Source organism: Plecotus auritus, assembly GCF_963455305.1.
Source record: "Plecotus auritus genome assembly, chromosome: 10".
Taxonomy (NCBI): Eukaryota; Metazoa; Chordata; class Mammalia; order Chiroptera; family Vespertilionidae; genus Plecotus; species Plecotus auritus.
Window position 1 is genome coordinate 12,040,251 of NC_137785.1, and position 70,303 is coordinate 12,110,553.

The 70,303-nt window shown below is 57.3% G+C and overlaps 3 protein-coding genes across 3 annotated transcripts; 1 reads left to right on the forward strand and 2 right to left on the reverse strand.

Annotated features, from left to right (window-relative positions):
- Positions 1 to 450: 450 nt before the first annotated feature.
- Positions 451 to 9,049, forward strand: FAM83E (family with sequence similarity 83 member E; the record flags this gene model as incomplete). Its single annotated transcript, XM_080644391.1, has 5 exons — positions 451 to 918; positions 1,859 to 2,026; positions 2,350 to 2,474; positions 6,782 to 7,229; positions 8,774 to 9,049. 5 exons carry the CDS (start codon positions 451 to 453, stop codon positions 9,047 to 9,049), a joined length of 1,485 nt encoding a protein of 494 aa, XP_080500517.1.
- On the reverse strand, positions 4,589 to 5,047 carry SPACA4 (sperm acrosome associated 4; the record flags this gene model as incomplete). Its single annotated transcript, XM_080644018.1, has 1 exon — positions 4,589 to 5,047. The coding sequence occupies one exon, from the start codon at positions 5,045 to 5,047 to the stop codon at positions 4,589 to 4,591; it is 459 nt and encodes a 152-aa protein (XP_080500144.1).
- Positions 9,050 to 9,927: 878 nt separating the features above from the next.
- Positions 9,928 to 50,963, reverse strand: SULT2B1 (sulfotransferase family 2B member 1; the record flags this gene model as incomplete). The annotated part of the gene is made up of 8 exons (XM_080644133.1): positions 9,928 to 10,147; positions 12,923 to 13,103; positions 16,916 to 17,010; positions 17,474 to 17,600; positions 20,763 to 20,971; positions 24,660 to 24,948; positions 50,621 to 50,633; positions 50,893 to 50,963. The coding sequence occupies 8 exons, from the start codon at positions 50,961 to 50,963 to the stop codon at positions 9,954 to 9,956; spliced, it is 1,179 nt and encodes a 392-aa protein (XP_080500259.1). The 3' UTR covers positions 9,928 to 9,953.
- Between the last annotated feature and the right edge of the window lie 19,340 nt (positions 50,964 to 70,303).

Here is a 70,303-nt window from a genome sequence, read left to right on the forward strand (position 1 = left end):
CCAGGGCAGGTAGGTGGTCAGCCTGAACACGCCTGAGCCTGCGGGAGGGCCCGCTGGGGCATCGTGTGGCCAGCAGGCTGGAGGTTGTCGTGTGCTGGAGCAGAGATGGACAGCTGACAGGTCACCGGGTTTGGAGACAGTGCCAGGTACTCAGCCAAACCCACATGCAGGACCACCTGTGGGGTCAGCCAGATCATCAGACAGCTGACAGCAAGGTCGGATGGCCGGCCAGCCATGGCGGCTGCAGGCTGGCGGGCAGTTGGTCTGAGCAGCATCAGGCGGGCGGTCATGTGCGCAGTCTGATTGTCAGGACAGCACAGGGGGCCGTTGGATTCCTCAGCTGCCCTGGAAGCCTGGCATAGGAAGCCTGAAAGGAGACCCTGATGGTCAGGGCCTCGGAGACAGCCACACCCTCAGACACCCGGCCTCAAGGTCCGCCCCGGGGGCCCCATGGCGGCCTCGCAGCTGGCAGCACTGGAAGGAGTGGCGTCGGCGGCCGGGGAGCCGCCCCTGACGGAGACCAGCCCGGGCTTCCTGTATTCCGAGGGCCAGCGGCTGGCGCTCGAGGCTCTGCTGAGTGAGGGCGCGGAGGCCTTCCAGGCGTGTGTGCAGCGCGAGGGGCTGCGGCCCTTCCTGAGCGGGGCTGAGCTCCAGGGCCTGGCCGCGACGGCTGAGGACTGGACGGCGGCCAAGCAGGAGCCCGGCGGCGCGGAGGGAGCCGTGGCCAGTGGGGACCCCGGCAGCCTGACCTACTGGCCGGGACAGTCGGAGGAGCCGGTGCCCGTGCTGCGGCTGGGCTGGCCGGAGGACTCGGGCTGGAAGGGCATCACCCGGGCGCAGCTGTACACCCAGCCCCCCGGCGAGGGCCACCCTCCCCTCAAGGAGCTGGTGCGCCAGGAAATCCAGGCCGCCTGCAAGGTGGGGGCAGGGCTTGGGGGGCCTGTAGTCCATTCCCCAGACCCAGACATCCTCACTGCAGCTCCCCGTAAGGGAGGGACGTCCCCTGGGCCAGGGCATTCTCACCCAGGGCCTCCGGGGACTGTCAGGTTCACACCCCCAGACCTCATCCTCAGCCTCTTAGATATGAGGGGCCCCATCTTCAGCCAAGATCTGGATGCCCTTAGACATCCATGCCCCTTGGACCGATTTATGATCCCTCTTTTCTCAGTCATCGACCCGCCCCTCCCCCGCCCCCAGGGAGGGCCCGGATGTCTTTCCTGAAGCCCCCCTGGCCGGCCTGTTTTTATTGAAAAGGTTTGGTGTTTGCCAGCTCCCAAGCCAAGTACCTTACCTGGGTTAACGTGTAATTCTCACAAGGGCCCTGTGAGGTTGGGACTCACTACGTCCACTTAGGAGATGAGGAAACAGGCATGGGATGTTAGGTCTCGCCTGGAGTGGCCAAGCAGACACTTGAACCAGGAATCAGGGCTCAGGGCTCATCACCACACCTTCTACCTGCAAGACCCAGGTCCCCAGCAGCCTCCCAGAGCTCCCCTTGCTGACCCAGCAGATCAGCCCTCCCTCAGCCCCTGGCTCCAGGGCGCCCTGAGGACCCAGGTGTGCAGGTTCCCACAGTGCACTGCGCTGAACAGGCATCCAGCCCATGCCTGGAGCAGGGCCACCATGTAGCATCCCAGCTCGGGGACCCCGTTCACCATTGTTGACATGATGACAGTGGCACAGCCGAGCCTGGGGGCTCCCGGGGAGTTCTGCCCCCTATTCACGTGCAGGCACTATGTGAACATCCCACAGAGGCCGGCCCTTAACCAGCCCTCCAGCATCTCACCGCCAGGGCCCCACCTTCTGAGGGTCCCCCAAGCCCCAGGCTCTATCCACACAGCCCCTCTCCCGCCCCCAGCTGGTGGCCGTCGTCATGGACATATTCACCGACCCAGACCTGCTTTTGGACATGGTGGATGCTGCCACGCGCCGCTGGGTGCCCGTCTACCTGCTCCTGGACCGCCAGCAGCTGCCTGCCTTCCTGACGCTGGCCCAGCAGCTGGGGGTGAACCCCTGGACCACTGAGGTAGGGCCTGGCGGAAGGGACCTAGTCCCCATTCCCTTGGTGCGGGGGCAGCGGAGGCAGACCCGTCCCCGGGATCCTGGGCCAGTGAGGTGGGTGCCAGCAGAGAGGGCTCCCTGGGATCTGGTGCCCATGGCATTGGGGAAAGCAGGTGGGCCTTCCCACAGGGTCCCTCTGAGTTGGGGGAACCCTGAATCCCACGATTGGTGGCCCTGGGGAAGCTGGGACAGACTCTCCATAAAGTGATGGGGGGCCAGCCTGGAGGAACCCCCAAGTGGAAGGCTGTGAGGTCAGCCTCAGCAAGTCTGTGTCCCCCCACCTCCCAGAACCTGGACATCCGCGTCGTGCGAGGCTGCAGTTTCCAGAGCCGCTGGCGACGGCAGGTGACAGGCGGGGTGCGGGAGAAGTTCGTGCTGCTGGACGGCGAGAGGGTCATCTCGGGGTCCTACAGGTACAGCCCTCACCCCGCGTCCCATCCCGTCTCCGAGCACGTGGATCCCCTCCCAGCCTCTCGCTCCTCATCTGTGAAATGGGTCTGAACACCTGCCGGGAGAGGGGGTGTCACTGGGACCGGGCTTGGGGTTGGAGCCAGGCCTGGCGCCCGCCTGGGCCCTGCTGCTGGCCTGGCTGGTGGCCTGAGTGAGTCTTCACCTCCCTGACCTGCTTCCTCTCTGGAGAACGGGGCCTGCAGTGTGTGCCTAGGACTTTCTAAACCAGAGGGCCGGGCCTGGATTGGAGTCCCAGGTGGCCTGGGTGGGGGCAGGACCTGGGGGAACCTGTAGTCCATTCCCCATTCCCCAATGCCACCTCTCAGAGTGTCTAGGAAGGAATGAGACCTAGTGTGCCAATGGCTTGGTCCTCGGGCCATCGGATGACCCCCCTCTGCTCTCTTTGGGGTCCGACCAGCCCTGGGCCCTGGCTCTGCAACTTCTTAGCTCTGTGGCCCTGGGCCTCCCCGACTCTGAGCCTCAGTTTCCTCTCTGGAAAGCGTGGATAATGAGCAACCACCTCGTTGGGTCACAGCATGGGGGGGCGGGAGGGAGCAGGGATCTGGGCACAGATGGCCTTAATTTAAGTCCTAGCTCTGCCAGTTACTGGCTGACTTTGGGCAACTGACTTCACCTCTCTGTGCCCCCTGCTCACCAGAATGGCACGCTTAGTGACTTTAGGGCAGGGGTGGGGAACGTCCGGCCCTCGGGCTGTAGAGGGCCCTCAAAATCATTTGGTTTGGCCCTGCCTTGCACAAGGCATTAGGGGAGAGTTAATTAAATGTTTGACCACATATAGCAGGCTGATTTCTTTTTTTTTTTAATTTTAGAGAGGAAGGGAGAGGGAGAGAGAGATAGAAACATCAATGATGAAAGAGAATCATTGACCGGCTGCCTCCTGCACGCCCCACACTGGGGATCGAGCCCGCAACCCGGGCATGTGCCCCGACTGGGAATCGAACCTTGACCCCTGTTTCATAGGTCGTTGCTCAACCACAGAGCCATGGCGGCCAGGCTAGCAGGCTGATTTAAAAAAATACATGGTTTTACTGATTGTAGAGAGAGAGGAAGGGAGAGGGAGAGAGAGATCGAAACAGCAGTGGTGAGAGAGAATCATTGATCTTGATCGGCTGCTTCCTGCACACCAAGCATCAAATCATTGCTTGAGCCCACAACTCAGACATGTGCCCCGACCGGGAATCGAACCGTGACCTCCTGGCCGACGCGGAACCGTTGAGCCACACAGGACGGGACGGGCTAATTTTTAAATTGAGAATCTTGTATGGCCCTTGGCAGAAAAAAGGTCTCCCACCCCTGCTTTAGAGTGAGGTTTCACCACGAAGGTCCTGCTCACATCTGGGGCCCATGGCTGGGTCCCGGGGCTCTGCTGGCATTGCCGGCTGCAGCCCTGGCCTCCACCCAGCAGATGTCGGTAGCATCCCCTGTTGAGCACCTTTGCCAAAGACCCTGGTGTGTAGCCTTGAACATGCCTCAGGCTGACCCAGAGGACTTGTTACCACCCAGATTTCTGGGCCCCACCCCCATCCAGCCGGCCTGGGCTGGGGCCCCGAGGATTGGCACTGCCAGCAAGTTCCGGTTGGTCCGGGGACCACACCTAGAGAACCACCTGGGCCGGGACTGGAATGTTTCAGAGAGAGCCTGCCTTCCCAGCTCCACATGAGATTCAGTGGGAGAATGGTCCCTGGCACGGAACATCAGAAGTGCTTCATACACATCAGCTGTTGTTTATTAATATTATTTTGACCGGATTTCATCGACTCTAAGAAACCACAATGAAAGGAAGCATCCTGATCAAATTGTGAAAAGCTATCGCGTCTTAGAACCAATGGAGCACAATATTACAGCCAACCCCAGGGGCGCGGTCCCACCGCTAGGTCAGCCTCCGGCGTGGCGGAGCCCTGGGTCCTGGGGGACAGCCTAGAACGGATGAAGCCAGGGCCATGGGGGTTTGTGTAGGGCCCCTGGCCTTTGATGGGGGGGGGGGGGAGGGGGAAGAGGCAGGGCACAAGGAGCAGCAGAGCCCGAGACCAGTCCCGGGTCCTGCCCTCCGCGCTGGTCACGGTCCATGAAGCAGCCGCAGGGCGCCCAGCGCCAGGCCGGTGGTGGCCCCCGCCCGCAGGCCGCCTGCGGGGGTGGGGGCCCTGTTGCACATGTCACCGTTGCAGCATTTGGAGATGAGGCTGTAGGTGACGCCCTGGTAGGTGACCGGCTCCTGGCGGCCACACTCCTCGGATTCCACGCAGCCTTTGTTGATGACGGGGCCGAGGTCGGGGGCTGTCCCCTGGCCGATGTAGCACTCCTCGTCGTCGCCACAGGCCATGGGGATGCCGGGGCAGTCGGCAGAGTCAGTCAGCTCACAAAACATGCAGTCCTTGGCGCCGGTCGTGCCGGGGGGCAGAGCCATCAGCAGAAGCAGTAGCCCGCCGAGGGCCACGGTGGCCTGGCGGTGGCGACAGGGCCGGAGCCGGGCCGTGGGCGTCGGGGGCCTCCTGGAACTGCTCAGTGACCTCCGCATGCCCACGAGACTTTTGCCCCTGGTTCTGGCCTCCCAGGGTCAGCAGCTGGAGTGTCCTTGGGTCCCAACCCTCTGTGTCCCTCTCAGGAGCTTGGTCGTGACCACGGTCTCGAGCCCCAGGGTCTCAGAAGCTTTCCCGGGACAGAGACCAGCCAGCGGCTGCTGCCCGACGAGTCTTTGTGGAGCAGAATGGGGTGACCTCACAGACCCCTTAGGGTTCCACTGGCCACTCTGGGGGTGAGGTCCTGGGTGGGGGAGGGTGTCACAATCGGAGGGGAAGGTTGGCCCGCTGACCTGCCAGGGAGCGAGGTCATAGCCACACGCCGAGGTAAGAAGGCTTGGCCCAGCCTTTACCGTCCTGGCCACTCAGTCGTCGGCTCTGCTGGGTGCTGGGTGCTGCGCCTGCCGAGTGCCCGTGCCAGCCCATTTATCAGATGGGCAAACCAAGGCTCAGGAGGAGAACGTGACGTGTGCAAGAGCCCAGGTTTATTTAATCCCAAAGAGGGCATTTCTTGAGCACCTGCTGTGTGCAAGACCAGTGTTTAAAATATTATTTTTATGGATTTCAGAGAGGAAGGGAGAAGGAGAGAGAGATAGAAACATCAATGATGAGAGAGAATCATTGATCAGCGGCCTCCTGCACATCCTACTGGGGATCGAGCCCGCAACCCAGGCATGTGCCCTTGATGGGAATCGAACCCCAGACCCTTCAGTCTGCAGGCCGATGCCCTATCCACTGAGCCACACCAGCCAGGGCAAGACCAGTGCTTTAGATAGCAACCACTGTGATGGCAGGACTGGGAAGGGCACGGCTCACCGCAGATCCCAGGCCTGTAGCGCTGGGCACGTGCTGGACACCGTGCAGGGAGCTCGACCCATGTTCTCTCGCTCGAATCTTCCCGTGTCTCAGCTCCATCTCCCAGCTGAGCAAACGGACACACGGAGCAGGCGCAGCCAGAGCCTGGCATACAGCCAGTGCTTAACGAATGGGGTCATTACAGGAAGCAGCCGAGTCTCAAAACAATCCCTGTGGGTGTCAGAGGGGGAAACCGAGGCATCCCTGTGGGAACTGGCAGAGCCCAGGTTTAAAGTCAAGTCTGAGTTCAGATGATAATTTAACTTTTTTTTTTTTTTAAATATATATTTTATTGATATTTTACAGAGAGGAAGGGAGAGGGATAGAGAGTTAGAAACATCGATCAGCTGCCTCCTGCACACCTCCTACTGGAGATGTGCCCGCAACCAAGGTACATGCCCTTGACTGGAATCGAACCCGGGACCCTTCAGTCCGCAGGCCGACGCTCTATCCACTGAGCCAAACCGGTTTTGGCGATAATTTAACTTTTTAAAAAATATTTTTTTATTGATTTCAGAGAGGAAGGGAGAGGGAGAGAGACATCAATGATAAGAGAGAATCATTGATTGATTTGCTGCCTCCTGCACGCCCCCCACTGGGGATCAAGCCCACAACCTGGGCATGTGCCCTGACCAGGAATCAAACCGGTGACCTCTTGGTTCCTGGGTCGACGCTCAACCGCTGAGCTATACCCGGCTGGGCTAACTTAACTTTCTTAATGTGTTGTCCTCACAGGGTAGGTGGTCCCATTCTACAGAGGGGGATGTTGAGGCCAGAGGGCGGCATGATTTTCCTGCCCTGTGAGCAGGTTGGGGACGGGGGATGGGGACTGGATCTCGGGCTGTGCAGAGGTCCTGACCCCCTCTCCGTGCCCCCAGCTTCACATGGAGCGACGCACGCCTGCACCGCGGCCTGGTGACCCTGCTGACGGGGGAGATCGCCGATGCCTTCAGCCGCGAGTTCCGGACACTGTACGCGGCCTCCTGGCCGCTCCCACCGGCGCCCGCCCCGGGCCCCTTCGTCAGCACCCTGGGGGGGCTGCAGCTGGCCCGCAGCCCGCACAGTGTGGCCCGCCGCCAGTCCGTGGCCCCCGTGTCACCGCCGCTGCCTGACGTGTCACCGCTGACCCAACGCCTGGCCGCCTGCCGAGTCCTGGACAGAGACGGGCGGGAGACCCAGGCCGGCCCAGGGCCTGCGCTCAGCGACGTCCTGAGGAGCGTCCAGCGCGCCCGGCCCCCCAGCGGCCCCCCAGCCCGGCCCAGCCGATCCCTGTGGGACCTGAGCCGCCTGTCCCAGCTGTCGGACTCCAGTGATGGTGACAACGAGGTGAGACCCGTTGGCCACCTGAGAATGAGAACAGCTGGCGGAGGGTGGGGGCAGCTAAGGCCACAAAAGGGGAAGAAGGTGCTTGCTTGTTCAAGGTCATACTTGGGCTCCAGGGCCCTTACTCTGTTTTCTGAGGGCCTACTATGTGCCTGGCCCCCGGGAGGTAGGGAAGCCACGCTGCTCACCTGAGTTTCTAATCACACTGTGTTTCCTGAGCCCTCACTGTGTGCTGGGCAGGGGAGTGCCGGGCGGCGTGGGTGTGAATCCTGCCATGATATACCAGCCGTGAGAACCGGGGTGGGTGTGGGGGGGTGGGGACTTGTCTTCTCTGAACCTCCATGTTCTCATCTAGCAAATGGGCTGAGCGGTAGCTTCATCCTCAGTTTGGTTGGGACAAGGAGTCAATAGAATGAAACAGAATAACATCCGCTCTTACACTGAATTCCCCAAACGGAATTTCTTTCACAACATCCTCATCCCAGGTCAGTGAGGCAAGATGCTGACCACGCGCATTGCTGCGGACGGAAAGCTGAGGCCCAGAGAGGCTGAGTAACTTGCCAAGGTTGAAACAGCCATCTTTCCTGGGCGCCTTCCCATGTGGCAGGCCCCAGGCCAAGCGCTTTCATGGAAGTAGTTAAATTCAACCTTTGCCACAATCCTAGGAGGCGGATGTCATTACATCTCTCCATCCATCCATCCATCCATCCATCCATTTCACAGATGGGAAAACTGAGGCACCGGGGAGGAATGGAACTCAGCCGTTCTTGCCTCCCAGATGAGGCTTTGACATGCTCCCTGGCTTCCCAGATTCCAGTGTCATGAGCTCAGAGGGGACCCTTCTCCCCCTGCTTAGACACTTGGGTTTCAACAGGGCCTGCCCCAATTCTCTGGGGACCCGGGCAGGGCCTCCATGTCCCTGGCTGTAGAGTGAGCTGTTGAGAAGGTCAGAGCAGAGCCACGTGGGAGAAACAGGCTGAGCTGGGGGACAGGATCTCTGTGAGCTGTACCCTCTCTAAGCCTCAGTTTCCCCACCTGCTAAGTGGGAGCTAGAGGCCGGTCCTGAGGGTGAGGGAGAAATAGCCCAGGAATTGCCTCCCTCGGTCCCAGGGGAGAAGGGGGATGGGCAGGGCAGGGCCAAGGTCCTCGCCTCCATCTGGTCCTCAGCCGCCCTCACCCAGCATCACCTCCCTTGGCAAATATTTGCTGCCCCCACCCGGGCGGTTGCTGGCTGCTTCCTGTTCCTCCCCAGCTGCAAACTGCAGGGGGGACACACCTCCTGGCGCCTTGGGAGCTCTGGGGGTCCCAGGCCTCCCTGCTCACTTCCCTCTGGTTCTGGAGCTCAGAGGCCTTCTCCCCTCCCCTCTGTGTCACGCCCTCCTTCCCTCACCTCCCTCTTCTGTGTCTTTCTCCCTCCTGTCTCATCTTCTTCCTCCTTTTATTGTCTGTCTCCCTCACCTCCTCCAGCTTTCACCTCCCTCGATTCCTCCCTCCCTGGACTCAGCCCCCAGGAGCCTCCGCTCACCTCCTCCTCTCTCCCTCCACAGCTCAAGAAGTCCTGGGGCTCCAAGGACACCCCAGCCAAGGCCCTGATGAGGCAGCGGGGCACTGGGGGGGCCCCCAGGGGTGAGGTGGACTCCCGTCCACTGGCCAGGCCCCAGCCCTGGGGCGGCCCCCTGCCCCTCATCCCTGCCCGCCACCTCCGCTACCTGTCCCCCACCCGAAGGAGGTTTGGAGACGATGCTGCACCCAAAGCCCTGGAACCTAGAGGTGGCCGGCAGCCGGGCTGGGCCACCCGGGCAGGACTCAGGGGGCGACCCTGACAGGAGCCAGAGCCACCCTGGGCTGGCCCAGCCCGGGAGGACTGGAGGACAGTGTGCTGGGAGCCCCGCCTCAGTGCTGTGCCTGGGCCTCAGAGTCTGGGAAGGAGGAGGGATTTCCCCCCAATTATCCTGGAACTTGGGCAAGTCCCATGCCCTCCCTAGACCTCAGTGTCACAGTCTAGAAAATGGGCCGGGCGTCTCGATGAGCTGGGATCCCAGAACATTGCACATCCCGCCTGGGCCATGTGAGAACTTCTCTGAGGGGAGGCCTGGTGGAGGGGCCCCTCGCTAGGTTGTGTGTGGGGACGATGGGGGTCCCTGGGGCCCTCCTGCTCAGAAGTGTGGGCAACTGAGCTGGGCTCAGGGGAAGAGAGACCTTAATCCAGGGGACTGAGCTGAATGATGAGGGACTATGATGGGTGGGGACACCCCTGCTGGGGAGCGGCTCAGGGCCCTGGAGAGGGACTGGGCAGGTGCTGGGACAGTTTTATGGGTGCAAAGGGATTAGTTGTTGAGGCTCCCTTTTACCTCTGCTCAGAATAAACCTGCCTCCTGCCAAAAACTTGCATTTTCCGCAGCCTAGTGGGAGAACCCGGGGTCCAGGCCCCAGCCCCTCCTCCCTCAGACCAAGGAGTACAGGCCCCCAGCCCCTCCTCTCTCAGACCCAGGAGCCCAGGCCGCAGCACCCTGACTCTGGGAAGTCAGGCGCCTAGCGCTATGGGGCTTCTGAGTCACGCACCGCGTTGGTGCGCCAGGTGGGGAAGAGGACCCCGCCCTCGGGAGGCCCTGGTGCCGGCGAATGGTCCCCACCCGGCCTCGCGCGCCCCCTGTCGCCCGCCCGCGGCATGCCACCGCCATAGCACATGGAGGAGCCGGGACAGGAGCGATGCGTTTATTCTCGGGGTCACGGATGCGGGTGCTCGGAGGCCTGGTCTGGGCTGGGGCTGGGTTCGGGGCTGGGGGCGGAGTCCGGACTGGCATCCTCGGGGTCCTCGTCCCAGGGGAAGGTCGGCATCCCCCGCATCTGCTCGCGGTAGACGCGGTCGAAGGCTTCGCTCTGCGCCACCGTGAAGTGGTTCTTCCAGTCTCCGCAGACCCCTGCGGGGAAGGAGGTCGTGCGAGGTGAGCAGCGTCCGGAGCGTCGCCCCGACATCCCAGCGCCCCCTTGCCCACCTCCTTTGCGCATGCGGTTCCCTAGGCCGGAAGCCCCGCCCTATCTCCACGCCGCCCCTTCCCCTCCCGCGGTTGCTGACTCACACCAGCCGCCTGGACCTGGCAGACCCCGGGCACCATTCTTGCCTCCTCCCTCCTTGGGTCCCCCCCTGCTCTGCTCATCCCGCCAGCAGACCTCTGATCTTCCGCCACTTCACCCCGAACCCCTTAAGTCTCTGCCCAGAACACCCCCCGCCCCACCCCCATCCAGCGTTCTGCACACCTTGCTCAGCCCCCGGGGCACCTCCTCTGCAACCTGTCACTAACCCCGGGACTGGAACAGGCCGCTCCCCGCAGTGCGTCTGCAGCCCGGGCTCTGCTCCCATCACTGCGCCGACCCTGGGCTGCTTCCCGCACTCACAGCGCCACGCACTGTGCCCAAGGTTTACGACAGAATCGACAGAATCGCTGGGTCACAGCCACCGAGCCGCAAGGGATCCCCCAGCCTCAAGTTCCTTCCTTTCTTTTTTTTAAAATCCTCACCCGAGGGAAGGTTAATTGATTGTTTGTTGTTGCTAATCCTCACCCGAGGATATTTTCCCCATTGATTATTATTTTTAAAAAATATTTTTATTGACTTCAGAGAGGAAGGGAGAGGGAGAGATAGAAACATCTATATGGGAAAGAATCATGGATCGGCGGCCTCCTACACACTCCCCACTGGGAACTGAGCCTCAACCCAGGCATGTGCCTTGATAGGAATTGAACGGTGCCCCCCTGGTTCATAGGTTGACCCTCCACCCCTGAGCCACGCCAGTCCGGCAAGCCTCAGGTTTCTTATTGTGGGGCTCCATCCCTTCCCTGAAATCCTGGGGCCAATGTCACTTGGATCACATTGAATTTTAGGTGCACGTATCACATATTACATGACACCCCTAGTGAGCTGAATAATGACACACACCCCTCGCCCCAAGGTGTCCACGTCCTAATCCTTGGAACCTCTGAATGAATGACCTTTTGTGGTAAAAGGGACTTTGTAGATGAGATTGAGTTAAAGACCTTGAGACTGGGACAAAGGTCCTGATTATCCAGGTGGACCTCACGAAGTCACAAGGGCCTTTGTAACAGGAGGCAGGAGGGTCAGAGTCTGAGAAGATTCGACGCTGCTGGCTTTGGAGATGGAGGGAAGGGGCCAGGAGCCAAGGAATGCAGGCGGGACTCAAACTGGAAAAGGTAGCGACCAATTCTGACTCCAGAAGCAACACGGGCCTGCTGACACTTTGCCTTCAGCCCCAGTGAAACTATCTTTGGGCACCTGACCTCCAGAACTACAGGGGAATAAATTAAGCCACTAAATTTGTGGTATTTTGTTATAGCAGCCACAGGGAACTAATACACTTCCACCTTCACCCTGTAATGCAACTTTTTATTTTTAAAGGAGTTTTCATTTAAAAAAAATATTTCTTTATTGATTTCAGAGAGGAAGGGAGATAGAAATATCAATGATGAGAGAGAATCATTGATCGGCTGCCTCCTGCACACCCCCTACTGGGGATCGAGCCTGCACCCCAGGCATGTGCCCTTGACTGGAATCGAACCTGGGACGCTTCAGTCTGCAGGCCAATGCTCTATCCACTGAGCCAAACTGGCTAGGGCTCTAATGCGACATTTTTGAATGTTTAGATAGCCTCCCATGGTCCTAGCTGGTTTGGTTCAGTGGATAGAGTGTCGGCTCACAGACTGAAGGGTCCCAGATTCAAATCAGGTCAACGGGCACAGACCTCACTTGCGGGCCTGATCCCGGCCACAGTGGGGCCCATGCGGCGGACAACCAATTGATGTGTCTCTCTCCCTGTCTCTCCCTCTCCCTTCCACTCTCTCTGAACAAAATAAAATAAAAATCAGCCCAGTCAAGGTGGCTCAGTGGTTGAGCGTCTACCTATGAATCAGGAGGTCACGGTTTAATTCCCAGTCCGGGCACAGGCCCAGGTTGCGAGCTCTATCTCCGATGGTGCAGGAGGCAGCCGATCAAGGATTCTCTCTCATCATTGATGTTTCTATCTCTCCCTCTCCCTTCCTCTCTCAAATCAATAAATATATATATGTATATATATTTAAATATATTTTATTGATATTTTTCAGAGAGGAAGGGAGAGGGTTAGAGAGCCAGAAACATCGATGAGAGAGAAACATCGACCAGCTGCCTCCTGCACACCTTCTACTGGGGATGTGCCCGAAACCAGGGTATATGCCCTTGACCGGAATCAAACCCGGGACCCTTCAGTCCACAGGCCGACGCTCTATCCACTGAGCCAAACCGGTTAGGGCAATAAAGATATATCTTTTAAAAAACCAATGGAAAAATATCCACCGGTGAGGATTAACAACAACAACAACAAATAAATAAATAAATAAATACCCTCCCGTGGTTTGGAGCTGGCCGTGGCCTTTTGTTCCCATATGCAGCTGGGAGGGGGAGGGGGGAGGCGGGGGCGGGTAGCCCTGGGGTGACAGGCACACCCGCAGCACCTGCTGTGTCTGCCCGAGCTAAGCCCTGTGTGTGGAGGCGATCCTGGCCCACAGGACGCAGTGAGGGCACTTCCGTTGGGAGCACCCCCAGGTTACCGCGGGGAAGCTGGAGCCCAGAGAGGTTAAGGAGCACGCCCAAGCCACACAGCCAGGCCGGGGCCTGGGGAGCTTGGAACCTCAGCGGTCCCGTACCTTTCCGGAGGAAGGCGCCATGGCGCTGGTCCAGCAGGCTCGGGGGCAGCAGCGAGAAGTTGGACATGGTGTTGGCCTTCATGGCATCGAAGGCCGAGTGAGCCACGACGGAGCCCAGCGCCTCCTCGCCCAGCTGCCGGCCCAGGAACCGGCAGACACGCTGCACGGAGCTGGGGAGATCCTGGGGGCAGGAGAGAGGGGTCAGGCGGGAAGGCAGGACAGGGGGAGGGAGGGGGCCGCGGAGGGAGGGGACCCAGGCAAGGAAGGAACACCACACCCAGAATTTGGATGTCAGAGTCTCAACCCAGACTTGTCTGGGTGACTCCACCTCTTTGCCTCCGTTTCCCCATCTCCAAGGGGTTGGGCTATGGCCTCTGAGGGTTTTTGCAGTTTTGGCTTTGGGAGGGTGCTGTGGGTGGGAGGGGAGGGGTGAGATTGGGTCAGAGGTCACAGCAGGGGGCAGTCCAGCACCTTATGTAGAATCATCCTCCTTCAGGTTAGAAAGGGGGCGTCAGCCAGTCTGTGCCCCAAACCTGCTCCTCCCCCAGGTCCCCAGCCCAGAACAGCCTAGATTCACTCAGTCACATGGCCAGACTCCCAGCCGGGCCTCCCCGCTGCTCCCCTTCCCCGCACACCCCTGTCCTGTCAGTCATCAGCCCCTCCCCTCTGCCCTGGACTCTCTCTGCCACGTCCCCTCTGTGTCCCTGCAGCCCCGGCACTGGTCAGACCTGATTCTCTCCTGTGGACGCTTGTCCTGGCCTCCTCCCTGCCTCCCTGTCTCCCGTCCTCACACCAGGCCCGAGCCTGCTCCCATTCCCCCTGTGGCTCCCTAGGCCCTGAGACAGTTCCCGTCCCCAGGCCTGACTTCCAAGGACAGGTGCTCCCCACCTCCTCCTCCTGGGACTCACCGTCCCCTGCACTTCCCTCCCTGTGGCCCTGGCAAACCTCCCCTCCAGATGCAGAGCAAGTCTCTCCTCCCCGGGATAATGACGGTTCAGGTCACTGTGGATTGAGCGCCTACTGTGTACCACGCTCTGGTCCACGCCCCACCGGTACACCTGTGCCAATCCTGCCGAGAGCCTTGTAGAGAGGGGGCAGTATCCGGAACCAGTACACGGAGGCCCAGAGAGGGGAAGGCACGTGTCCAGGGTCACACAGCCAGGGAGGCGCTGAGATCTGGGTCCCAGAGCCCGCAGTCCTCCCTCCAACTCGCTGCCTTCCTTGACCTGCACCTGACGGTCAGCCTTCCCGTCAGCTCCGCCACCCCGCCAGCCCCAGCCCCAGCCCCGACTTTCCAGGTCAATCCTGGTTTCATAACCACCCACCCCTTTATCCTCTTGAACCACAGACTCGTCCCAGAAAGTCTAACATGTTGGCAGTTCCTCACACCCAGGGGCAGCCCAGGAGCTCCGTGGGGCTGCGTGGCCCAGTTTTGGGTTTGGAGAATAAAGCTGGATGGAAAGGAGGGGGGGGTGATGCTGAAATCTTCTTGCGGTGGGGAGGGGGGTCTTCCCATCAACAGCAATTCACCGGGATGAGACAGAGAAACAAGCCCTGGGGCCACAGGGAGGAGCCGTGTGCCCCGGACAGGTTCCCGACTCCCTCCGGGTTATCAGCCCCATTTCCTCCTCTAAAACTGGGACAGCCCTCGCCGGGGTGGCTCAGTGGATAGAGCGTCGGCCCGCGGACTGAAGGGTCTCGGGTTCGATTCCGGTCAAGGGCATGTACCTGGTTCAATCCCTGGCCCTGGTTAGGGCACGTGCAGGAGGCAACCTAATCGACGTGTCTCTCTCACATCAATGTTTCTCTCTCTCTGCTTCTCCCTCTCCCTCCCACGCTCTCTAGAAATCAATGGGAAAATATTGTCAGGTGAGGATTAAAACAAACAAAAACCTGGGATACTAACAATATTGGGGTGAACCACATACAATTACCACGTGCCCGCCGTTCTGTGTGGTTCAGTCCCGTGTGGCGCACCTCCTGCACTTTGTGAGGGTCAAATGAGAGGCTTGCGTGCAGCGTTTGGTGCCCGGCCTCGGCCGTTATTACTACTAATCAGATGGGCCCTCGCTCGGAACCCAGCCGACCCTACTTTACACGATGCTAGCGCTGCGGCTTCTGACCTGGTCGGGGGAGGGGGGTGGTGACAATATGCCAACAGCCCCGAGAGCTGGTGTTTCCCGCCCACTTGGAAGATGAGCCCCCCGAGGCTCTGAGAGATTTTAACGGCTTCACTGGACACCGGCATCCAGGCTCTTCCCACACGAAAAGGGACTGAGAGGCCCACCTGGCGTGGCTCCCTATAGACTCTTGAACCAGGAGGTCACGGTTCACTTCCCGGTCAGGGGAAAGAGAGAAACATCGATCCCCAGTGTGGGGCGTGCAGGAGGTAGCCCGTCCATGATTCTCTCTCGTTATTAATGTTTCTCTCTCTCTCCCTCTCCCTCTCTGTGTTAACAAAAAAAGTACCGACAGAAAGGAGAATATAAAACACACACGAGCCGAAACCGGTTTGGCTCAGTGGATAGAGTGTCGGCCTGTGGACTGAAGGGTCCCAGGTTCGATTCCGGTCAAGGGCATGTACCTTGGTTGCGGGCACATCCCCAGTGGGGAGTGTGCAGGAGGCAGCTGATCGATGTTTCTCTCTCATCGATGTTTCTAGCTCTCTATCCCTCTCCCTTCCTCTCTGTAAAAAATCAATAAAATATATTAAAAATAAATAAATAAAACACACACGAAGTGAGGGGGAAAGGGGCAGACGGGGGACACCTGTGATACTGTCAAGGCTGAGAAACGCCAAGTGCGCGCGCACGCGCACACACACACACACACACACACACACACACACACACGCACAAAGGGAACATGTCGGGCCGTGAGTGAGGGAGCCTCCCAGGCTCCTGGGCTCTCAGGACAGATCTTCACACGGCTGGGCACGTTCTCTGGGGATTGTTCCAGCTGGAAGCCCAGTGTCCTCCTTGCAGCTGGGCAAAGCCGTAGGCATGCTGCATGGCCTCTTCTTCCAGGAAGGCCTCCCTGATTGCTCCAGCCCGAAGGCATCTCTCTCCCGGGGGGCCTGTCCCAGGTTATGTCTGATGGGGTCCAGACAGGGCCCCAGTCTAACTGCAAAGGGTGTTTCCTTCCACGGCTTCCCTCTTCCTCCCAGATCACAGCCACCAACGAAGCTCACTTTCCGTGCACCACAGTTTCACATGATGTCATTGATCCTATGGCCTCCCCTGCTCAGAAGCCACCTATGGCTCCCCCCTGCTCAGAGGAAAGCCACAGTCCTCACTGTCTGCCTCATTTCCCACCCCACCCCCACTCACTAGGCTCTGGCCATGGGGCCTCCATCCAAACCTTGGAACAGATCAAGTGCACGCACGCTCACCCCAGGGACTTTGCACTGGCTGGTCCCTCTGCCCAGGACACTTCCCCCCGATTGTCTGTGGCTCCCCTCCTCCTCTAGATGGTCGCTGTTGTCTTCTCTTGGGGGCCGCCCCCTCCACCTTCCTTTTTTGTTTTTTTAATATATCGTTATTGATTTCAGAGAGGAAGGGAGAGGGAAAGAGAGAAACATCAATGACAAGAGAATCATTGATGGGCTGCCTCCTGCACGCCCCCCACTGGGGATCGAGCCCACAACCCAGGCATATGCTCTTGACTGGAATTGAACCTGGGACCCTTCAGTCCACAGGCCAACGCTCTATCCACTGAGCCAAACCAGCCAGGGCCCCACCTTCCTCTCCCGCCTGCCCTTCTCCAGCTCTTCTCCCCTCACCCCCTATTTCATCTATCTGCCCCTGGTCCCTCTCCTGCTCGCGGCCTCAGGGACCCGGTTCTGTTCACAGCTGTCGCCCAGTACCTGGTGCATCCACAGTGGAGGAGGCTTATGGGAGGGGAAGTGGGGGGCGAGAGGAGGGGAGGAGTGGGGGGTGCTGGGCCAGGTGGGGTGCAGGGCGAAGGACGGGGGGGGGGGGGGGGCGGGATCACCTCCTGCAGCTCCTCATAGGTGATAAACAGGAAGTTCTCTTTGCCCTGCATCCGAATCCAGCCTTTAATGTGGTCGAACCAGGAGCCGAACTGCACTGCGGGCAGAGGGGCGGAGGGGTGAGGGCCAGGCAGCGGGGCCTCCGCTGGCGCCCACAGGGGCCTGACTAGCCCCACTTGGCCCAGGCCTGGCCCCTCAGAGCTGGGCACCCCTCCCCATCCCCGACACCTGGTGCCCGTGTCCCTCTGTCTCCCTGTCTCTCTGTCTGCGTGTGTGTCTCTGTCTCCCTCTCTGTCTCTGGCGCAGTCCCTGGACCTTGGTCTCTCTCTGGTGCTCTCTCCCCCTGTTATTCCTGTTTCTGTCAGCGCCTTTGGCTCTCTCTCGGTCTCCTGGTCTCCTCGCTCCCTCTGTCTCTCTCACGCTCCGTTCCTCTTGCTCTCCTGTCTCCATGGCTCTTTAATGCCCTGTACCTGTGCCTCTCTCTCTCTCATCCCTCCTCTGTCCCTCTTCCCATCTGGGTCACTAGGGGCTCCCCCCGCCCCCCGCTTCCCCGTCCTCACCTTCGCCTTTGAGGAAGTTCTGCAGGAACTGGTCGGGGGTGCCGGGGTCCTTCAACTGCCCTGCGATCTTGGAGTAATGATAGAGTGACACGGCCACGTCCCGGGGGTTCCGGCCCATGTAGATCACCTGCGTGTGGTGTTGGGAGAGGGGAGAAGGCGCCCGTCACAGCCGGCACCCCGGCCCTGAGGCTGTGTTTTTGTTTTTGTTTTTATTAAGGTATTATATGTGTACATATCTTACCATTGCCCCCCCCACCCCACTCCCATACATGCCTCACCCCCCAATGTTTTGCATCCGTTGGTTACTTATATACATGCATATAAGTCCTTCAGTTGATCTCTTATTTCCCCCACCTCTCCCTAACCTTACTGCTGTAATTTGACAGTCTGTTTGATGCTTTACTGCCTCTGTATCTATCTTTTTGTTCATCAGTTTATAAATGTTTTTCATTATCCCCAAATGAGTGAGATCATGTGGTATTTTTCTTTCATTGACTGGCTTATTTCACTTAGCATAATGTTCTCTAATTCCATCCAGGTGCCTACAAATGGTAGTAATTCCTTCTTTTTTATGGCAGCATAGTATTCCATTGTGTAGATGTACCATAGTTTTCTGATCCAGTCATCTGCTGACGGGCACTTAGGCTGTTTCCAAATCTTAGCTATTGTAAATTGTGCTGCTATGAACATAGGGGTGCATATATCCTTTCTGATTGGTGTTTCCAGTTTCTTAGGACCTGAGGCTGTGTTTTGAGCTCCTTTCCTGACCCTGCAGCAGGAAGGACTCAGGGTAGACTTCTCAGGGGACTTCCCAGCTTATGTAGCTCAGATCCTTTCACCTCGTCCCAGAGCGGGGAGTGCTCCCTCCAACCACATGCTGTGGGGGGGGGGGCTGTTTCTGGGTCAGAAGGAAGGACGGTTGGCTTCAGGGAACACAGAGTGGAGGAGAAAGGCTCGGAGATCAGGATGGGGGAGATCAGGGTGAGAGGTGTGGACCAAAGAGAAGAGACGCTGCCCCTCCTTCCTGTCCCCACAGCCGAGGCCCCAGCCTCATCCTTTCCTGCCTGGACCTCCGCCCCCGCCTCCTCCCTGGCCTCCCGGCCTCCACACAGCCGCAGGGGGTCTTTCTTCACCCAGCGAGGACCCTGCCCTCCTGGATTCCCAGCGCCCCAGGATAGAGTCCCAGCCACGGGGCCTGGCATTCGAGGCCCCAATTACCTGGCTCCAATCTGTTTACCAGGTTTATATTCTACTAGAGGCCCGGTGCACGACATTCGTACATGGGGGGGGGGTGTCCCTCAGCCAGGCCTGCGCCCTCTAGCAGGCGGACATCCCCCGAGGGGTCCTTAGTGCTGCTGCGGAGGCAGGAGAGGCTCCCACCACCACCGCTGCGCTCGCCAGCCATCAGCCCGGCTTCTGGCTGAGGGGCACTCCCCTGTGGGAGCACACTGACCACCAGGGGGCAGCTCCTGCATTGAGCGTCTGCCCCCTGGTGGTCAGTGCACGTCATAGTGACCGGTTGTTCCGCCGTTCGGTCAATTTGCATATTAGGGTTTTATTATATAGGATAAGCATCCCCCCTCCAGTCCCATCAGACATGTCCTTCCTTGTCAACTGTCTCCTTTCCCAAGACCAAGGTCAGCCACATGGTGGTCAACCACGTATATGTGACCAACCTCCAACAAAAACCCCTGCCCGGCCGGCGTGGCTCAGTGGTTGAGCATTGACCTATGAACCAGGAGGTCACAGTTCGATTCCCAGTCAGGACACATGCCCCGGTGGCAGGCTCAATCCCCAGTGTGGGGCGTGCAGGAGGCAGCCAATTGATGATTCTCTCTCATTATTAATGTTCTTGTCTCTCTTCTCTCCCTACCTCTCTGAAATCAATACAAATCTATTAAACAACAACAACAACAAAAAAACCCTGGGCACCGTGGCTCGGGTGAGCGTCCGTGGGGGCAATGCTCCGTGCTTGCTGTCACGCATCATCGCGAAGGGACTGAGTGCTGTTCACGCCAGTCCACAGGGAGAGACCACAGAAGCTGGCGCCGCGTCTCTGCCCGCCCCACGCGCCTCCACCCTTTCACCAGGCTAACAGTGACTGTGAGTCTACCAGCTTTGCCAGCTTCTGAGTCCCTAGTGAATCAGGGAGCCTGAGGGGGGTCTTGGGGACCCCCGATTGCAGTCCCCATCTTGTATCTATCTGCATTACTTGTCTATCTATCATCTACCTACCTACCTATTTATTTTCTACAAATTGTAAATATCTGTGTCCAGCCCAGATCTCTCCTGTCAAACCCAGATTCATCAATCTCACTGCCCGCTGGCAACCTCCACCTGTACGTGGATGGGCCACACCAGAGCCCGCAACATCCCCCGCCCACCTCCGCCCCCCTCCGCCCCGCTCCGCCCCCCACCTCTGCTCCCTGCCCGCCCCGCCCCATCCTCCCACTTCCCGAAGCTGAACGCCCTGGAGACACCCTTGACTCATGTTTCTCTCACACCCACATCCAATCTGTCAGCATATCGTCCTGGTTCCACCTTAGAAATACAGCCTTTTTGCTTCACCGCCCTGGCCACCACCCCGTCGCCTCCCTGGGCACCTCCCACCTGGGCTCTCTCGCAGTCGCCTCCTCCCAGCTTGGGCCGCCTTCGCGGCGGGCTGTTCCCCACCTCGCCGCCAGAGGGCGCCAGTGAACACCGAAGTCGGCGACCGGCTGGCTCAGCCTTCCCGGCTCCTGTCTCGCTCCCGGTAAGCCACAGCCAAGGCGGCCCCGCGCATTTTGGCCCGGTTACCTCCCTGACCTCATTTCCACTCCTCTCCCCCTCGCTCACTTGGTTCCGGCCACACAGGCCTTCTTGCTGGTCTTCAGACACATCACACCCACCAGAGGCCCTTTGCACCGACACGCCCCCCTGCCTGGGACCTTCTTCCCCCAGACACCCCCCTGCCTTCGTCCTTCACCTCCCAGGTCTTTACTCGAAAGGGCCATTCTCACTGGGGACACCCTTGACCACCCTACTTATAACCGCAAGCCCCACCCTAACTCTAACCCTCACCCTCTGCTCTGCGATGTGAATTTTTCCATCTTGGACCTATTCCTTTTCAGTCCATCTGTTCTCTGCCTGTCTCCCTTTAGAATGTGGACTCGCATTTATTTTTATTTTATTTTTTTACTGCGGTTCTAGGTCAGGGCCAGACTTAGTAGGTGCTCAAGAACTACGTGCCAACCTCATCAGTTAGCTATGCCCTCTGCCCCCGGCCTCCCTCCTCTCCCTCCGCCTGCACCTTGGCCTTGGAGTTGAAGAAGGCCTTTGTGAAGAGCTGGATGGGGAGATGGGAGCTCATGAGGCGGGGGCTGGACTGGTCCGAGAGGCTGAAGGCTCCCATGATGGTCTCACACCAGGGCGCCCGCTTCCAGATGGGCACCGAGCGGATCCAGGAGGGGTCCCCGTCCTTGAGGATTAAGCTGAGGATCTCGATCATCCAGTTGGTGCCTGGCGGGAGCAAGTGGGCAAATGAATCGGCGGTGGGGACGGGTGAAGAGGGGCAGGTGATGGGGTTTAGCATGGCTCCCTTTACTGCACAAATGGCTACGGGTTTCCTCACACCCAGCGGGAGCAAGGCGGAGTTGGCTATCTTTATTTTCAGAGCAGGAACAGCTCAAAGAAATAAGGTCGCTGGCCCAGGTGGCGGAGCCAGGGAGCGGCGCGTGGCGGAGCCTGGCGAGCCCTCCATCCAACCCCGTTTCGCTCCCCTACGGGGACGAGGACGGGACCACGCAGCCTCCCCTGCAGCTGTGTGGGGCCACGTGACTGAGCTCTAGCCAAGGACATGCAGGTGGCAGTGATGTGCGGCCGGTTCCAGGCCTGGCCCATAAAAACCTCCCACGTGACTCTCTCTCTCTCTCCCTCCCTCCCTCCCTCCCTCTCTCCCTCCCTCCCCTGGCTGCTGGCTGGATGCAGAGATGCCAGTGGAAACTGAGGCTCCCAAGGATGGCAGAGCCACAGCCCGAAGGAGCCAGGCCACTGGGTTATTCCACCCCCACCCCCAAGCACACTTCCGTCCCTCCCTGTATCCTGCACTGGCTGGCTTTTGCAGGATGAGAAATAAACGTCTATTGGGCCCAGCTTCTTAGGTTCTGGGGCTTGTGTATTAGGGCCAAAGGACTCGCTAATACATGGCCCGGAAGGGGGCGGGGGGGTACCTGGAATTGAATCCAGGCATCGACTTAAAAAAATCTCAGCTCTTTTCACTGCCCCTTCTTGGAGTAACCCCCAGATTTCATGGGGGGGGGGGGGCACAAATGACATGCAGGAGGAAGAGACCTCATCAGGGATCCAGTTCACAGGCGTGGATTCTGGGAGACTCCAGGCAAGTCAGACCAGAAGTAATGATGATGATGATGATGATGTTAGCAACCACCTCTTGTTAGTATTATGTTGCCTTGGGTTCTAACAAGCACCCTGGGGCAGTTCTCCGCGCCCTGCCTCTCGGCTCCAGATCCTCTCTCCGTTGCCCTGTGCTGAGATACTGGGGCTGAACCCGTCCCCCGCCCCGCAAATATTGCTCCTTTGCCGGCCGGCGCAATGTCAAGATCCGTCAGTAGAGGGCGCCGGAGGAACCCTGCAGACAGAGGATGGGTTTCTCCTCCGGGTTTTCATAGGCTCCTCTCCCCGGCCCCGGTGATGGACAGAGGCCTGCGCTGCCAGGGACCCGCGGACACTCACTGCCTGCCCCCCGCGCCCCCCGCCCCCCCCCCCCCCCGCCCCAGCAGCTTTCCCCAGTGGCTCTGCTCCAGCCCTAGAGGACTGGCTGCCCCATGCATTCACTTTCCTGTCTCCGTCGGGGTTCTCTTCACCCCTGGGTAGTGTCACCCCCTGTTGCCAGTGGAGAATTCTTTGTGGGTGTGTGGTAGAATACACAGAACGTGAAAGTGGCCAATGCACCCATTTGAAGTGTACGCTTTGGGGCATGCAGTACACTTACGGTGTGTGCCAGCATCGCCACCCACCGCATCTCCGGCACAGCCTGCTGTTTGGGGAACAGGTCGCTACCGTGTGGACGGAGGGACATGTGGTTGTATCCACTGCCATTGCCAATGCACAGCCCTTCGACCAAGCAATTCCGTATCGTGGAGTTCATTCCACGTAATAAAAAAATACTTGTGCAGCCCTAACCGGTTTGGCTCAGTGGATAGAGCATCGGCCTGTGGACTGAAAGGTCCCAGGTTCGATTCCGATCAAGGGCATGTACCTTGGTTGCGGGCACATCCCCAGTGGGGGGTGTGCAGGAGGCAGCTGATCGATGTTTCTCTCTCATCGATGTTTCTAACTCTCTATCCCTCTCCCTTCCCTCTGTAAAAAAAAAAAGTCAATAAAATATATTAAAAAATAATTGTGCAAATGTGTACACGTGCACGTGATGTATGTGTGAGAAGGGGGATTGTGCATAAAGTTCACACTGTGGCCCCAGCCGGTTTGGCTCAGTGGACAGAGCTTCAGCCTTAGGATGGATGGAAGGGTCCCGGGTTGGATTCCAGTCAAGGGCACATGCCCAGGTTGCGGGTTCGATCCCCCAGTAGGGGGCGTGCAGGAGGCAGCCGATCAATGATTCTCTCTCATCATGGATGTTTCTCTCTCTCCCTCTCCCTTCCTCTCTGGAATAAATAAAAATATATGTTTTTAAAAAGCTTACATTGTGCTAAAGGCAAAGGATTGGAAGGTAGTTAAGTACTCGTCAGCGAAGAGCTAGTGGAGGCAGACCAGGCCAGTGTGACGCTGAGAGAGAGAGGCGGTCACAGAGGCCACGCGGTGTACAATTCCGATGATTTGAAATGTCCAGAGCAGGCGAACCCAGGCAAGAAGCAGATTAATGATTGCCAGGGGCTTGGGGGCAGGAATGTGGGGCTGGGAGGTGATGGCTAGGGGGTACCGGTGTCCTGCTGGGGTGATGGAAAGGTTCTAAAATGGATTGTGGTGATGGGTGCCCAGCTGTGAATACACGACAGCCATAGAATTGCACTTTAAAACGGGTGAATTGGCCCGGCTGGCGTGGCTCAGTGGTTGAGCGTCGACCTATGAAGCAGGGGGTCACGGTTTGATTCCCGGTCAGGGCACATGCCTGGGTTGTGGGATCGATCCCCAGTGGGGGGCATGCAGGAGGTGGTCGATCGGTGATTCTCTCTCGTTGATGTTTCTCTCTCTCTCCCTCTCCCTTCCTCTCTGAAATCGATAAAAATATTTTAAAATGGGTGAATGGATGGTGTGAATTGTATCTCAAAGCTGTCCCCAAAACAACCTTCATAGAGCTCCATGCCAAAGGGTGAATGTCATATTTTGAAAAATTTCACAAATATTTTGGAAAAAAGAGGTGCCAACCCATCATTTTAAAGAATAAAATGCTGAAGTGTGTCCCGCTCTCACTAAAACCTCCCCAAAGGACTTTGAATGAAGGCATCGATCCTCCCTCCCTCTCTCCCTCCTCCTCCCCTCCCTCCCTCCCTCCCTCCCTCCCTCCCTCCCATCTCCTTCCCTCCCTCCCATCTCCTTCCCTCCCTCCCATCTCCCTCCCTCCCTCCCATCTCCCTCCCTCCCTCCCTCCCTCCCATCTCCTTCCCTCCCTCCCATCTCCTTCCCTCCCTCCCATCTCCTTCCCTCCCTCCCATCTCCTTCCCTCCCTCCCATCTCTTCCCCTCCCTCCCATCTCCTTCCCTCCCTCCCTCCCTCCCCCTCCCCCTCCCTCCCTTCCTTCTACAAATACGTATTGAATACTTGTGATGTGCCCGGCCCTGTTTCAGGTCCAGAGAACACAGCAGTGAACAAGACCAACGAAAACATTTGCCCGCATGGCGCTCAGACGCCAGTGGGAAACCAGAGGCTGCACCAAGATAAAATATGCGCCGCTGGCAGCAGTCCATGGGGGAAAGGACGAGGTAGTTCAGGGGATGGAGAGGGACAGGAGGGGGCGCTCTTTTAGCCACGGCGGTCAGGGGAGGCTCCCTGGGGACCTGAGAGCTGCCCTGGGGCAGGAGAGGGACCTGGGAGCGGGGTGCTCCTGGGGGTGGGACCCGCCAGTTCAAAGGCCAAGGTCACCCGGTTAGGAACAGCCCCAGCCCCTCTGCCCTCTCCCCATTGTGCGGGTGCCCTTCTCACCCTGCCCCCCCCGCCCCCCGCCCGCAGGTACCTGACTTGGGGTAGGTGACAATGAAGATGTCGTCGTCCTGCACCTCGGCGTTCTCCGTGATGCTGATGCTCTCGGGGGAGTAGATGCCCACGGGGAAGGGGATGCCCTTGTACCGGAAGTACTCGCCCGACAGCTTCTGGCTGTAGGAGAGGGGGAGACGCCGTGAGAAGGGGGGAGGGGGAGGGGAGGTCAGAGGTCGCCGGGAGGGTGCAGGGCCCGGGGCCTGCCCGGTGTCCCGCTTCACAGCCGAGGTCACCAGGACACACGCGTCAGAACGCGGCGGAGGACGCTCAGGGGCGGAGCGAGGCCAGCGGGGGGCTGGTGAGGGGCACCCCGCGCCTCGCTGGGGGAACCTTGGCGAGGGACTTTCTCTGCCTGCATTTTGGCTTTTGGCATCTGCTCAGCGCCCATGGTGGACTGAAACCCCGCAACCACCCTGTGAGGCGATGATGATTAGTCCCCTCATTTTACGGGTGAAGAAAGCGGGGCACAGAGAGGCTGAGTGACTTGCCCAAAGCCACACAGCTGGCGGGACTGGAGCACCGCCCATGCGCAACGTGGGGCTACGTGCTTTCCAGACATTTACTCTTCACCCCAACTCTCAAGGACGACGCTAAGGCCCCCTCACCCCGTTTCCCCAATGGAAACGGAGGCCCAAGGAGTCAGGGGCGCCCACCCCGGCCAGGCCACAGCGGCAGAGCCACCTCCCAAGCCACATGCGGAGCCACTGAGCAGCTGAAACAGAATTAAAAAAAAAAAAAAGAAAGAAAACTATATTTTTATTGATTTCAGAGAGGAAGGGAGATGGAGAGAGAGAGAAACATCAGTGATGACAGAATCATTGATCAGCTGCCTCCTGCACGCCCCCCTCCCCCCACTGGGGATCAAGCGCACAACCCGGCCATGTGCCCTGACCAGGAATCCAACCGTGACCTCCTGGTTCATAGGTCGCCGCTCAACCACTGAGCCACTCTGGCCCGAAACCCCTCACTCCAGCTTCCCTCCCAAACCACGGAAGTGAAACTGCCGGAAGGGAGATGTGTTGAGAGCTGCGTGCTCATCTGCTGCCTCTTCCCATCACAGCCCCGCCCCCACCCCGCATCTCCTCCTGTGTGTGGTGTGGGAGAGGGACAGGGTTGGGGACCTGACTGAGGTGAAGTTGCATTGGGGACACACTTCGCTGGGCGCCTGTGGGATGCTGACAAATTCACAGTCACGTCTGTGTACGGTGCAGCGAGCCTGCCGGGCGCTGGCACTGGGCGTGATGACCCAGGGCCCGGGGATTAGGGTGTCACGCGTTCCAGGGCACCGGGCAGCGGAATACCCAGCGGAGGAGACGCGGGATCGATCGCAGCATGCCCACCAGAAGCCGGCGTGTTATGTGCCTGGACTGTGTGGAGTGTGGCTCAGCTTTCGAAAGGAAGCAAGTTGCTGTTGTTGAGTCTTCACATTCGGAATAGCCATTCCCTCTACCTAAGGGCCTTGTCACCTGTAGTGGTTCTTTTTCTTTAAAAAAAAAAATTTTTTTTTTATTGATTTCAGAACGGAAGGGAGAGGGAGAGATGGAAACATCAATGATGAGAGACAATCATTGATCGGCTGCCTCCTGCACTCCCCACACTGGGGATCGAGGCTGCAACCTGGGCATGTGCCCTGACCGGGAATCGGACCGTGACCTCCTGGTTCATAGATCAGCGCTCAACCACTGAGCCATGCCAGTTGCGCTGGTTCTTTTTCTTTTTCTTTTTAAATATATTTTTATTGATTTCAGAGAGGAAGGGAGAGGGAGATAGAAACATCAATGATGAGAGAGAATCATTGATTGGATGCCTCCTGCACGCCCCCTTCTGGGGATCGAGCCCACAATCTGGGCATGTGCCCTGGACCAGAATCGAACCCGGGACCCTTCAGTCCACAGGCCGATGCTCTATCCACTGAGCCAGACTGGCTAGGACATGAGCTGGTTCTTTTTCTTTTTCTTTTTTTTTTAAAATATATATTTTATTGATTTTTTACTGAGAGGAAGGGAGAGGGGTAGAGAGTTAGAAACATTGATGAGAGAGAAACATCGATCAGCTGCCTCCTGCACACCCCCTACTGGGGATGTGCCTGCAACCAAGGTACATGCCCTTGACCAGAATTGAACCTGGGACTCTTCAGTCCACAGGCCGATGCTCTATCCACTGAGCCAAACTGGTTAGGGCTGGTTCTTTTTCTTAAGGAGAACCCTCTCAAAAGGATATAAGTCTCAGCCCCCCACCCCCCCAAACCCAGATCTGCCCTGTCTTAGCTGCCACACCGTGTGCCTGTCCATTTGTCTTTATGGTACACTTAGGACAATACATTGAACTGAGGGGGGATTGTAAGTAGGTTATATCATCTGTGGATTTATTTCAAGTTACGGAAGAGAATGTTTCAAACCTTCTGTTATATCAGGAGGGTTGGAGTTCAACCACACAGATAAAAGCTCAGAAAGATGCCCTGGCCAGTGTGGCTCCGTTGGTAGGAGCATCGTCCTGTGCACCAAAAGGTTGTAGGATCGATTCCTGGTCAGGGCACATGCCTGGGCTTTGGGTTCGATCCCCAGTTGGTGCATATGGGAGACAACCAATCGATGTTTCTTTCTCTCTATATCCCTGTCCTTTCCTCTCTCTCGAAAGATCAATAAAAACAAAAAACAGCCCAGCCGGTCTGGCTCAGTGGTTGAGCATCGACCTATGAACCAGGAGGTCACGGTTCGGTTCCCGGTGGTCAGGGCACATGCCCGGGTTGCGGGCTCGATCTCCAGTGTGGGGCATGCAGGAGGCAGCCGATCAATGACTCTCTTTCATCATGGATGTTTCTCTCTCTTTCTCTCTCTCTCCCGTCGTCTCTGAAATCAATACAAATATATTCAAAAACAAACAAACAAAAAACCTCGAAACATAATGTTGAAGGAAAAATGAGGGACACCAGAGCATCCAGAGCATCTGTCCAATTATGGGAAGTTCAAAGCCAGGAGAAGTGGCCTATGGTGTTAGAAGGCGGATGGCGGCGACCTTGGAGGCCTGGGTGATTGTGGGGAGAGGCAGATGGGGGCTGGTTATATGCTGTGCCCACCTTGCAAAATTCACTGAGCCATTGCACGGCACTCATGTGCGTGTAACTTTAATAAAACACTCACTGAATGAATGAATAAAGCATTCAAGTCTTCCCATGAAAACAACTGTTTTTAATAAAAAGGAGGCAAGGCCTGGCTGGTTTGGCTCAGTGGATAGAGCGTCGGCCTACAGACTGAAGGGTCCTGGGTTCGATTCCAGTCAGGGGCACATGCATGGGTTGGGGGCTCGATCCCCAATAGGGGGCATGCAAGAGGCAGCCAATCAATGATTCTCTCTCATCATTGATGTTTCTATCTCTCTCTCTCCCTCTCCCTTCCACTCTGAAACCAATAAAAATATATTTAAAAATAAATAAAAATAAAAAGGAGGTGAGGTGTTGGGCCCAGAGAGGTTGAAAATCCAGTGGCTTGCAGAGGCCTTTTCTGTTAGTTCCTGCTTGTCTGCCCAGTGGACAGATGAGGAGACTGAGGCCTATGAGAGCTGCGACTTTGTGGGATGGGGGTGTCTCTGAGGCCTGGCATCAGGGTCAGGGTGGAGCAGAAGGACAAAGCTAGAGAACTGTGCCCTCTGCCTGGGGTCCCAGGAGGGTTCGGGGAGACTGGTGCGGCTCAGCCCAGCCAGCCAGGGTTCCCAGAGGGCAGGGTCCGAGGGGGACTGTTCAGGAAGCTGGCCGGGGGTCTATGGTCTGCCGGTGAAGGCCCCCTTGCCCCTGGCTGGGGCTGTTCCCCAGGGAATAGGGTGGGAGGGTTGGTCACCTCAGAGGGGTGGGGGTGGGGACTTTGCAGGCCCTGCTGCTTCTGAGTAACCAAAGCGGTACAGGCATGAATACGAGTGTTGTTCTGGAGCTGGATACCATGTGCTCAGAGTCTGGCTTCCATCGCTCTGTGCCTCAGTTTCCTCAGTGGTAACATGGGGATAAGAGGAGCGGCACAGTGTCTTGGTTAATTGTAAAATAAACCCTGGAGTCAGAATACGTGGCTTTGAAGTCTATGTCCCAGCAGCTGTGTGGCTGTGGGCAAGTCACTCAACCTCTCTGTGCCTCAGTTTTTTCATCCATAAAATGCGGATAATAATAACCATTACCTCCATGAAAAAAGTGCCTGGCTTAGAACTGTGCCTGCCATGGAGTAAGCACAATATAAATGTTTGTTAATTTTTTTAACAGTAGAAACAGTGGGAGGGTTTAATGTGTCAATAGCCGTAAAAATGATTGGCTTATGGTCTGCAGCAATAAATCTGGGCTAACGTTATTATTATACTCAAAACAGAGGCAACATTGGACATTGTGTGAACCAGAGGCGGGGCTGCTTAGCATAGCATAGTGTTTGGCACTTAGTAGGCCCTCATCACATCATAATGGCTTTATTGTTCAGTGATGTTATCAGGTATCCCATAGGTTGAGCCTGGACGATAGTCTTAGTGATGTCACCGGTTGCCAGGCAGATTTAGCCCAGTGGATGGGAGCTGTGAGGTCATCAGTTACCAGGCAGATTAACAGCTTCAGTGCCTCCGGCCCAGGGGTCCTCAAACTTTTTAAACAGGGGGCCAGTTCACTGTCCCTCAGACCGTTGGAGGGCCGGACTAGTTTAAAAAAAAAAACTATGAACAAATTCCTATGCGCACTGCGGGCCCGGGACGAGTCGGCTGCTAAGCAGGACAGGTAGCGGCACCCGGCGGGCCGGATAAATGTCCTCGGCGGGCCACATGTGGCCCGCGGGCCGTAGTTTGAGGACCCTTGGTAGGCCTTGGCTCTCCCTGGTCCTCTAGCAACAGATCACGCTTCTTTGAGCCTCAGTTTCCTCATCGGTCAAATGAGGAGAAGGAAATTTCTACCTCAGGGATTTATCCTACTTGAGGGTTAAAAGGAATAAAAATGTGAAGCCCGGCTCCTGATAAATACCGAGGAAACTGAGGCTTTGGTTGGCCAGCGTTAGTTTAGTCTTTGATCTCCAGACAGACAGCTCCTCAGGGAGAAAATTCCTCCCCAGTTTACAGGAGAGGGACACAGAGATGCCAAAGAGGAAAAGATCCTGTGCCCTTCAGGGGTGCCTGGGTCTTCCCTGAATGCTTAAACGAGCAGTTACCATCTCCAAATCAGGCCCGAGCCACAGCCCAGGAAGCCAGGGTGGGATCCACAGTGCTGGGACGCGGCCTGTGTGCAATCAGTGTGTGGCTGAATGAATGAATGTGTGGTGAATGAATGAATGAGTGTGTGTGAGAGAATGAATGAATGAGTGTGTGATGAATGAATGTGTAAATGCATGAAGGGCTTTAGCAGGAAGCAAGAGAAGGAAAGTCAAAGAGCACCGGTAATGCCCTCCACCTGCCTCTGTGGTTCTCCGTCCCGGGCACTTTAGAGTCCTCCGTGGGGCCCTAAGAGACCCCCAAAGCCTGGCCTCTTCCAGGCCAGCAGAGTCCACACACCTGTGCCCTCAGAGCCCAGAACAATCAGCTGCTCAAGAAATAACTGAGCATCAATATTCACTAAATACAAGGCAAATGGGGGAGAGTCCAAATCTCCTTGTATGTGATGATGCTATGGGTGAGAACATGGGGGTGCAAGGAGGGGGAGCGATGTGGCCAAAGCCACACAGCAAGTCCCAAGCCGAGCCGGGGTTGGAACCTCAGTCCTATAGACAGTTTCTGTCCCAGGCCCTCCTTGGACCCCACACTCCAGCTAAAGCCCCCTCCCCCCACCGCCCCCTCCGCCATGTACTGAGCACAATTCCCACCTCCGGGCCTTTGCATCTGCGTCTCCTCCTGCCAGGAATGCCGCCGCCCTCCCTCCCCGCGCCTGTCTCTGTGCTTGTGCACCAGGGAGGCCCCGCCCCCCATTCCTGCTGGGCCGAATCGCACGGCGTGTCCTAAACACGGGTGCTGTGCGCCTTCTCTCCCACCTTGTACATCCAATCTGGCCCAGGGGACCGTCCTCCCCGGGTCGCGAGCCGTGTGGTTCCCACACGGCGTCCAGGGCCTGGCGTGCCGCTGCCGCTTGATCGGAGCAGAGGAATGAGGATGACACCTGAGCCGGTCAGAGGCCTGCGGCGGCCACGTGACCAGCCATGGGCAGGCACGACTTAGCCTCCTAGCAGGTGCCTGGTCTCCCCTGCTCAGGGGACCCCAGGATCTGAGACTCTGAGAATGGCCCAGCGTGTCCACCCTCCTGCATCCCAAGCCAGAGTCTTCCCGGTCCTGGTCCTCCCTCTCCGGCCCCACTGCCCCAGTCCAGCTCCGAGCTCTCCTTGCCCCCTGGAACCTCAACCCAGCCTCCTCCCTAGTCTCCTGGCCTCCATCCTCTCCCTGCTGTGTGGCCACAGCTCCTCAGCCCGGAACTCAAGGCCCTACATAGACTGGGCCTGCTCACTCCTATGGCCTCCTGAGGCCTAAGACCCTGTCTGACTCCCCTCTGGCCCCAGCAGTGGAGGTGGGGGTAGGGGAGCCACCTTTATGGAAATTCTATGCCAAGGACATGCATTATCAGGCTCCTCCCAGAAGCCCAGGAGATGGGTATTGGGAGCACCACTTTGTGCCAGAAGAAATGGAGCCCAGAGAAGTTAATATATTTCCCCAAGGTCACACAGCAATCTGCAAAGGATGCCTCAGTAGAAAGCTGTCCTTGAGCCTCCACCCCTCCCTCTGCCAGTGTATCTGTCTCATTCAGTGTCTTACCCCCTGTGCCCGGCACAGAGCTGGTGTGCAATAAGTAAACCGGTCCCGGTTCAGGTCCCCTGGCGGTCGGGGCTCAGTCACCCACTCCAGAGGCAGCCCTGTCTGCCCAGTAGGGAAGGAAGATAGGCTGAAGCCACACAGATGTGGACTGGAACCCCGGCTCTGCTACCAGCCAGCTGTGTGACCTTGAATACATGGCCCAACCTCTCTGGGCCTCAGTGTCCGCATCTGGAGAAGGAAAGGGAGGCCTCCCTGGAGGGGACGTGGTGAGGACTGAAAGCTGCTGTGGCCTCTCTCCTGGACTATGGCTGTCGTCTCCTTACTGATCTCCCTCCCTCCCTCCATGCTGCCCTCACGGTCAGTTCTCGCCCCGCAGCTGCCAGAGCCTGAATCGGCTTCGGTCCCTCCTCTGCTCAGAACCCCACGGGGACTGCGAAGCCCAGCACCAGCGTCCCTGGTCCCTCCTGCCTTTACCCCCCTCCTGGCCGCCACACTGACCGCCTGGCCCCCACACTGACCTCCTGGCCGCCACACTGACCTCCTGCCTTTACCCCCCTCCTGGCCACCACACTGACCTCCTGGCCCCCACACTGACCGCCTGGCCCCCACACTGACCGCCTGGCCCCCACACTGACCTCCTGGCCCCCACACTGACCTCCTGGCCCCCACACTGACCGCCTGGCCCCCACACTGACCTCCTGGCCGCCACACTGACCTCCTGGCCCCCACACTGACCTCCTGGCCCCCACACTGACCGCCTGGCCCTCACACTGACCGCCTGGCCCCTACACTGACCTCCTGGCCCCCACACTGACCTCCTGGCCGCCACACTGACCTCCTGGCCGCCACACTGACCTCCTGGCCCCCACACTGACCGCCTGGCCCCCACACTGACCGCCTGGCCCCCACACTGACCGCCTGGCCGCCACACTGACCTCCTGGCCCCCACACTGACCTCCTGGCCGCCACACTGACCTCCTGGCCCCCACACTGACCTCCTGGCCGCCACACTGACCTCCTGGCCTCCACACTGACCTCCTGGCCCCCACACTGACCTCCTGGCCGCCACACTGACCGCCTGGCCCCTACACTGACCTCCTGGCCCCCACACTGACCTTCTGGCCCCCAAACTGACCTGCTGGCCCCCACACTGACCGCCTGGCCCCCACACTGACCGCCTGGCCCCCACACTGACCTCCTGGCCGCCACACTGACCTCCTGGCCCCCACACTGACCTCCTGGCCGCCACACTGACCTCCTGGCCCCCACACTGACCGCCTGGCCCCCACACTGACCTCCTGGCCGCCACACTGACCTCCTGGCCCCCACACTGACCGCCTGGCCCCCACACTGACCTCCTGGCCCCCACACTGACCGCCTGGCCCCCACACTGACCGCCTGGCCCCCACACTGACCGCCTGGCCCCCACACTTCAGGCGGAGCCCTACCTCAGGGCCTCTGCACGGCCTGTGCTGTCTCCCATTCAGGCCTGTGACTGGCATCCTCACCTCTTTCAGGTCTTTGCTCCAACATCCCCGCTTGTCACTGAGGCCTCTCCTGTCACCCTGTTGACAAATGAACCCACCTCCCCCCCCCCCGCCCCCTGTTTGCTTTCCCACCCCCACCCCCCGCCCCCCTGCTTGCTTCCCCCTCCTCACCCCCTGCTTGCTCCCCCCTCCCCACCCACTGCTGGCTCCCCCCTCCCCGCCCCCTACTTGCTCCCCAATTCCTGCCCCCTGCTTGCTTCCCCCCCCCCCCGTCCCCGCCCCCTGCTTGCTCCCCCCCTCGCCCCGCCCCCTGCTTGCTTCCCAAGCCACTTGTCACCTCTGAGAAGCTCTTGTGGCTTACATATTCCACTGAGTGTTTGCCTTTCTTCACTTGCATATAAAGTCCATGAAACCAGAGATTTGGGGGGAGGGGGAGGGGGGGTTTGTCCTGACTGCCAATATCCAGGACCCTGGCACACACAGAGGGTGTGTCATATATTTGTTGAAAAAATAAACATAACACGAAGAGCACTCCTGGGACAGTATGTGCCTTAGCTCATCTATCTCCTCATCAGCCCAGGAGCCAGAGGTACGGCCCTTCTGTGTTCCAAACGGGAAAATCAAAGCACAGAGAGGAAAGGCACTTGGCTGATGTCACCCAGCTGCAGAGGACAGAGCTGGGATTTTTTTATTTTATTTTATTATTGATTTTTACAGAGAGGAAGGGAGAGGGATAGAGTTAGAAACATCGATGAGAGAGAAACATCGATCAGCTGCCTCCTGCACACCTCCTACTGGGGATGTGCCCGCAACCAAGGTACATGCCCTTGACCGGAATTGAACCTGGGACCCTTCAGTCCGCAGGCTGACGCTCTATCCACTGAGCCAAACCGGTCAGGGCCAGAGCTGGGATTCGAACCCGGGCAGTGTGGCAGTGTGGCACCCCTACCCACCCCGTGCCTTGGGGTAGTGCCTCCTGGCTCCTCCACACGGGTCCCCCAGGTGTGTTCCTTCTGGCCAGGGGCTCCGGGGGCTGGGAAGGTCGAGGGGTCAGGAAGACAGGGGTTTGACCTCAGGCAATGACTCGCATGTTTAAAGACACACGACTTATAATCGACAACAACTGGGAACAGCCCAGGTGTCCTGCAACAGGTGAGTGGGAAAACAGCGGCACACGCACGCGCGATCCTGCTTGGCAAGGACAAGAAATAAGCCACACGGAGACCTACAGCCGCGCGGATGAGTCTCCAAGGCAGGCGTCCTCAAACTACGGCCCGCGGGCCACCCCGCCGAGGACATTTATCTGGCCCGCCGGGTGCCACTGCCGGTCCTGCCTAGCAGCCGACTCGTCCCGGGCCCGCAGTGCGCATAGGAATTTGTTCATAGTTTTTTTTTTTTAAACTATAGTCCGGCCCTCCAACGGTCTGAGGGCCAGTGAACTGGCCCCCTGTTTAAAAAGTTTGAGGACCCCTGCTCCAAGGCGTTGCGCTTTAAGTGAAAGAAGCCAGATTGAGAGAAGGTCACAAGCTATCACCCCACTGACATGGCTGGTATATATGGTGAGCTGAAGGATGGCCCGCAACATGCCCACGTCCCAGTCCCGGAAACTGGGAAGATGCTACACCACACAGGAGAAGGGATGCGGCAGCTGTGACGTTTATGTGAAGGATGTTGAGATGGGAGATAGTCAGGGAGGGCCTGTAATGGAATCACAGGGGTTCGAAGGAACCGCAGAGATAAGGTGTAATAACGGAAGTGGGGGTCAGAGAGGAGAGAGATTGGGAGAGGCTACGCTGTGGCTTTAAGGATGGAGGATGGGGCCATGAGCCAAGGGATGCAGGCAGCCTCTACAAGCTGGAAAAGGCCGGGAAACAGATGCTCCCCCAGAGCCTCCAGGAGGAATGCAGCCCTCCGGCGGAGGAGAATGAATTTGCGTAGTTTTAAGCCACTCTGCGGTCACTTATCTCCACAGCCATAAGAAACAAATACAACGACATTTTCAAAAAGACATAACTATATGGACAGAGAATAGACGAGTAGCTGTGTGGGGGAAGGGCATGGGATGGTGTAAAGAGTTCTGTGTCCTGATTGTGGTGACGGTTACACACATCTATACGTGTGTTAAAATCCATAGAACTGTCCTAGCCGGTTTGGCTCAGGGGATAGAGCATCGGCCTGCGGACTGAAGGGTCCCAGGTTCGATTCCGGTCAAGGGCATGTACCTTGGTTGCGGGCACATCCCCAGTAGGAGGTGTGCAGGAGGCAGCTGATGGATGTTTCTCTCTCATCGATGTTTCTAACTCTCTATCCCTCTCCCTTCCTCTCTATGAAACATTAATAAAATATATTTTTAAAAAATCCATAGAACTATACACGCACACACACACACAAAATCAATTTTACTGTGTGATTTTTCAGAAGAACCTCATCCTATAAATGCTTAAGGCCGACTAGCCATGAGTATAGTCAAACATTCAGCTGGCCAGTGCCTCCTGGCCGCCCAGGAATGTGCAGAGAAGCCTGCCTTGGCTTAGCTGTGTGGCCCTCCCTGGTCTCATTTGAAGAATGAGCAGTGGCAGGAGGGTAACGGGGACTTCTTTTCTGGGGGCCTCCCAGGCTGATGTCCAAAGAGAGAGCTCCCCATCCCCAGGAGATTTGCACTTTTTTTTTAAACCTGAGATGGGGCAAATGCTTTCATTGAGCCCACAAATACTCGTTGAGCACCTACTCTGTACCGGGTGCTGAGGGATACAACCAGGAGTGCAACTGACAAAACCCCTGCTGCCGTTTCTATTAGCATGAGCCATGAGATTAACACACCGTGTCTCAGTGTCGTAGGATATGGAGCAGATGGTGATGGGGGAAACGAAGCAGGTGTGGGAGGCAGAGGGGGTGTCCGGGGTGGTGGTGAAGTGTAGGCGAGGGGGCCGGGGAGGGCCCTCTGAGGAGGTGACACTTGAGCAGCCCTGAAGGAGGTGAGAGAAAAGCAGAGTGTGCAAAGACGGTGAGCGGGTGGGCTCCTGCGGTCTGTGTGGGGCCGGAATTGCCCCCCTCTTCCTGTGTGTGGCCTGCCCTTCCGAGAATGCCTGTGGGGGCCCTGACTTTCTCGGCGGTTAGGGTTAGGGCGCCCAGGCTCAGCTCGCCTCTCTCTTCTCTCTGGGGAGCGTTGCCAAGGCTGGCAGCCTGAGCTGGGTTCAACTCCCCTCACTTCCAGAACATGCCATGCAGGCGGCGTCCAGGGCGCCGGGCTCTCTCCTGGGCTGTTCTCGCTGACAGGAGGGCCTTTCCTCACCTCCGGAGTCCCCAGTCCTGCTTGGGCAAGCCCCTCCTCCCCCGCTCCACCGCCCTCCGCCCCCCTCCATCCCCCGCCCCCCTGCTCTGGCAGAATGACTCACGCCTTGGCCAAAGTGCAGAGTGCAAACAAGCCGGTGGGAGAGCAATTAGAGTAACTGCAGTTGGGAGATCATCTGACAGCATTTGTTACTCAGGCCACCCCCACAAAGCCAGGGACACCCCTCCATGTGCCTCTTACCCGTCTACCCCAGCATCCTGTTTGCTTCCTTCTCAGCCCTTTGAATTCTTAGTAATTATTTTCTTTTCTTAAAATACGTTTTTATTGATTTCAGAGAGGAAGGGAGAAGGAGAGAGAGAGAAAACATCAATGATGAGAGAGAATCATCGATTGGCTGCCTCCTGCACATCCCCCTACTGGGGATGGAACCTGAAACCCGGGCATGTGCCCTTGACTGGAATCGAACCCAGGACCCTTCAGTACACAGGCCGACACTATCCACTGAACCAAACCAGCTAGGGCATTAGTAATTATTTTTTTTTATCTATTGACTTCTCTCTTTTTTTGAATTTTTTATTTATTGACTAGTGGCCTGGTGCACGAAATTCGTGCACGGGCGGCGGGACGGGGTGGTTGTCCCTCAGCCCGGCCTACACCCTCTCCAATCTGGGACCCCTCGGGGGATGTCTGACTGGACCACTGGCTCCTAACCGCTCACCTGCCTGCCTGCTTGATCGCTCCTAACCACTCTGCCTGTCAGCCTGCTCGCTCCCAACTGCCCCCCCCACCAGCCTTCTTGTCCTCAACTGCCCCCCCTTGCCAGCCTGCTCGCCCCCAACTGCCCTCCCTTCCTGGCCTGATCGCCCCTAACCGCCTCTACCTCAGCCCTGCCACCATGGCTTTGTCAGGAAGGACGTCCGGAAGGTCTCCCAGTCTAATTAGCATATTACCCTTTTATTAGTATAGATTTTACAGAGAGAGAGAAAGCGAGAGAGAGAGAGAGAGAGAGAGAGAGAGAGAGAGAGGAGAGAGAGAGGAGAGATTTGCTCTTGCACTTGTTTATGTATTCATTGGTTGCTTCTTGTAGGTGCCCTGACCGGGGATCGAACCCACAACCTTGGCATATCGGGATGATGTTCTAACCAACGGAGCAACCTGGCCAGGACCCGTCTATTATCTTCCTTATGTATTAAAAACAATTTTTTTTAAGAATAGATTTTTAGAGAGAGACGAAGGGAGAGGGAGAGACCCATGAACATGAGAGAGAAACGTCAACCTGGCACGTGTCCTGACCTTTGGGTGCACAGGGCGACGCCCAACCAACTGAGCCACCCGGCCAGGGTCACGGCCTTCTTTACATCGGTCTTCTCCACCAACAGGGGAGCAGAATTCCCCCCTTGACGTTGCCCCCCCCTCCAAGGACCAGCACCCGGCACGCAGACAACACGTTAGTATAATTTTTGGAGGCACAAATGAACGTGACCCCAGAAACTGGGGGAACAGAGAGGCGCCCTTGAGGAAACGTCCAGTGAGATGTACACCAGGGCGGTAATGACAGCGCCGTCTGCAGGAGGAACCTGAGGGCAGGAAGGCTGGGTCGGCCGCAGACGCGGGGATCCAGCCATTTCAGCAGGAGGTGCTCCCGTCTGGATAGGGGTTCGGGTAGCGCACACCTTTCTCAAAGCGGGGGCGCTTCCGATTGGTGCCGTACGTCGTACACGAGCACCATCTATTCAAGGAAAAACCCATCAACCAATATTGAGGTCTATCTAACAACGTGCAGCCTGGAAGTTTCAGGTGAAAATGTTCTAATCATGTCTGCAATGGACTCTGAAATGCAGCACCAATAAGAAGTACTGCCGAAACCGGTTTGGCTCAGTGGATAGAGCGTCGGCCTGCGGACTGAAGGGTCCCAGGTTCGATTCCAGTCAAGGGCATGTACCTTGGTTGCGGGCACATCCCCAGTGGGGGGTGTGCAGGAGGCAGCTGATCGATGTTTCTCTCTCATCGATGTTTCTAGCTCTCTATCCCTCTCCCTTCCTCTCTGTGAAATATCAATAAAATATATTAAAAAAAAAATTACCTTCAATTCAAAAAAAAAAAAAAAAGAAGTACTGATGGCCCTGGCCGGTTGGGCTCAGTGGATAGAGCGTCGGCCTGCGGACTGAAGGGTCCCAGGTTCGATTCCGGTCAAGGGCATGTACCTTGGTTGCGGGTACATCCCCAGTAGGGGGTGTGCAGGAGGCAGCTGATCGAGTTTCTCTCTCATCGATGTTTCTAACTCTCTATCCCTCTCCCTTCCTCTCTGTAAAAAAATCAACAAAATATATTTAAAAAAAACATTCCCAGTGCAGGAGTGCAGAGACCCCTCCCCCCTCTCTCTCCTCTTCCTTCTTTTATTAAATTTTATTTTTGTTTTTGATTATTAATCTTTAAAATAGATAGATAGATAGATAGATAGATTTCAGGGAAGGAGGGAGAGGGAGAGAGAGATAGAAACAGACTGAGCCTGCAACCCGGGGCACGTGCCCTGACCGTGAATCGAACCGTGACTTCCTGGTTCATAGGTTGACGCTCAACCACTGAGCCACACCAACCGGGCTTTATTCTTTTTTCATTTTATTATTTTTTTAAAATATGTATTTTTATTGATTTCAGAGAGGAAGGGAGAGGGAGGGAGAGATAGAAACATCAATGATGAGAGAGAATCATTGATCGGCTGCCTCCTGCACGCCCCCTACTGGGGACTGAGCCCACAACCTGGGCATGTGCCCTTGACCAGAATCAAACCCGGGACCCTTCAGTCCGCAGGCCAACGCTCTATCCGCTGAGCCAAACCGGCTAGGGATATTCTTCTTCTTCTTCTTCTTCTTCTTTTTTTTTTTTTTTTTTTTTTTTTTTTTTTTAATAAGAGAAAGTTTATTTAGGAAGTTCTAGAGGTCGTAGAAGTGAGCCAGCTGGGCTGCGTTTGCTCAGGTAACAAGCCCCAGAGGCTAAGGAAGGGCCCTTGGAGCTTAGAGTTTAGAAGAGAGAAAGGCAAAGGGAACTGCGGGGGGGGGGGGGGGGGGGAGCAGGAGGGAGGATGGGGGAGGAAAGGCGGGGCGGCTCCCTGAGGGAGGGCAGGGGCAGGCGCAGGGCCTCTCCTCTTCCTTCCGAACAGCGAACAGCAAACAGCGAGGCCACACTTCACACCTTGGCCACACTTCACACCTTCCCGGGCCCCTTGCCTAGTTCTCAGTTACTTCCTAACCGTATCAGCATCAGGACAGTCTTTTCGGGTCGTCAGCCATCTCATTCTTTTTAAAACCAGCTGCCTGACACCCCACTTCCATTCTTTTTAAAAATATATATTTTATTGATTTTTTACAGAGAGGAAGGGAAAAGGACAGAGAGTCAAAAACATAGATGAGGGAGAAACATCGATCAGCCGCCTCCTGCACACTCCCCACTGGGGATGTGCCCGCAACCAAGGTACATGCCCTTGACCGGAATCAAACCCGGGACCCTTCAGTCCGCAGGCCGACGCTCTGTCCACTGAGCCAAACCGGTTAGGGCCCCACTTCCATTCTTTTACATTTATTTTCCTCGCCCGTCGGCGTGGCTCAGTGGTTGAACATCAACCTATGAACCAGGAGGTCGCTGTTTGATTTCTGGTCAGGGCATGTGCCCGGGATGCAGCTCGATCCTGGATGGGGGGCGTGCAGGAGGCAGCCGATCCATGATTCTCCCTCATCATTGATGTTTCTATCTCCCTCTCCCTCTCCCTCTCCCTCTCCCTCTCCCTTCCTCTCTGATACCAATAAACATATACTTAAAACAATTATTTTCCTCTTGAGGAAGCGCACTATTCTTCCACTCCGGCCGGGCTTGAGTGGATTTTGACAGACGTGTGGTGCCCCGTGTCACCCACCCCCTTTCTGCACACGGAGCCACCATCACCCCAGTGGTCCCCACTGCCCTGAGCTGGCCCCTCACACACCGAGCTGGCCCCGCACACACCGAGCTGGCCCCGCACACACCGAGCTGGCCCGGCACACACCGAGCTGGCCCCGCACACACCGAGCTGGCCCGGCACACACCGAGCTGCTCTGGCACACACCGAGCTGGCCCCTCACACACCGAGCTGGCCCCGCACACACCGAGCTGGCCCCGCACACACCGAGCTGGCCCCGCACACACCGAGCTGGCCCCGCACACACCGAGCTGCCCCGGCACACACCGAGCTGGCCCCGGCACACACCGAGCTGGCCCCGCACACACCGAGCTGCCCCGGCACACACCGAGCTGGCCCCGGCACACACCGAGCTGGCCCCGCACACACCGAGCTGGCCCCTCACACACCGAGCTGGCCCCGCACACACCGAGCTGGCCCCGCACACACCGAGCTGGCCCCGGCACACACCGAGCTGGCCCCGCACACACCGAGCTGGCCCCTCACACACCGAGCTGGCCCCGCACACACCGAGCTGGCCCCTCACACACCGAGCTGGCCCCGCACACACCGAGCTGGCCCCGGCACACACCGAGCTGGCCCCGCACACAACGAGCTGGCCCCTCACACACCGAGCTGGCCCCTCACACACCGAGCTGGCCCCGCACACACCGAGCTGGCCCCGCACACACCGAGCTGGCCCGGCACACACCGAGCTGGCCCCGCACACACCGAGCTGGCCCCGCACACACCGAGCTGGCCCCTCACACACCGAGCTGGCCCCGCACACACCGAGCTGGCCCCTCACACACCGAGCTGGCCCCTCACACACCGAGCTGGCCCGGCACACACCGAGCTGGCCCCGCACACACCGAGCTGGCCCGGCACACACCGAGCTGGCCCGGCACACACCGAGCTGGCCCCGCACACACCGAGCTGGCCCCGCACACACCGAGCTGGCCCCTCACACACCGAGCTGGCCCCGCACACACCGAGCTGGCCCGGCACACACCGAGCTGGCCCCTCACACACCGAGCTGGCCCCTCACACACCGAGCTGCCCCGGCACACACCGAGCTGGCCCCGGCACACACCGAGCTGGCCCCGCACACACCGAGCTGGCCCCTCACACACCGAGCTGGCCCCGCACACACCGAGCTGGCCCCTCACACACCGAGCTGGCCCCTCACACACCGAGCTGGCCCCGCACACACCGAGCTGGCCCGGCACACACTGAGCTGGCCCCTCACACACCGAGCTGGCCCCGCACACACCGAGCTGGCCCCGCACACACCGAGCTGGCCCGGCACACACCGAGCTGGCCCCTCACACACCGAGCTGGCCCCGCACACACCGAGCTGGCCCGGCACACACCGAGCTGGCCCCGCACACACCGAGCTGGCCCCGCACACACCGAGCTGGCCCGGCACACACCGAGCTGGCCCCTCACACACCGAGCTGGCCCCGCACACACCGAGCTGGCCCCGCACACACCGAGCTGGCCCGGCACACACCGAGCTGGCCCGGCACACACCGAGCTGGCCCCGCACACACCGAGCTGGCCCCTCACACACCGAGCTGGCCCCTCACACACCGAGCTGGCCCCGCACACACCGAGCTGGCCCCTCACACACCGAGCTGCCCCGCACACACCGAGCTGGCCCGGCACACACCGAGCTGGCCCGGCACACACCGAGCTGGCCCCGCACACACCGAGCTGCTCTGGCACACACCGAGCTGGCCCCGCACACACCGAGCTGGCCCCGCACACACCGAGCTGGCCGGTGCTGCCTCTCACAGAACGTGCTCTGCGCCGAGCAGCTCCCTGTGCTCAGCATGACGTTCCTGACATTCACGCGTGTGTGTTAGACTTTGTCCCTTTTTATGGCTGAGGACGCCATCATCTGCGCAAATCACAGTGCTTCCTGTTCCGTGAGCGCCGCTTCCAGGTCAAGCTGTGAAGCCTAAAGCCGCTGTGACCCTCCTCGTCTTTTTTTTTTTTTTTTTTAATGTATTTGTATTGAATTCAGAGAGGAAGGGAGAAGGAGAGAGAGAGAAACATCAATGATGAGAGAGAACCATCGATCGCTGCCTCCGGCATGCCCCCCTCCTGGGGATCGAGCCCACAACCCGGGCATGTGCCCTTGACCAGAATTGAACCTGGGACCCTTTAGTCTGCAGGCCGACGCTCTATCCACGGAGCCACAGCAGCCAGGGCCCTCCTCGTCTTTGTGCGGAACCTACGCTCTCATTCTCATTTGGGGGGGGAGGGAGGCCATAGTGTTTGGATTAGAATCCCTTCACGGTAGGTTTTCAGGGCTGATTAGGTAATTTCCCCTCCCCCCCACCCCAAAAACTATGCAAACTTTTAAATGATTAAAAAAAACAGTTGAGCCCTAACCGGTTTGGCTCAATGGATAGAGCGTCGGCATGCGGACTGAAGGGTCCCGGGTTCGATTCCGGTCAAGGGCATGTACCTTGGCTGCGGGCACATCCCCAGTGTGGGGCATGCAGGAGGCAGCTGATCGATGTTTCTCTCTCATCGATGTTTCTAACTTTCTAGGCTTCTCCCTTCCTGTCTGTAAAAAAATCAATAAAAATACATTTAAAAATAAATAAATAAATAGAACAGTTGATATATATCACTTTGATGATGGTGGTGATGATGATGATGGTGATGATGATGGTGGTGATGGTGATGGTGGTGATGATGGTGATGATGGTGGTGATGGTGGTGGTGGTGGTGGTGATGGTGGTGATGGTGGTGATAATTATGGTGATGATGGTGGTGGTGATGCGGTGATGGTGGTGATGATGGTGGTGATGGTGATGATGGTGATGATGGTGGTGGTGATGGCGGTGATGGTGGTGATGATGGTGGTGATGGTGATGATGGTGGTGATGGTGGTGGTGATGGTGATGATGATGTTGATGGTGGTGGTGATGGTGATAGACACCTAGCTAATTAAAGTAATCACTGCCTTTACATTCTCAGGGTTCTGTGACTGGGTCTCTGGCTCTGGCCCTCAAAGCCCAGCAGATGCATTGCACCCCCATGTGCCCGAGCGCAGCCCCACCTCCCCAGGTCTCCACGCCAGCACAGCCAGTGTCACTCGGTTCTCACTGCCAGGTTCTGCCTGTTCCCGACACACTCCCTGCTCTGCTGCTCACCACGCCGGGGCCTCTGCAGGTGCCTGCCTTTAGCCTGAAGGCTCTTCTCAACCGTTCCTTTCTCTCTAAGTGCTCTCTCTCTCCCCCCCCTCTACCCCCCGCTCCAGCCAGCAGACATTTATTAAGCTCCTACTATGTGCCTCTCCCTGCCCTTGGTGCACACACCGCCTGGAGCCGTCCTCCAATGGAACTTTTCCCGATGATGGAAACGTCCATTCTGTGCCTCCGGCCACATGTGGCTACTGAGCCTTTGAAATGTGGCTGGTGCGACTGGTGACCTCTCCACCGTTTTCCTTCCTCTTTCTTCCTTTTAAAAATACGTTTGTATTGATTTCAGAGAGGAAGGGAGAGGGAGAGAGAGAGAGAGAGAGAGAGAGAGAGAGAAACATCCATGATGAGCGAGAATCATTGATCGGCCGCCTCCTGCACGCCCCCTATTGGGGATCGAGCCCGCAACCCAGGCATGTGCCCTGACCGGAATCGAGCAGTGACCTCCTGGTTCGTGGGTCGCTGCTCAGCCACTGAGCCACACCAGCTGGCTGGTGACCTCCACTTTTTAAATGGCATTTAGTGGTTATTGAACACTGAATAATTCAGTGACTCCTGAAACCCTGGCACGCATGTCAGTTATTGGAAAACTCGGGCGGGATTGGAATAACTCAGGCCTAGAGATCGCCTCGGAGGCAGTGGGTGATGAGATCTGAATGCAGATCAAGCCTTTCTGAGGAAAGTCAGCGGCCATCTGCGAAAATGCCGCCAACTCAGAATGCAGAGAAGAACGTGAAATACCTCCTTGATGATTTTTGCTGTGGGTTACATGATTAATGGTACCCTCTCAGATAGTTCAGGTTAAATAAAATACATAATTAAAATTAATATCACCTGTTTCCTTTTACGGTGTGCGTGTGTGCGTGTGTGCGTGTGTGCGTGTGTGCGTGTGTGCGTGTGTGCGCGCGTGTGTGTGTGTGTGTGTGTGTGTGTGTGTGTGTGTGTGTCTGTGTGTGTGTCTGCTAGAAAATGTTTACCTCCAGGGCTCATGTTACGCGTGTATGGGAGAGCGTTGGTCTGGAGGGTGGACCAACAGACAGACAGACCTCAGACACGTTGATCCCATATGGGGTGACAGGCTGCCTGGTGAAGGTTGCCTCTCCTGTTTGGCCATGGTTTGTTTGTTTTCTTTTTTAAATATATTTTTATTGATTTCAGAGAGGAAGGGAGAGGGAGACAGAGATAGAAACATCAATGATGAGAGAGAATCACTGATGGGCGGCCTCCTGCACGCCCCCTACTGGGGATTGAGCTGCAACCCGGGCATGTGCCCTGATGGGAATCGAACCCGGGACCCTTGAGTCCCCAGGCCAAGGCTCTATCCACTGAGCAACACCGGCTAGGGCAGGCCATGTTTTCTGCAGTGCATTGCTCTGTTTTTCCACGGCTTGAAGCAAACAGCCTGCGTCTGCAGAAGGGACGATACCCTCCCCCGGCGACTCGGGCGCGCCCTCTGCCTGATCGAGTCGGGCGCCCCCCGGACACCCCGCCATCTTCCAAGGACGCCCTGTTGTTCAGCAGCTCCCTGAGCTGGTGCAGCCTGGCCCAGTCCCCACGTCACAGAACATAACCACCCCCTCGGTGCCGACGCCGACCGGTCTCAGCCCGCTGGGAGCGGATGGAACACCGTTTCTTAAACCCTCACGACGCCTCTGGGCCTGGCTCCTGGTGGCGGGGACGTGACAATGGCCACAGAGGGACAGCCTCTTCGAGGCCCCTGTCTGGTCCCTTTCTCTAGCAAGGGGTAAACAGTGACGTTTCTGGAGCAAATCTCAGATGTGCCGTTTCTCTCCGGGCCTCAGTTTTCCCATCTGTAAAACGGGGACGCGGCTGCCTCACAGGGAGGGCTGGCTCGCAGCAACCGCCCGGGAAGGTCGCAATTATTATCAGTCTTCACCCTGACCCCGCCCTCCCCAGCACCCCGAGTTCCTGGCTGAAGAGGAGCCACAGGAATTAGAGAAGGAGGAAGGACAGCCGTGCAAACCCTGACTCAGCAGAGAGCCCGTCCGGCCCTTCCCCAGGCATCACCCACCGCGCCCGCTTCACAGAGTCCCAGAGTCACAGCCTTGGTGCCCGCCGGGTCCCAGCGAGCGCACGGCATGGGCGGGACTTGAACTCAGGGTCGCCTGCCTGTGGGCTGTGTGACCCGGGCATTCTTATCTGCATGGCAGGTCCTTGGGTCCTGGCTCAGGTCCCAGGCTGGGCCCAACTCCGCCTGCGAGCCGCTGGCCTCACCTCTCCCCGCTCTGGACCCCTCCCTGAGCAGGGCCTCGCTGTCCCCCCCCCACCTCTCCCCCGCTCTGGACCCCTCCCTGAGCTGGGCCTCGCTGCCCCCCCACCTCTCCCCCGCTCTGGACCCCTCCCTGAGCTGGGCCTCGCTGTCCCCCCCCACCTCTCCCCAGCTCTGGACCCCTCCCTGAGCTGGGCCTCGCTGCCCCCCCACCTCTCCCCCGCTCTGGACCCCTCCCTGAGCTGGGCCTCGCTGCCCCCCCCCCCACCTCTCCCCCGCTCTGGACCCCTCCCTGAGCAGGGCCTCGCTGTCCCCCCCCACCTCTCCCCCGCTCTGGACCCCTCCCTGAGCTGGGCCTCGCTGCCCCCCCCCCCTCATCTGTCCCCCGCTCTGGACCCCTCCCTGAGCTGGGCCTCGCTGCCCCCCCCCTCACCTCTCCCCCGCTCTGGACCCCTCCCTGAGCTGGGCCTCGCTGCCCCCCCCCACCTCTCCCCCGCTCTGGACCCCTCCCTGAGCTGGGCCTCGCTGCCCCCCCCCACCTCTCCCCCGCTCTGGACCCCTCCCTGAGCTGGGCCTCGCTGCCCCCCCCCCACCTCTCCCCGCTCTGGACCCCTCCCTGAGCTGGGCCTCGCTGCCCCCCCCCACCTCTCCCCCGCTCTGGACCCCTCCCTGAGCTGGGCCTCGCTGCCCCCCCCCCACCTCTCCCCGCTCTGGACCCCTCCCTGAGCTGGGCCTCGCTGCCCCCCCCCACCTCTCCCCCGCTCTGGACCCCTCCCTGAGCTGGGCCTCGCTGCCCCCCCACCTCTCCCCCGCTCTGGACCCCTCCCTGAGCTGGGCCTCGCTGCCCCCCCCCCACAGGACCAGGGGCTCCCTCCTTGCCGTGGCCTTCGATGCCACTGATGGGCTCCTGTCCCTGCCCCAGAGCCCCCCTTCGGCAAACCCGGCTGCTCAGTTCTTTCCGAGTGGTCCTGGCTGTTCCCACTTCCCTGTCCTAAGCAGGGCCCAGCCCCTGGAGAGCAGGCAGGAACCCAAACCCACCTTCCCTCCACTCCCCAAGCCCGAGTCCCTTGCAGAGGGGAGTGGGGCGAGGGGAAGGGGGGCTCTGAGCATCTTTTTCTTTTTCCCCATCTTTTTCTAATTCTCACCAAAGCACCTTCATTACTAATGGCGGCCCAGGGCCCCTCCTCTCTGCCGGCCCGAATTCCACCCGGGGGACTAGGGCCAAGGTCTTACTATTTATTTATTTATTGCTTAGAACCCTTTTACCAGCGCCCTCCTTCCCCTCGGAGAAAGCAGCTCTGTGGCCGCCAGAGCTGTGGCCATAAAGTCATTGGAGTGGCTCTGGCTGGGGGGGTGGGGGAGGGGCGGGAGGGAGGGGCCAGGGTTGTAAAACCAGGGCTGGCACCTCAGCCATAAAGAGGCCAAGATCTGGAAGGGCCTGCACGTGGACTCCAAGATCAAAGTCGGGGCGGGGAGGAGCAGTAGCAGAGGTTCAAACGCCGGCTTGGCTGCTTCTGGCCTTGACCCTCTCCGGAAGGGGCTGGTTAAGGCCCAGCCCAGGCTCCGGATCGCCCAGGCTCCGGATCGCCCAGGAAATGGGGAAGCTCTCGGACAACCTCTGGAGCCTCCTATCTGGGTAGGGGCTGCCTCCCTGATCCTGCCCCTCCCTCATCTTGCTCACCTTCTAATTCCTTTTACACCTGCCCGTCCTGTCCAGTCAGCCTGCCTCAGTGGAAATCCCGGCTCCACCCCACCTGGCAGCTGTGTGACCTTGGGCAAGTCACTCAACCTCTCTGAGCCTCAATTGTCTCAGTCGTAAATGGATGATCTTAGTCCGTCTCAAATGGCTGTAGTGCGGATTGAATGAGATCATATGGGAAAGCACTGAGCACAGTGAGGACTTAAAGAGTTCTTTAGGGCCCTGGCTGGTGTGGCTCAGTGGACTGGGCGTCGTCCCGGGCACTGAAAGGTTACCTGTTCAGTTCCGGTCAAGGGCACATGCCTGGGTTGTGGGCTCGATCTCCAGTAGGGGGCGTGCAGGAAGCAGCCAATCAATGATTCGCTCTCATCATGGATGTTCCTCTCTCTCTCTCTCTCTCTCTCTCTCTCCCTCGCTCTCTAAAAATCAATACAAATATTTAAAAATAGTTCTCTCTGGATTACTGTCCCTGGCTTTGTCCCCCCATTGGCCACAGAACCTGTCAACCAACCCTGACCATCTGTGCCCTGCCCACCTCCCGCTTCTAACAGTTCCTCTTAAAATGTTTATTCTGCCGCGTGCATACAAGGTACATGGAACCCATACAATTCATAGAGCATAAATGGTCACAAAGCCCGTGGACTAGAACATTCTGAGCAATGGGCCTTGCTGGTGTCACTGGGCTCCCCCTTGCCCTCTGGGCCTCCTCCCCACAACCCCCACCCCAAATTAAATCCTTGTCAGTTGCTTGGCTTGGGGCGGGGGGAGGGGACAGTTTTATCGCACAGGCCTGTAACCCCAAAACAACCTACTGCTTAGTTCTCTTGTTGCGGGAGGATGGGGACGTAGACGTGGGATCAGGCTGCAGACAGTGTCTGAGGATGGCTTCTTAGACTTGACATGGAGTCACTCATGCTGCTGCGGGGGGAGGGGGGGCGGGGGTCCGCTCGGACCCACAGCCTCTCACTTCCTCCCAGGAGCTGCTTCACCCCTTGGTCTCCCTGCTGTGTGCCCTGCTCTCCCTCACCATCTTCTCATCCGGACTCGCCACCCAGCGAGCTCCGGCTCAGAGGGTGCCCAGCACCCCCATTCATTCCCTGACGTCATTCTCGGAGCTGTCACAGCCGCCACCCGAGCCCAGGACCGTGGAGGTCCCCACGCCGGCCCTCTCTGGTGCCGCGGGACGGGTGGAAACCAGGACCTGCCTGTGGTGGCCGAGTCTTATTTTTTTTTAATATATTGTATTGATTTTTTTTTACAGAAAGGAAGGGAGAAGAATAGAGAGTTAGAAACATCGATGAGAGAGAAACATCCATCAGCTAGCTGCCTCCTGCACACTCCCCACCGGGTATGTGCCCGCAGCCAAGGTACATGCCCTTGACCGGAATCGAACCTGGGACCCTTCAGCCCGCAGGCCGACGCTCTATCCACTGAGCCACACCGGTCAGGGCTGGCGGCCGAGTCTTAAAGTGCGAGGAGAAACTTGCACGGGAAGGGGCGAGGTCCTCTCAGGCAATGGAAACTTCAGGGGCAAAGGCCCAAAGTGGGTGACCCAGGCCGGGCGGGGCGGGGGGAAGGGGGGAGCAGCTAGATGGGGCCCAGTTAGCGAGGGGGGTAAGGCCTGTGGGAGCAGAGAGGCGAAGCCACAGGAGAAGCCGGTGGTGGGGGCCTAGGCCCGCTCCCGCTTTTAAACGAGGGCAGCTCTGTCTCGATCTCTGCGATGGATGTGGTTCTGTTTGGGAGTAAGATTCCTCTTGACCGTAGGTCTCCGGGTCTTAAAAATGTTTTGGAAACCATCACCCTGGGCGCTGGGGCGCCATGGAAGGGGCTTGGGGCTGGCAGGGGGAGATGTGGAGATTAGAAGAGACTTCTTGGGTGGGGGGGATCCCTGCAGAGGGAACAGAACATGCAAAGGCACTGGGGCAGGGAACGGGGAGGTGTGGCCAGGAAATTCGAAGTCAAGGGAGGTGACCAAGCTGGGAGGCCAGAGTGCCAGGGCTTGGAGTCGCTTCGGGACCGGGAGCAGGGGAGGGGCAGCTCTAGGAAGGACTGGAGGCGGGAGGCCAGGGCGAGGCTCCGGGGGCTAAGAGGAGGCCGGAGCTGGGGCCATGGGAATGGAGAGAGTCGGGTTAGAGGGGAGTGGGGTTGGGCAGGGCCAGGCTGTGGGAGGGAGAGGGAGGACGGGACAAGGACAGTGCGTGGGGGTTACCCTGCTGACCGCTGGGCCCAGCCCTGAGATGGCCACTCCGGAGGAGGAGCCCCTGGGAAGCCGCTGAGTGCAGTGGGGATGTGTGTGCTGAGGGGGTCTGGGATGAGGCCCCAGAAGGGGTGTTAAGGGCCCTCGTGAGAGGCATCCCTCCCGGGTCCAGGGCATTCCAGAAGCTCGTGGAAAGGAAAGTTGGAAGCCCTAGGAGCAGCACCCAGGGGGCGCAGGCATTCAGGTCCAGAAGTGTCTTACAGGTGAAGGTTATTTACCCCCATTTCTCAGATGAGGAAAGTGAGGCTGAAACCTGCCCGGAGGCGGGAGCCCAGGTGGGACGCTGCTTATCTCCGGAGGAGAAACTGCAGAACCCGCAGGGCCCGGAGAAGCAGAGCTGGGACCAGCCCGGTGGCTCCCCCAGCTCGGGAGGCCCAGAGACACCGTGAGGCTTGTATGGGTCACACAGCAATTAGAAGCCAGCTGCTCCCATCTATGGAATCTGGGGCACCAGGGAGGCCTCTCTGTGCCCAGCTTGTGGGGGGGGGGGGGGGCGGAGGGCCCGATGCAGTACACCCTGAGGGGGGAGACCCTTGCCTGGGGTTGGAGACCATCTAAGCAGCTTGCTGTGTGACCTTGGGCAGGCTACCTGCCCTCTCTGAGCTTCCGCTTGCTCAGCTGAGAAATGGAGCCACGGGGAGGGGGTGTCCCCCAGGCTGTTGAGGAGAGAAGAAACCACAGACTCTGGGGGCAGACAGACTGGGCTCAAACTTGCTTCCGGCTGGGTGATCACACTCACTTTCCCTGCCTGGAACGCCGGGGCTCCAAAAGTGTCTGCCCCTCCCCAGAAACGAAGGAGTCACGCTCAAGAGGTGGGGAGCGCTGTGTCCTGACCTCTCTGATGAGGTGTGAGGGGCTGCCCCCCCTGGGACACAGCCTGGGCTCCGGGAGTCTGCTACATTCTGGACCCCACCCACCTCTGCTCTCCCATCACCCCAGACGGAGCTTGGGGTACATTCTGAGCGGCTGCGAGGAAGGGCACCCCGATTTGAGGGCTTTCTGGGGGCGTCCAGGGAAGACAGGGTACAAGCAGGTTCTGTTTCTTGAGCAACTACTGGGCCCAAACCCTCCGCTCACCGCGCACCGGATCCTACTCCAGGGAGACGAACGGCGAGGGCCCCTTGGCCCCACGAGGAACGCGCGCCCCGGCATCCCGGCCGTGACTCGGGCAGCCCCGGTCCCCCACTCCCTCTGGGCAGCACCAGCACCCCGAGTGGCCGAGGCAGCCGGCCGTCCAGCCGAGTTCCGGATGTGAGGCTGCAGGAGGCCGGACCAGCTTTGCCCGAGGCCCCTGGCTCTTCCCTCAGGCCACCTCCTGGGGGTGGGGGTGGGGGTGGGGTGGGTCTCACCTCATTTCGGAGATGTTGTTCTCGTAGGTGCCCCACAGGCCCGGGGTCCGGGGCTCGGCGGGCCCGTCCATGGCAGGCGGGCGAGGGTGGGGAGGGGAGGACGTGCAGGGAGCAGACGGCGCGGCGCGGGACCGGTGTGTGCGGCGGGTGGCGTCTGCCACCGGGGGAACCCGCCAGGTGCCTACCTCCGCGCCCCAGGGGAGGGGCAGCTCTCAGCCGGTTCTCCCAGCTGCTACCCACGCCTCCAACCGAGGGGAGCGGCCGGGAGGGAGCCTCCCTTCGCCGAGAGGGGGGAGGAGGGGTGACGGCCGGCCCTGGGCATCTGGGAGCGCGGGGGGCAGAGTCCAGGGGTTCCGCGTCGCCCCGCACTGGGGCTCCGGGCTGCTGCTCTGGGCTCGTGTGCGCCCCCTGCAGCCTGTGTCTGCTCCTCTGACAAAGGAGCTAATCCCGTCTCAGAGACTTCATTCATTCACTCATTCATTCATTCATTCATTCATTCATTCATTCATTCTCTCATTCCTTCGTTCCTTCATTCACTCAAGAAATATTGCCTGGGCGCCTCCTGTCTGTGAAACACTTTTCTAAGCGCTGGGACACGGCTGGGCACCGCCAGACAGGAGCTGCTGACGCTCTGAAACAGACTGGGAGCCAGAGAGAGCCGCAGCACAGGTGGAGAGAGATGCTGAGGGGCCGAGAGACGGAGAGACCCAGGCAGAGACTGAGGCACACAGAGGCAGAAACTCACAGAGGGTCAGAGAGCGCGAGAGACACAGAGAACAAAGGAGAGACAGAGACACAGGGAGACACAGAGACACAGAGAGACAAGAGGGTCGGAGACCGAGAGAGACACAGAGAACAAAGGAGAGACAGAGACCCAGAGAGACACAGAGAGACAGAGACACAGAGAGACAGAGACACAGAGAGACAAGAGGGTCGGAGACCGAGAGAGACACAGAGAACAAAGGAGAGACAGAGACCCAGAGAGACACAGAGAGACAGAGACACAGAGAGACAGAGACACAGAGAGACAAGAGGGTCGGAGACCGAGAGAGACACAGAGACACAGAGATGCACCGACAGCTGCCAGGCGTGACTCGTGTGGGAGCGTGAAGGTCGCAGTGGCTGGTTGGACTCCCAGCTCCAGCACCTCCCAGCTGTGGCACCTGGAACCCATCCCCTCACCTCCTGTGCCTCAGTTTCCCCAACTGTGAGCGGTACTTATGTCACTGGGCTGCTGTAAGGACCGGATGAAACACTTCTCAGGTGGTGGGCTCAGTAAAGCAGTGGCCCCTCTGCTCTCCCAGCCCCAAACCCGGCTTCCCCCGCCGCTGGGTCTCTCCGAGGCCTGGAGTGGGTCACCAAGACCAATCTCCTCACCAAAAGCCACTTCTTTCTGTAGGAGACAAGGAGTGCGTGAGCCTCGTTGTTTTAATGTCTGAGCAGCTAAACCTGGAAAGATTTACCCACAGAAGTAACCATCGTGAATTAACATTTTGGTTGAATCTTTCTAACAATTTCTCCTCGTTTTCCTAGTATGGGCCAGAGGGATTTTGGTTGAATGAATGAAAACAAACAAAAATACCCCTATTAAAAATTCCACTTGCTGACCAGTTAGTTTGCAAGGTGAGCTCGCTGGGGTGTGTCAGACTGGTGTAACAGCTGCAGAAGGGGGCTCAGAGAGGCAGGGTGACTTGCCCAAGGTCACACAGCACTGCCCGCCCTCAGTCTGAGGGTGGGCAGAAGACAGTCGTCTTGGGGTGTCCTGTCCACTCAGTTCGTCTGCTGAAAGGCCCGTCTGGGTGGTGTGGTGTGGGGAGCCTCTTCCCCACCCCCGTCCTGCACCCTCCCTCCCACACCCCACCATGACTGAGTTTGAATCCTGTCTCAGTTACTTTCAGTCTCCACCTTGCTGTTCTCCCCTGTGACAAGGGCTCCCTCGCAGGGCCCGGGGACCAAGAGGGCCAGCTGCGCCTGCGTGCCGGGGGCTCTGGGCCTCCCTGGAGGCAGGCCGAGTGAAGACCCTCCCCGGCCCAGGCCTGGGCCACCTCGCCCCTGTTCCACCTTCAAAGACCCTTCGTTCCTGGCTCTGGGGAGGTGACACCCTGCCCTGTGCTCCCCATGGGACCTCCGCTGACCTGTCACCAGGCCCCCCACAGCTGCGGGGACCCGAGGGGGCACTGTGCCAGCCATAAGCTTCGAGTTCCAGGGGGAGGGAGAGTCTGAGGGGAGCAGAACTCCCAGGTCCCCAAGGGAGACGGGAAGGGAAAGGCAGGGTCAGTCCTGGGCGACAGAGAGACCCGGGGAGACCCGATGGGGGTGCAGGAGATGCTGAAGGGAGAAGGCGGGCCTGGAGACTGTCTCAGGAGGACGGGACCTGCTGAAGGAGGGGACCTGGAGACCCAGGGAATGTTCCCACCTCCGGCCTTCGCACCTGCTGTTCCCTGTCTGACATGCTGTTCCCCAGCTGCCCGGGAGCTTCACCGCGGCCCTTCACCAAGCAGGCCCGTCACGCCCCCTCCGAGCTCTCCTGCCACTGCCTCCATCCCCCTCCTGTTCGCCTTTCCTCCGCAGCTTCCTCACATGGGCGTCCTAAAGGGGTTCCTTCTCGGTCTTGCTGCCTGCCTGCCTGCCTGTGTCCTCAGCAGACGGCCAGCCCGTGAAGACAGGGCTCGTCCCCTGTCCGATCCGGAGGGCAGTGCCTGGACGAGTGCCCGGAACGCCGTCGATGTTCAATAAATGCTGTTGGTAGAAGAAAGGAGTCATCACGGGCTGATGGGGAACGAGTGGCTGGCGGTCCGTGGAGGAGCCAGTTAGGTCTCAGGGAGTGGGATGGAGATGGGGGGTGCGATGCCTGACTGTGGAGGGTGAGAGGCCCAGGCTCCGAAGGAGGTGGCAAGGAGAAAAAGAAGACGCCAGAATAGCATCTTCCTCAGTGACAGGAGGGGAGGGACAGTAATGGAGACTGACCCCACAGAAGTGGGTGGGGGGAGGGGGGTTGGGCATCCGGAGGACAGGGAACAGACTTGGAGTGGGATGGGAAGAGGAAAGTGGGAAACCCAGTGCCAGCTGAATGGGGGCGCTGGGAGGAGCAGCGATTGCACATCAATCCTTCAATCCATCCATCATCCATCCATCCATCATTCATCCACCCATCATCCATCCATCCATCCATCATCCATCCATCCATCCATTATTCATCCATCCATCCATCCACTCATCATCCTTCTATCCATTCATACTTCCATTTATCCATCCATCTATCCATTCATCATCCATCCATCTATCCTTCCTTCTATCCACCCATCCATCCATCCTTCTTTCCATTCATCATCCTTCCTCCCTTCCTTCCTTCCATCCTTCCATTTATCCATCCATCCATCCATCCATCCTTCCTTCCATTTATCCATCCATCCATCCTTCCTTCTATCCCTTCATCTTCCTTCATTCCTTCCTTTCATCCTTCCATTTATTCATCCATCCATCCAGCCAGCCAGCCAGCCATCCTTTCTTTTAGCCATCCATCCATCTTTCCATTCTTCCATCCATCTATCCATCCATCATCCATTCATCCATCCATTCTTCCTTCCTTCCATCCATCCATCCATCCATCATCTTTCCATCCATCCATCATCTATCTCTCTGACTAATATCTGAGGAGGCCTCCTCTGGGTCAGGACCTGGCATTGCCTCCCCAAATGAGACAGGGAAGTAAACACGGCTAGAGCCGTGCCGTCCAACACAGGAGCCACCCGGCCACCTGAGGCTGTTGGCCACTGGGAGTGGGGCACACGTGACCCAAGAAGTGGACGTTTCCCATCTTATTTTACTTTCATTCAAATTTAACTGTAAAGCCCTAGCTGGTTTGGCTCAGTGGATAGAGCATCTGCCTGTGAACTGAGGGGTCCCGGGTTCGATTCCAGTCGGGGGCACATGCCCGGGTTGTGGGCCCGATCCCCAGTGTGGGGCGTGCGGGAGGCAGCCGATCAATGATTCTCTCTCATCATTGATGTTTCTATCTCTCTCTTCCTCTCCCTTCCTCCCTGAAATCAATAAAAATATATATTTAAAAAAATTAAAAAAAAATTTAACTGTAAAACCAGGAACAGCGTAGAGTACTCTCCTTTGGTGAGGCCACGTTTCAATTTAACTCTTGGAGACCGAGCATCGGCATGGAGACACCGCATGTAAGGTGTCCCACGAGTGATTTTTATCTGATCACACACTGAAATGTGGGTATTTGGGATATATCGGATCAAATAAAACATATTCCTAAAATGAGTCTCACCAAACAGGTGAGTAAAAAATAAATGAAACATTTTTTATTTTTTTAAAAAAACGTGGCTACTAGGAGGCTGAGGATGACACAGGCGGCTAAGTCCCCGGTGAATAGACTGCTGGCCTGGGTAGCTTCAGTCCGCTTGGTGTTCCGCCTGCAGATGGCCAGCCTCTCTGGGAGATCCAGGTAAGGATGCCCAGGAGGGACCCTCGCCAGGGGAGGGCCCGCGTGGAGGAGGCATCAGTGGAGGGCCTGGTGCAGGCAAAGGCCTAGAGGCTGAAAAGACAGCTGGGAAGTTTCTCCTCCAGGCCAAAGAGGGCCATGTGGAGACGGGGTGTGGGGTGGGGGGAGAGCCCTTCCTGGGCCCTGGGGTGGGAGCTCACACCTGACCCTGGGGAGGGAGGGCAGCAGGGAGCAGTGGCAGACAGCGCTGGGCTGGGCCGATCCGAGGACACGCCCTCTGCCCCAGTGAGCTCTGGGAAGATGCACGGGTCACCCACCACCTGTAGGCACCACCGACCACCAGCGGGTCCCCTTCGGCCTCAAACCTCCATGGGTGGGAAAGGGGAGCAGGAAGAAGCAGTCTCCAGCAGCTGTGGGCAGAGAGCGGAGGTGGGGGGCCCGGAGCACAGCCCCCTGCCCGGCCCCATCAGTCCCTGGGCCTGTCTCTGGGCCCCAGGATGTGCTATTTTGCTCTTGGAGTTCAGACCTGGGCAAAGGGAGATCACTGGGTCATGAGGTCATATTTCCACAGAATTGAGGCCATTGTCACCTTCAGAGCCTGACCTTTCCATTCAAAGCTAGTCATTGCCAGGGATTCTGGGAGAGCTGAGGAGGGAGCTCTGGCTGCTTGGAGGCAGCTTCCCAAGAGGGCAGAGTCTGGGGGCAGGGCTTCCAGAGCCTGGAGCCAGACAAGGAATCTGAATGCCGGTGAGGGGACAGGGCTGGGGCTGGGGGTCGGACCCCTGAGTCTGAGGGAGGAGGGGCTGGGGGTCGGACCCCTGGGTCTGAGGGAGGAGGGGCTGGGAGCCTGTACCCCTGGGTCTGAGGGAGGAGGGGCTGGGGGTCGGACCCCTGGGTCTGAGGGAGGAGGGGCTGGGAGCCTGGACCCCTGAGTCTGAGGGAGGAGGGGCTGGGAGCCTGTACCCCTGGGTCTGAGGGAGGAGGGGCTGGGGGTCGGACCCCTGGGTCTGAGGGAGGAGGGGCTGGGGGCCTGGACTCCTGGGTCTGAGGGAAGAGGGGCTGGGGGCCTGGACCCCTGGGTCTGAGGGAGGAGGGGCTGGGGGTCGGACCCCTGGGTCTGAGGGAAGAGGGGCTGGGGGCCTGGACTCCTGGGTCTGAGGGAGGAGGGGCTGGGGGCCTGGACCCCTGGGTCTGGAGGGAGGAAGGGCTGGGGGCCTGGACCCCTGGGTCTGAGGGAGGAGGGGCTGGGGGCCTGGACCCCTGGGTCTGAGGGAGGAGGGGCTGGGGGCCTGGACCCCTGGGTCTGAGGGAGGAGGGGCTGGGGGCCTGGACTCCTGGGTCTGAGGGAGGAGGGGCTGGGAGCCTGGACTCCTGGGTCTGAGGAAGGAGGGGCCAGGGGCCTGGACTCCCATGACCCAGACAGAGATGAAACTGGGACACTGTGACATCTGGACCTGGGAAGAGGGTGGGTCGTGGGTGTCTGGGTCATGGGTGGGGGTGCCAGTGTCTCCAAGGCCCCTTTGAGAGGAAGACCTGCTGGGTGGGGCGGGAGGAGGGCCTCTGACACCGGCGAGCCGGCATGACTGTCCCCCCCGCCCCCCCGCCTCTAATCAGCGGGTCCATCTTGGGGTGCGAAGATTGTAGAAACCTCCTCTGCTCTCCACCCAGATTACTCCATCCCCATCGAGGAGCCTGCCCCAGGGCCGATACTGAGACTACAGCCCGGCCCCACCCACACACTCACAGGCCGCCCCGCCCACCTGCTCCGGCTGGGCTGGGGCTGGGCGGCAGGCCTGGTGGGGGCCGCCACACCTGGTCTCCTCTGGGGGCATGCATGGCTGGGGACCCCGACCCTGGGCTCGGAGATGGACAGAGACTGAGGAGGAATGCTGGGGGCGGGGTGATCTGAGAACCTGGTCACAAAAGAAGAGGGGAACAGGTACCCAGACAGGGGTTTTGGGAGGTAAAACCTGATGGTGACAAAGTGTGAGGAACCCTAAGCCTTGGTAGCCTGGACTCCTGGGTCTGAGGGAGGAGGGGCTGGGGGCCTGGACCCCTGGGTCTGAGGGAGGAGGGGCTGGGGGCCTGGACTCCTGGGTCTGAGGGAGGAGGGCTGGGGGCCTGGACTCCTGGGTCTGAGGGAGGAGGGGCTGGGGGCCTGGACCCCTGGGTCTGAGGGAGGAGGGGCTGGGGGTCTGGACCCCTGGGTCTGAGGGAGGAGGGGCTGGGGGTCTGGACTCCTGGGTCTGAGGGAGGAGGGGCTGGGGGCCTGGACTCCTGGGTCTGAGGGAGGAGGGGCTGGGGGCCTGGACCCCTGGGTCTGAAGGAGGAGGGGCTGGGGGCCTGGACCCCTGGGTCTGAAGGAGGAGGGGCTGGGGGCCTGGAACCCTGGGTCTGAGGGAGGAGGGGCTGGGGGCCTGGACCCCTGGGTCTGAGGGAGGAGGGGCTGGGGGCCTGGACCCCTGGGTCTGAGGGAGGAGGGGCTGGGGGCCTGGAACCCCCCGGTCTGAGGACAAAGCTTGGGAATGGGAGTCAGGTTCCTGGTTAGTGAGGCTGGGATGGACTGGCCAAGTGAGGTTCTGGGGTGAGTGGGGGTGTTGGACATGAGAGTCTGGGGTCCACAGGGATGGACCAGTGAACAAAGCAGCTGCCCCTCCCCCCGCCTTCCGGTCCTCCTGGGCGCTCCCAGCAACATCCTCACTTATCCCCAGCACTTTTCTCTGCCAAGATGCCAGGACCTGCCAAACCAGCTGTGCCAGTTGGGCATTCCCGCGACCCCCCCCCCACACCTCACACACACACACACACTCTCTTCCTTCCCTCCAGTGGCTCCAGGGCGGCCTGGGCCCAGCCCTGAGGGCGAGGGCGGTGAGTAGGTGGGCGGAAGGCCACCTCAGGTGGGAGAACAGGACATCCAATCACTGCTGCATCATCCGCCTCCCGCCTCCCCTCCCACCGGCCCTGCCGGTCCTGCTCATCCCGGCCTCTCCTCTGGGTCCTGCTCATCCCGGCCTCTCCTCTCGTCCTCCTGCCCTGGGCCAGGGGAGCCGCCCCACTTCCTCCTGGGGCTGGCACTTCCTCTTTGGCCCTAAGTCCCCCAAAACCTGCTCCACCAAACATCCAACCTCCTTGTGATTCATTCGTTCATTCATTCATTCATTCATTCATTCATTCATTCATTCATTCATATATTCACCAACTCCTACAGAACGGTGCCTATTCAGTGCCAGGCGCTGGGAAAACAGTGGTGGACAAATGAGTGACCCCCCCGCTCCCCCAAGACGTCTTTCTAACAATCCTGGAACCTGTGAACATGTGGCATTACTTGGCAAAAGGGATATGCGATCAAATTAAAGATCTTTCTATTTTATTACATATTTATTTAAAAAAATTTTTTTAAATATGTTTTTATTGATTTCAGAGAGAGAGACGCACCGATCAGGTGCCCCCTGCGTGCCCCTTATTAGGGGTCAGGCCAGAAACCAGTGACCTTTTGGTGCATGGATGATGCTCAGCCAGTGAGCCGCACTGGCCAGGCCCCGTTAGGCATCTTGATGTGAGGAGATGGCCCAGTGTAATCTCAGGAGTCCTTATTAGTGAAAGGGTCAACGTTCGAGAGGGAGAAATGATGATGGCGATGGACACAGAAGGTCAGAATGGAAGAGATTTGAGGGTGCGCCGCTGCTGGCTTCGGAGACGAAGGACGGGGCCACGAGCCAAGGAACGCAGGCGGCTTCTAGAAGCTGGAAAAGGTGAGGAGACAGGTTTTCCCTTGGAGTCTCCGGCAGGAACTAGCCCTGCGCACACATTGATTTTAACCCTATAAGAACCACTTTGGACTTCTGACCCCCAGCGCTGTACGAGAATAAGTTTGTGTTGTTTTAAATCACTCAGTCAGTGGCCATTTGGTACAGAATCCACAGGAAACGGAAAGCAACAGAGGAAGATGACGGGCAGTTAAAAACCACATCAACGGCCCTGGCCGGTGTGGCTCAGTGGATAGAGCGTCGCCCTGCGGACCGAAGGGTCCCAGGTTCGATTCCGGTCAAGGGCACATGCCTGGGTTGCAGGCTTGGTCCCCAGTGCGGGGTGTGCAGGAGGCAGCCGATCAATGATTCTTTCTCATCATTGATGTTTCTATCTCTCCCTCTCTCTTCCTCTCTGGGATCAATAAGAATATACATTTTAAAAACAACCGGTTTGGCTCAGTGGATAGAGCGTCGGCCTGCGGACTGAAGGGTCCCAGGTTCGATTCCAATCAAGGGCATGTACCTTGGTTGCAGGCACATCCCCAGTGTGGGGTGTGCAGGAGGCAGCTGATCGATGTTTCTAACTCTCTATCCCTCTCCCTTCCTCTCCGTAAAAAATCAATAAAAAAATATTTAAAAAAATAAAACCAAACAAACAAAACCCCCACGTCAATGGCAAGGAGTGACGAGTACTTGGAAGAAGATTTAAGTCAGGCAAAGGGGTTAAAAGTGCACTAGGGGCTGTTTTCTTTATTTTAAAGAATTTTTTTTTTTTATTGATTTCAGAGAGGAAAGGAGAGGGGGGGAGAGAGAAACATCCATGATGAGACAGAAACATCCATTGGCTGCCTCCTACACGCCCCCTCCTGGGGATCAAGCCAGAAACCGGGCAGGTGCCTGACCGGGAATAGAACTGGTGACCTCTAGGTGCCCAAACGGCGCCCAACCAACGGAGCCACACTGGCCAGGGCCATTGGTTGATTCTGGTATGCGCCCCGACTGGGGATCGAACCCGCAACCTTGACGTATCCAGACGATGCTCTAACCGACTGAGCTGCCGGCCAGGGCTGAATTACAATTTTAAGCCGAGGCGGTGAGGTCTGAGCAAGCACTCAAACAAGTTGAGAGAAGGAAGCACAAAATTCAGAAGGTGGGACAGTGCCTCTCAGCCAACAGAAGAGAAAGATGGGGGGGTGGTGGGGAGCTGGGTCCAAGCCCACTTTTCCTCTGTGACCTGGGATTGATCCCCGATGTGGCAAGCTCTCTCCCAGCTCAGGACACCACACACCTTGCCAACATACAAACACAGCCAAGGACACCCTTGTCATTCCAAGGCAGGGAGTCATAGTTTTATTGTATCAAGCACTTGCGTAGCGCTTACTCAGTGCCCGGCGTGGTGCCAGGTCTACACAGCTACCCGGTTAATCCCCTTACGAGGCTGGCGCTATGATTATCCCCACTTTACAGAGGAGGACGCCGGGGCACAGAGGGCTGGCGTCGCTCACCCACGCTGCGGGCATCAGCGGGGCCCGAGACAAAACGCTGTGAACATCTCCTGGCCCACAGGACACGCGTCCTCCTCGGTGGCCGGCTGGCCAGTCCTCGTCCACCACAATCCTTGGACCCCTTTCCAAAGCCAGTCCCCAGGCTGGGGCCGTCGGAAGCCCGGGGTGTGCCGGTGTAAGTGTCCGTGCCCCCTGTGGGTTGGCCGCCTCTGCAGGACACACTGTGCCCACCCCCCTCACCACAGGAGACCGGCTGCTCTCAGAACAAGCCGGGAAGACTTCACAAACCCTGACCCAGTGGTACTCAACCAGGGGCAATTCTGTCCACCGAGGGGATGTTTGGTCATGTTGGAGGCACTTTTGGTTGTCACAGGCGGGGGTGATGGGTCGAGGCCAGGGATGCTGCTCAGCATCACACAGGGCACAGGGCGGCCCCTCAATGCCCCGGGGTCGAGATGAGCATCCCTGCTCTAACCGGTTTGGCTCAGTGGATAGAGCGTAGGCCTGCGGACTGAAGGGTCCCAGGTTCGATTCTGGTCAAGGGCATGTACCTTGGTTGCGGGCACATCCCCAGTGGGGGGTGTGCAGGAGGCAGCTGATCGATGTTTCTCTCTCATCGATGTTTCTAACTCTCTATCCTCCCTTCCTCTCTGTAAAAAAATCAATAAAATATATTTAAAAAAAAAAAAAAAAAGATGAGCATCCCTGCTCTCGACGCACATGGGCGAGAAGGGGCCAAGCTACAGGAACCTAAAAGGGAGAGACGAACCAGAAGGTGGGACTTTTTTTTTTTTTAATTGATTTCAGAGAGGAAGTGAGGAGAGAGATAGAAACATCCATGATGAGAGAGAATCATGGATCGGCTGCCTCCTGCACGCCCCACACTGGGGATCAAGCCTGCAACCTGGGCCTGTGCCCTGATTGGGAATCAAACCTGTGACCTGGTTCGTAGGTCGATGCTCAAGCCCTGAGCCACGCCGGCCAGGCGAGGTGGGACATTTTATATGGGGCACTATGCCGGGCTCTTCAACCCTCACATTGGGGCCCGAAGCAGGGAGGGCCACATGTGTCAGGTCTCTCTCCGAACGCCTGAATTCGGATTTGTGCATGTAACGGTTTGTACGTCACCCCATTGAAAACACACAACTGGGAACAAACAGCTCTCATTAATGATATGCATGTGGAGGGCTTAGGGGTGAAATGGACTGGTTTCTGCAACTCACTTTGAGATGCATCAGAAAGTTCTATGCGCCCGGCCAGCCTGGCTCAGTGGTTGAGATCGACCCACGAACCAGGAGATCAGGGTTCAATTCCGGGTCAGGGCACATGCCAGGGTTGCGGGCTCGATCCCCAGTGGGGGCGTGCCGATCAATGATTCTCTCTCATCATTGATGTTTCTCTCTCTCTCCCCTTGTCTCTGAAATCAATAAAAACATTTTTTTTTAAGAAGCTCTATGCATGTTCTGATACTGTGATTTATAATAACATGCATTTGGCCTTTATCCTCATTTCTGGCACAGAGCTCCTAAAACTCTTGGAATTTCCCAAATGATAAGAGTGATAAAGGTGCCTTTTATTCACAGCAAACCCTTTTCAACCACATTTGCTTTACGTGAATGAGGTGACTTACGGGAAGCACCTAAGGGTGGGGGCTGGTTGCCAAGAAAACCAACCACGTGGTTAGAGGGTTGGAATTTTCAGTCCCACCCCCAACCTCCGACCTCTGACCTCCGACCTCCGGGGAGGGGAGAGGGTCTGGAGGTGGAGCTCCATCGCCATTGGCCAATGACGTCATCAATCACGCCTGGTAATAAAGCACCATTCACACACACAAAGCGGGGTGCCCTGGGGCGGGCGGACCAGGCCCTGCCCCACGCCGGCCCTCTGCACCTGATCTAACTTAGAAGATCCAACCCCGCACCACGCTATTTCTGTCCGGAAACACAGATAAAAAGGGGCAGCTTTCCAAAGGCAACTGGCTGTTCCCGCATCAGACCCTCTTACAGTAAACCCGGGCCCCAGGAAGCAGTGTCTTTCTCTGGGTTCCGGGAGCCGTGCTCGCAAATTAATCAGACCAGAGGAGGGGCCTTAGAAGCTCCATTCGCCCGCCTGTCAGAAGCACAGGGGGCGGCCTGGGGTACCACTGGCATCAAGCGTGAGGCCCGAGCCCTCAGCCCACGGTGCTGACGCTGTCACCAGGTGGGAGTGTCAGAACCGAGCTGAACTGCAGGACTCCGGCCACTGTGGGCGGGTGGCTGGGTATGGGGGAGACCCCACACAGTGGAAGTGGAGTTGGTGTCTGAATATCACACACCCACGAGAGTGGCTAAAACTGGAAAGGCCTAGCCTGGCCGGGTAGCTCCGTTGGTTAGAACGTCATCCCCGCACAGCAAGGTTGCGGGTTCGACCCCTGGTCAGGGCACATGCAAGAATCAAGCAATGAATGAGTGGAACAAACACCAAATCTCTCTCTCTTTCTCCCTCCCCCTTCCCCCCTCCCCTCCCCTCCCCCTCCCCCTCTCCCTCCCTCTCCCCTCTCCCTCTCCATCTCCAATGAAAGACCCAGGAGAGAGAGCAATGGAGCGCCCCTATTTCTGGAAGCGAGACAGTGGCCCAGCCGCTCTGGGAAACAGCTGGCCTTCCCCAAGGTAAACACCACTTGTGCGGCCCAGCAATCACAGACCTGGTGTTTACCCAGGAAAGTGAAAGCCGGCCTGTCATGCTCAGACCAAGGCTGTGCACGTGCCCACAGCGGCTTTATAGGCTAAACCACGCGCTGGACACAGCCCAGATGTCCGTCTGCAGGCAGAGCAGCGCACTGGCACGCTCCGGCTGGGGAATGCCGCTGGACACCCAAAGGGATGAACAGAGGAAGCGCGCGCCACGGCGCTTAGCAAAAGAAGCCAGACAAACAATAGGACCCTCCATTCGACTCCACTTACAGAAAAGTCTAGAAAATGTGAGCTAATCTACACTGGCAGAAAGCAGGTGGTGGGTGCATTTCAGAGAGAGGAGGAGAGAGGGATAGAAACATCAATGATGAGAGAGAATCATTGATCAGCTGCCTCCTGCACGCCCCCTACTGGGGGCCAAGCCCGAAACCTGGGCATGTGCCCTTGAGTGGAATCAAACCCAGGACCCTTCAGTCCACAGGCCAACGCTCTACCCACTGAGCCAAACTGGCTAGGGCCCTAGGCACCTCTTCATCTGTATTCTTCAGCACATCCTTTGTAATAAACCGATAAACTCTAAGTAAAGTGTTTCCCTGACCTCTGTGAGTTGCCATAGCAAATGATTGAACCTGAGGAGTGGTCATGGGGATTCCCGATTTATAGCCAGTTGGTCAGAAGTACCTGGAATTTAGGGGATTGGTGTCTGGAGTGGGGGCTGACTTGGGATGGAGCCCATAACCTGGGGGACACACGCTCCCTCCGATAGCTCTGGGGAGCATCACAATTGAATTGAATGGTTGGACACCAGCTGGTATCTGGAGGCTTGGAGAATTGGTTGGGGGGCTGGGGGGCCCAGGGGGCCACAACCTTTGGTGAGAGAAGGGTTGTGAGTGGAGCCCGAGGATTGGTCTAATCAGCTGCCAGGTGGTCTGGACATGTGGGGGTTACCCTCTTCAGGGGGTAACCAGGGGTAACCCGATATCTCTCTCCAGGCATTGACACGGGGCTAGAAAACGCAAACATTTAAGTTCCCAGGCTAGTTAAACCCAGAATAGAAGCGTTTCCTCATACCTCGACCTACTTGGATTTAGTAATTTAGCAACCTGACCACAGTGACTTCATTTTATTTCTTCACTCTGTTCCGCACCTCATTCCCACATTCCCCTGCCCTCGTCCTGTCCCTCCCACACCCTGCCCCAGCCCCCAGGCCCTCCCAGGACCCAGTCTCAGTGCTCCCTGTCTCCCTGTCTCCCTGTCTCCCAGCCCCCTTCTGGCCTCACCACCTTGGTTGGCTTAACAATGGCCCCCAACAGAATTCAGATCCTAATCCCCAGAATCTGTTGTTCTAAGATTTGGATGTTAATGTGTGCAGGTGATTGAGTGATGACACGAAGTGTCAATCTTCTTGAAAGATTTTTATTATTTACACTAGTGGCCCGGTGCACGAAATTCATGCACATTAAAAGGGAATTAATTAGAGGAAATATTTTAATATTGCTATTTGCCCTTTCTCTATGACAGAAGTGTCAGAGATGAAAGAAAATTAGTAAAATGTATATGAAAACCTTCCTCCTGTCAGAGTCTGGGGCATGCCACGGGACCCAGAGTCAAGTCCCCGCCCACCTTTGTGCACCTCAAAATCACGAGAGACCCGTCAAGCCCCACCGGGTGAGGGGCGCAGCCTCAGGTCCCTGCTGATCACTCGTTATGGGAACCCCGCCTCCACTGTGGGCGCAGCCATCTTGTGATGGCATGACAGAGTGAGGGTCAATTTGCATATTGCCTCTTTATTATGTAGGGTTTCCCAGGCAGGGCCACAGGGGGAAGCTCCAGGTTTGATCTGGAGAGAAAAGCAGGGGTGGGGTAGGGATGGGGTGAGGTTTTGGGGGAGGCCTAGTTGGAGCCTTTATTGGGGTTCCTTTGGGAAAGGCAAGTCAGGGCAGGGTAGTCAGTTTAGAATTAGCTACTTATATAAATTCGGGGCGGGAGGGGGGTTGGGCCATAGGGGTGGTCTCTGGCACCTGACACCTGGCCCCGGGATGGCTTAGGGCAGGAGAAATATTGGCTGGTTTGTGAGATTTATTTTATTTTATTTTTAAAATATATTTTTTATTGATTTCACAGAGGAAAGGAGAAGGAGAGAGAGAGATAGAAACATCAACGATGAGAATCATTGATTGGCTGCCTCCTGCACGCCCCACACTGGGGATCAAGCCCGCAACCCGGGCATGTGTCCTGACTGGGAATCGAACCTTGACCTCGTGGTTCATAGGTTCATGCTTAACCACTGAGCCATGCCAGCTGGACTGGTGTGTGAGATTTAGATAAAGGGGGTGATTTGGGAATTTGGGCTCAGGATGGTTTGGTTTGCATCTGAAAAGCATTCTAGCAGTATTCATTTAATTATTTTTAAAAATATCTTTTTATTGATATTTTTAGAGGGAGAAGAAGGGAGAGAGAGAGAGAAACATTGATGAGAGACAGAAATATGGATAGATCCGCTGTCCCCTGCACCCCTCGCCACCAGGAATCGAGCCCACAACCCGGGCATGTGCCCTGACCGGGAATCGAACTGACAACCTTTGGGTGTCCGGGATGACACCGGCAGTCTGCGTATATTTTTTTTAGGTATAGCTCCATTTTACCTTTAAAAGTCAGATTTATACTATTTTGCTTTCATAACTTTTTCTATGCCTCTTGGCTTAAAGTGGAGTAATTTTTTAACTTATCATTTTAATTGCTTTTTAATTTATTGACTTGAGAGAGAGGGAAACATCAATTTGTTGTTCCACTTATTGATGCATTCATTGGTTGGTTCATGTCTGTGCCCTGACTGGGGATTGAACCGGCAACCTTGGTGTATCAGGACGATGCTCTAACCAGCTGAGCTACCTGGCCAGGACTTACAGTGGAGTCTTAAGTCAAGTTTTTATGGATTGTCTCCACGGAAGTCTGTGAACTTCCTAAATTCATAGGGACAAATCCTGTCATTATTATTGTTATTATTATGATGGTTGTAGCATTCTGACACATCTATTTCCAGGTCTTATCTTTGTAAAATTGTGTTGTTAGTCCCTGGATTCCCCCCTCCCCCAATTTCATATGCATATTTCACATTGACATACAGTATGTATATAAGTATATATGCATCTGCCTATTCCCCCGTGTGTATAAAATCCCCTCTGTGTTCTGTATGTGTATGTGTATTCTCCTGTCTCTGTGGGTGTATGTATAACAGAGGAGATTATGTACGTCTATACATTATATGTAATATTCACACATAGACACACACGAACATGCACGGAGGAGGTGCCGCCGCGTGCCATTTGATATCCTGTGGTTTTACACATGATTTGAAGCACAAATAAGCACTCGCCAAGGTGCCTCACGCTTTTCATAACGCTCCACGCCCGTCCGGGAGTCTCGGGGCCTGCGATTTCCGTGCCCAGGCCCGGCTGTGGGGCCTGCGATTTCCGTGCCCAGGCCCGGCTGTGGGGCCTGCGATTTCCGTGCCCAGGCCCGGCTGTGGGGCCTGCGATTTCCGTGCCCAGGCCCAGCTGTGGGGCGTTTGTGCCGGTCCCACTGGGGTTCCCACTGGGATAATCGTGTGTGCGTTTTGGCTCCATTCTCCAGAGCTGAGTCCCCGCCGGGTCCGAGGACGAGTGCTCTTCAGTCTGCAGGTGATTTCCCTTCTCTGTGCTCGCCCCAGTCCCACCCGTGCTGGTGGAGAGAGCTTGGCAGTTGTGATAAGCCAAGGACAGCCCAGCCGGTTTGGCTCAGTGGATAGAGCGTTGGCCTGCGGACTGAAGGATCCCAGGTTCGATCCCGGTCAGAGGCACGTACCTGGGTTGTGGGCTCCCGTGGGGAGCGTGCAGCCAATCGCCGTTATTTGCTATGGGTCCTGATAATTTAAAAAGTATAGTTTTCTTCCGTTTCTTGTTGAGAGTAGTACATTGCACAGTACTTCTAGGTCCTGCTTGTCATTATTTTTTTAACCCTCAGCTGAGGACACGTTTTTATTGATTTTAGAGAGAGCAGAAGAGAAAGAGCGAGAGAGAGAGAGGAACATTGATCAGCTGCTTCCTGTACACGCCCCACGTGGGGATCACACTGGAAAGCTAGGCGTGTGCCCTGATGGGGAATCAAACCCGAAACCTTTTTTAAAATTTGTATACGGGAGGGCACTCCACCCGACTGAGCCACCTGGCCAGGGCCCTGCTTATTTTTATTTCATATATCATAAACATGTTTCCCTGTTACATTTTTTTTTTGGACTTAACAATTATTTTTATTTTAAAAAAATACTTTTTTTATTGAGTTCAGAGAGGAAGAGAGAGATAGAAACATCAATGATGAGAATCATTGATCAGCTGCCTCCTGCGAGCCCACAACCTGGGCATGCGCCCTTGACAGGACTAGAACCTGGGATCCTTCATCCGCAGGCCGATGCTCTGTCCATTTCCGGTCAAGGACACATGCCTGGGTTGCGGGTTCCATCCCCAGTAGGGGGCGTGCAGGAGGCAGCCGATCAATGATTCTCTCTCATCATTGATGTTTCTATCTCCCTCTCCCTTCCTCTCTGAAATCAATATATATATATAAAAGAAATTCTTAAAATAAAAAAGAGAGTGTTGGTAATGAGAACAAATGCTTTTCCACACGTTTATAATCCACTGTAGTTCCGTCTTGTGACTTATGTGTTCATATTCTTTGTCTATTTTTGAATGCATCCTATTGATGGTAAAAATGATACGCCCTGGCCGATGTGGTTCAGTTGGTTGAGCATCACCCCATGGACGGAGAGGTCACTGGTTCTGTTCCCAGTCAGGGCCTCTGCCCCGGGTTGCGGGCTTAAGCCCCAGTAGGGGGCCTGCAGGAGTCAATCGATGTTTCTCTCTCTCTCTCTCCCTTCCTCTCTCCCTCCCTTCCTCTCTCTCTAATATCAATAGAAACATATTTTAAAAAATGACAGTCATATTATGTATTGAACACCTGCTCTGTGACAAATATTCTACTAAATGCTTTACTCGCTTTGATCTTAGGCAGTTTCGCCCGGTAGCTGGTATCTTCATTTCATAGATGTTACAACCTGAGGGTCAGAGAGGTTAAGTCACTTGCTCCAAATCACACAGCCTTGGTTGCCCAACAGGGATTCAAATACCCAGATTCGTAACCACCAGGCAATTTAATTCTGTTTCTAAAAAGTCTGAGACACTAGTTACCTTATTTGATAATTTGTTTCCCTGGCAATAACATTTTTTTAAGTTTTTATTGGACTCCAATGTGTGTGTCTGTGTATATATGAGAATACATTTCAGAAGCAGACAGCTTGATGCGTTTATTTCAAATGGACACACCAATTATCCAGCACCCAGACTACAAAAAAAAAAAGAAAGAAAAGGCAGCCCCGGTCGGGTTGTTCAGTGGTTAGAGCGTGGTCCCACTACGCCAAGGTTTCGGTTCGACCCCTGGTAGGGACACACACAAGAATCAACCAATGGTTCCCTGACTGGTTTGGCTCAGTGGATAGAGCGTTGGCCTGCGGACTGAAAGGTCCCAGGTTCGATTCCGGTCAAGGGCATGTACCTCGGTTGCGGGCACATCCCCAGTAGGAGGTGTGCAGGAGGCGGCTGATCGATGTTTCTCTCTTATTGATGTTTCTAACTCTCTGTCCCTCTCCCTTCCTCTCTGTAAAAAATCAATAAAATATATTAAAAAAAGAAGAAAAAAAGAATCAACCAATGGCTCCTGGGAGCACACCCAACCTTTCCCCTCTGCCTCTCCCTTTTCTCCCCGCAGAGGCCTGCATCTCCTAAACTCGAAGGGACCCCAGGAGGCTTGCAACCAGGGCAGCAATGGGCACCGGCAGCTCGTCCCGGGCAAAGCCCCTGAACCTGTCCCCATCGTCCCCTTTTTTTTACTTCTTAGCGAACCAAAGCAGCCCAGCCCGGTTCACTTCCCCCACCTAGTCCCTCTCCTGTTATCCGAGGCCCTTCCTTCTCTCACTGTCCCCAGCATAAAAAAAAAAAAAAAAAAAAAAAAGTCAACCAATGAATGCCTAAGTAAGTGGCACAACAAATCTTTCTCTCCTTTCCTGTCTCTCTACAAGAAAGAAATTAATAACTTCAATGGATGGCCCAGGCCCTGTGTTCGGCACGCGCCTCTGTCAGGTCACGGCCAGATCTTGCACCTGATAACCCGTTAAACCCACGGAGGCTCGTAAACGGGCTGGCTCCTCTTCTCCCTTCGCGCCATCGGCTAATAAACCCACGCCTCTCAGTGTCTGCATTCAGAGAGTGAAGACTCTTTGTCTCGCTTAAACCATTAGCAGGTGTGCAAACAGGCGGGCACCGGGCCGGAAGGTGACATGGGGGCCACGGATGGCGGCGAGGTCACAGGGAACAGAGGAGCGAGGTCCCCGAGGCCCCCCAGGGCTATGAGGAAGGTCACCAGCCAGCGGGGTGGTGGTCCCATCTTGCCGCAGGCACCCTCAAAACGACCTCCGCCAATCCCCGCCTGGTGTTCGAGGCTTGGTGTGTCTTAGTGCAGTCTCTTACGCAATTACATGTATTATTACCAGTGGCCCAGTGCACGGATTCATGCACGTTGAAAGGAAGTTAATTAGAAAAAACGTTTTAATATCACTATTCGCCCTTTCTCTATAATAGAAGTGTCAGAGATGAAAAAAATAGTAAAATGTATATGAAAATAATATATAAGTTGATTAATAAATAAATAATAACAACATGAGCCCTGACCGGTTTGGCTCAGTGGATAGAGCGTCGGCCTGCAGACTGAAGGGTCCCAGGTTCGATTCCGGTCAAGGGCATGTACCTTGGTCGCGGGCACATCCCCAGTAGGGGGCGTGCAGGAGGCAGCTGATCAATGTTTCTCTCCCATCGATGTTTCTAACTCTCTATCCCTCTCCCTTCCTCTCTGTAAAAAATCAATAAAATATATTTTTAAAAAATAACAACATGATATAACATAAAAACAACAAAAACATGATATAAAAACAACAAAACA